This window comes from Thermobia domestica, chromosome 10 (assembly GCF_964235325.1).
Source record: "Thermobia domestica chromosome 10, izTheDome1.hap1.1, whole genome shotgun sequence".
In the NCBI taxonomy this organism is placed as follows: domain Eukaryota; kingdom Metazoa; phylum Arthropoda; class Insecta; order Zygentoma; family Lepismatidae; genus Thermobia; species Thermobia domestica.
Window position 1 is genome coordinate 209,604,460 of NC_137463.1, and position 72,089 is coordinate 209,676,548.

Genomic DNA, 72,089 nt, shown 5'->3' on the forward strand with positions numbered 1-72,089 from the left:
GGCACACTGTAGGTGGGAACGATCAATGAAAATCGAACTGTCAACGTCCTTGAATTACACTCCATTGCACATCTTGCATTGCACCACCATACAATCCTTACCGTGGAGTAATTTCACGTTAGACTATCCTGAATCGCCACTGCTGAGGAGATTAAATCGGAGTTAACAGACCAACATGTAGTGAAAGCAGCTCGCATGAAAAGTAAATCAGGTGAACTGCTTCCAACCCAGTCACTGATTGTTACTTTCAGTCTACCTACACTTCCGGAATCGGAAGCTTGGTTATTATAGACTCAAAGTTAGACTATACATAACCTAACCCACTTCATTCCTTTAAATGACATTTCGATGATGCTAGCACTTTCTGTTGTGCGACGACTCCTACTCATGTGAATATGGCTAGGGGCGTTATGGTGCAAAGCACTGTAAAGCGAGCAAGTTCTACTGTGCTAACTGTAAGGGTGGTCCAGGAACTGTCCAGTGTTTCAGAAGGAGAAACGTATAGAGTCATAATAGTGGAGAAGATTTCCGCTACCAATGCTAATCGTCGACGAAAAGAGAGCATTCCATCTCACTTCCTATTCCACTTGGCTCCGTTGCGGTTACTACTTCTCGGAAATATGTGTCAACCAAAACAGCGACGTTTCCACCAAAGCTCTCCGCGTCTGAGAACTCTGAAAAAGTCGTAGCTTTATCGAATGAATCACTGAAAATACGACCGGTTGTTTGTACTGGTGGTTTCGAGCAAACACTACCTCATTGTCACTCATCATATATTGCTAGCATTAAGTTAAGCAGCATATGTGTCATCGTCCTAACAACCCTATCTTCTCTCAGAAGAAATCATCAGTTCGGAAGCCACCTTCGATTTCACTGAAATCGGATATGGTGGTAGGCGAACTGATGGATGTTGAGTGAACGGTGATTGGTTAAGGAGGTAAAGTTCGCCTTAAACCTTGATTTCTACTATGGCGCTTTATAATGGAACTTTAATGGCTTCAGCAATTACCTTGTGGGACTGAAACAACTCAACACTCTCTAAGCACTCAACAACTATTATCTGTTTGCAGGAAACAAATATTCAACCCATGCAATTATTAGGTTGGCGCGAATAAAATGTATAACTCAGGAAAGTAAATGAAAACTTCAAGAACTGGTTAATCAAAATAGTCGCCTTCTGCAACCACACAGTAGCCAAGAACGATGCATTGGCAGGTGTTGTACAGAAACATTCTCTCCCGTGCTATGACCTTAGTACCTCTTTCCTCTAATGGACGCAATCTTACCGAGCAATAAGTTTCAAGCATCGTTCTGAACGCAGTTGGTTCTCCAATCACTAAGCAAAATTGACGCTTGAGTAACCAAGATTTTGTCTTAGCGCTAGCTTTAAACAAACAATAGGGTTGTCCATCGGCGTTGTGTGAAGTCAGTCTTTTTTTTTTTTACAAAAGTTCATTTATATGTAATTGTATGTCATACATATTTTTTATTTTCCCTTAGGCCTATACAAGTTAAGTTTTAAGTGTGAGTTACAAGAACAGTGTAATTTAGTGTATAAGCAAGTTCTTCAGAAACATTAAATGTAAGGAGCCTTACGTACGGTGTTGTAATTACTGTATGTACTGTATAACCACGGTATCGATAAAAGATCATACCGCACAGTACATTTAAGCCTAAATGACATTTTCTTGTTCTTTTTCGAAAATCCGAACTATCTGTGGTCCCAATTAGTTCGGATTTTCGACTTTCTACTGTATATATATATATATATACAGATGGTGATCAGAAAAATGGAAACACCTGTAGTTGGCAACACGTCAGATGTATGGGTTGGCAGTGGTGTCGTGGAGCCCGCAGCGCCGGACCGCTGCTGGTGGTGTGTTAGGTCGGTCTCCATACTACGTCAGGCGCAGTGGAACAGCAGTGTCCAGTGACTGCAGCAAACGGAGGCAGTGTAAAATGGGAGACCTCTCAGATTTTCAAAGAGGGCAAATTGTTGGTGCGCGGTTATGTGGAGTGAGTGTGACGGCAGTGGCTACTGTGTTAGGTATGTCGCGTGGGACAGTGTCGAAGGTGATGACGGCCTACAGAACACACGGGAAAACCACATCGGGGAAGCGGAACAGTGGGCGGAAGAAAATCATGAGTGGCAGGTCACGCCGGGTATTAAAGCGCATTGTCACGCAGAACCGTCGTGCCACTGCGGAGCAAGTGACGGAGGAACTCAATCAGCATCTCCCCCACCCTGTTTCGGCAATCACAGTCCGCCGCGAATTACATGACATGAACTTACGGGGTCGTGTTGCACGGGCAAAACCGCTCATCAGGGACCATAACGCTTACGCACGCCGCAAATGGTGCCGCGACTATGCAACTTAGACCGTTGAGGACTGGAAACGTGTGATATGGTCGGATAAGTCATCCTTCACCCTATTCCCAACCACGGGCCGTGTTTATGTGTGGAGAACGCCCAAAGAAGCTTATGATCTGCAGTGTCTCCGCCCAACTGTGAATCATGGCGGCGGCTCGGTGATGCTGTGGGCCGCCATATCATGGTTTTCATTGGGTCCTGAGGTCACAAAATTAGCGGACGAATCACTGCCAACGATTATGTCGCAATTTTAGGAGACCACTTGCATCCTATGGTCCGGATGTTGTTCCCGGACAATGACGCCATCTTTCAGGATGATAATGCACCCCTTCATACAGCTGGCGTTGTTGGAGCGTGGTTTGAGGAACATCGGGATGAAGTTCAACACCTCCCCTGGCCCGCCCAATCACCAGATCTCAACATAATTGAACATCTGTGGTCCGTCTTGGAAACACGATTCCGGCGACGATTTCCACCTCCATCCTCTCTCACAGAACTGGCCGATGCCCTGCACGAGGAATGGTATAAAATTCCACTTGCTCCCATTCACGACCTCTATGCCTCCATTCCACGTCGCATCAAGGCTGTTCTGAAGGCAAAAGGTGGCTCGACACCATATTAATCTGGTAAGTTGCAATTTCGTTCAGGTGTTTCCATTTTTCTGATCACCATCTCTCTCTCTCTCTCTCTCTCTCTCTCTCTCTCTCTATATATATATATATATATATATATATATATATATATATATATATATATATATATATATATATATATATATATATATATATATATATATATATATATATATATATATATATATATATATATATATATATATATATATATATATATAAGATCATATCAACATGAGTATACAAAATCAAATATGAATAGAATATATTATTTTTGAGGACATGCTTCGGTGCTACCAGTGGAGTGATTTAGAACTATTCTAAATGAAAATTAAGGGGTCATGGTAGAACGCCTACTTCTGAGGTTCCTGGTGTAATCCCCGGTTAAGTAAGTTTGTGGAGCACAACGTCGTATCCATGGGTTTTCTCGGGAACTCCCGTCTCTTCCCACATTCCCATTTCACCAATTCTTCCATCGTCATTCACTTGTTTTAATCATCCGCCTTTCTTAACCTAACGGACATAAACGTGGGACATGAAAGTAAAATATTTCATTTCGAAGATTTAAAAGAAGCTTAAGCTATCATAAACAGTTCAAAGCTACAGTCACTAACGAGATTGTATTGTTTTTTGTTGACTTCTTTTTATATACACAGAATGAAACTATTAATTTTCATTGCAATCTTGACTGTAATGTTGCACAATTAAGAATGATTTATACATTTGCAGCAGAATCATTTATCACTGAATGAGAATCATGAATTAAATTTGTTCTTACTATGTAGGCACTTCCTGAAACTTATCTCAGGAAGTAGATTTATCACAATGACTTTGTTGTTAGAAGGAATTTGTTTTCAAAACAGTTAATTCTACTTACTACTACTACTGGTATCACAACAACAACAACAACTACTACTAGTGTTACTCCTACTAGTACTACTATTACTACTACTACTACTACTATTACTACTTCTACTACTACTAATAATAAAGCACCAAAGAAGGGGCTATGACGTGGTTTTGCAGCCCAGATCTCCTGCAGAAGAGAAAATGTAATGGCGAATGGCCTATACTGTAAAGATTGCTCCTTAAGGATGATTTGTTTACGCGTCAATTACACTAGATTAAAACCCCATTCGTTGTTCGGAGCTTATGTTAACAGTAGGTCCCTCCAGTGGTGCTATGCTAATTTTTGAACAACCGGTTCTCTCTCTCTCTCTCTCTCTCTCTCTCTCTCTCTATATATATATATATATATATATATATATATATATATATATATATATATATATATATATAATCTAATGTAAATAAAATAGAGAGTTTGTTTGTGTCTCTGTGTGTATGTCTGTCTGTGTGCGGCCTGGGGACCAGACGACTGGACCTGGTCACGGGTATCTTGGTCCAGGCTCCAGACCAAGACCAAGCGTTTTTTTTTTTGTTTTTTTTTTTAAATTCGAACGAGGGGTCTCAGAAGGGTCGTTTGCCGGGACACGTAAAAGTAGTAAAAAAAAATGACCGATATTAGTGTCAAATTCAGTTTTTGCGGTCGCTGATATCAATGGTGAAACTCCAATTGTATTAACTTCCAAATTCATCCCATTCGGTTGCGGGCCTGGGGTTGCCGGGGGGGGGGGGGATACCGAGACATGTAAAAATAATCCAAAATGACCGATATTAGTGTCAAATCCATAGTTTTTGCGGTCGCTGAGATACTTCCACAGGCGTTGACTTCCGAACACAGCCCCTATGCGAAGAATGGGTATATAATAAAGAGAGAGAGAAAAATGGATAGATACAATTGTCTTAGAAAACAAACAAATAAACAAATAACCATACAAGGTGGACATAAAGCAATTTTTTTTAATGGTTACCACCCGTGACAAGTAGGGACCTTCACAGCATCCTAATACAAATCATGTGACGAAATTAGGTAGCACTGCAAAAATCTTGGAAACGAATTATCCAAAATAGATGGTTGTCAAAAAGTGTTGGAAAGACTTTAATCCAGCAATGGATCGACAATTGTTGATAATAGTATGTATGCATTTCACGTATAATTAACTCTCGCCACTACACTCATGTGATCCCAGTTCTCATTCTTGATGTTAAGAAATAAATGCTAACCCTGTAGCTGTAAGAATTTTTAAAACCAAAGACAGTTAATCTAAAATTTTCTGTTTCTGGATATAATTGAGTAATATTTACTGTTATGTAGGGAATAACAAACGATTCTGCAAACTCGAAATATTTTAACAACCGGTTCTAGCGAACCGGTGCGAACTGGCTGAATAGCACCACTGGATCCTTCACTCAAAATGTCGACGTCATAGTGCTTGCCATACGCTTATTGCCATAGTTTTAGTGCAGTGACGTCTCAATTAATAAATTATGTTATCGTTGCTGATTTTCCTAATTCTTTTCCCCAAACATTTAATTGGAGATTCCGTTTTGCTTAGGAAATATTTGAAACAGGTAAATCGTCAATATTAACCCTTAAGTACTACGCATGTTTTTCGCCACATTAGTACTACGCGGAGTCTGTCAGACTCCGAACAATAGATTGCGGACAAACTAAAAACACGATGTTAACTTTCGCACACACACTAAGTATAACCAAGAAATTAGAGGAAGCGACAATCGGGAGAGGCGGTAAAACGGGAAAATATAGCGGAAAGCGGAGTCTGACAGACTCCGCGTAGTACTTACGGGTTAAAGGAATCTTATGCATGTAAGACTTTAGAGTTCATTCAGCACCCCCATCTTCCCCCTGCCCTGCCTTGCACTGCTTGCGAAAAAAAAAAAAAAAAACTAATTACAATACTAGACAGATTAAAGTTGACAAATACATTTTTTTTTTATCATGCAGCTCTGAAAAGTAGTTTTTGGACTTTGGAAAGTAATAGCTTTCCCAATTTCTATCTTTCCATGAACCCGACCCATTAGGATAAACACGGAAATCACAATGTGAAGCTTAAGTTTGATCCATGATTAAAACAAGTAAATGAGGAAGTAATCTTACAAGAAGTTCCCGAAACACCGGATAAAGTGCTTTCTTCCTGATTGCATGGATTTGCCGCAATGACGTCTCGATTAACAAATTATTTTATATGTCACTTCTGGTTTTCCTCATTCGTTTTCCCAAACATTGGGAAATTACATGTTTCTTAGAAAATATTAAAAGCAGGTAAACAATCGATATTGGTGTGTGTAATGTCTTGGACATATAAAAAGCAAAATCATGCGACACGAGCTATTAGTTTGTTGTTTGTCAAAGAAAACACCACAAATTTTCTGAGAGATGCTGTTACTAACTTTGCTGGTGTTAGTTGTGAAAGCAATATTGTCTGTAGGATCTCCGGTACATGACACAAGGCTTTTTACTCCTGAACAACCTGTCACTTACGAAGGAGCCCAAGTACTGAAGGCATTTCTTACAACAGAAGACCAGAAGAGACTTATTATTGATTTAGAAGAAGATGGAGGCAAGTAGTAAAACTTTTTATTCTCCAATATATTTTTCTGGGCTAGGTCTTTACATTTTGTTTAATTTCGGGGGCCAAAATTAGGATAGAAGCAAAAACCTTTGCTTTTATATAACAGTGATATATCTCAAACATTTTCTTTAATTTTTCTGCGAATAGTTTGGGGTTATATGGAAAAGTAGGTTATAACGGCAACTAGTAGTTTGATTGGCTTATAAGGACGAAATTTGTACGCGTCACGCAATAGTATGATAACATTTTATTGGATTCCAACTTCACATTATTGATGAATATAGAAAGCATAAATCCGGTAATAATTGCATTCATAATAATAACGTTACTTAAAATTTTCTCCTCTTCTTTCTCTTCATCGTATTATTAGCCTACATGACGCGTACAAATTCTACAATTCTTAGCCAATCAAATTACTATCGTTATAGGGTGCATAGAAAACACTTACATAATGTGAAGCTTCACAATATACTCGCCTCACTGGATATTTGGTATACGATGCTTAAGACACGTGACGCATGTCGTTCGTACGGGAATTTCGAAGAGGGCGTAGAGTGTTATAGTTTTTTATTTTTTTGAATAAGAGACTTCTGGGTATAGGCATAGAGAAAGATGGAGAATATAATGTGAAATTACGGTATTTAATGCTGTTAAAATTAGAATAATGCATTATTCGAATGTTCGAATAATGGATTTTTCGGATATTCATTATTCGGATAAGAAATAACTATCCACAAAAATATATGAATAATTGTTCACATTATAAGTTAATAATCAAATTTTTGAATAACAGCAGAAACTTATTCGAATCATTAATACTTAAACGATTTATTCGGGTAGATATGCCAATCTCGACTGGATTGCTTTGATACAAAATAGGATCTTCTCCAGTTCTTTTGTTTCTGTGGCAATGAACATCTATCTTCCTGAAACCAAGTTAAATTATAAGTGGTTTTGTTCAACTAGAAGTAATTGAGGATGTTCAGGTATTCCTTATGAACACACTGAAGTATTCCCAGTTCTACAAAAAAAAAAAAAAAAAAAAAAAAAAGCAGATTCTACATTTTTTCTAAGTTTTCTGGGTTTTGCAGTAAATAGACAAGAAAAATTTCGGAACTGGACGACTCATATATATGCATTTTAAATAGGGAATTTTTGTTCCAAAATTGAATAAAATTTTGGAATTAATTGAAATGAAATTTCATTCATTCATTCACTTTTCAGTTATTGATTTATGGAAAATGCCCAACAGCAATACTACAACAGCTGACTTAATGGTTACGTCTGAAAATGTGAAAAAAGTGAAAGATTTGATGTCATACGAAAATATAACATACAGGACAATGATAGAAAATGTTCACGAAGCCATAGAAGAAAGTGCTCAACCGTCGAAAGGTAAGTCAAATTAATACATAAACTTGGTTAATAATATTGTTTAATCTCTATATAAAAGAAGTTCTGACCTACTGATCAACGCTCAGGCCAAACCTTTTAAAGCTAGAATCTTGAAATTTGGACAGGACATAAGTTTTATAACGTAAAATGCCACTACGAAAGCATTTTTTTTTTACATTTAAATTCGAGTGGACTAGGGGAAAATGAAGGTTGCAATCATAATATTAGATACAATGTCTATGTCTTAGAATTCCTTAAGGTCATAGACATGAGATTTTGATAGGCTATATGGTCTATTCAATTAAAATAGTCAAATAGGTGTTCGACAGTTTCTTGATACTTGACCTATGAAATCAAATCTGTCAGTTTAACGAACCACGATTATGCTAAGGGAGACGATGATTAAAGCAAGCGAATGATGATGGATGAATTGATGGAATGAGAAAGTGGGAGGAAAAAGAAGTGCCTCGGGAAAACCCACAGACACGATGTTGTCCACCACAAACTTACTTGGTCGGGGATCGAACTAGGAACCCCACGCGCTAGACGTAAGCGCTCTATCACTGAGCCACCGGGTCCCCCCAATACTTCATCGAAAAGGGAAGAAAAATGGATAGGAGTGGTACAGTAAGATACTCATACAGGGGCGTCATTTAGGGAGGGCAGGAGGGGGCAACTGCCCCCCAAGGGTTTGAAGAATACATATACTTTAATCGATGTCTAATTTCGATGGTGCTCTTGCCCCCCTCAAGCGAAGTCTGAAATGACGCCCCTGTGCTCATACGGTGTTAGAATTTCGTGCGAGATTTTGATTCAGACGAATTTTGTATGACGTTATAAATAAAGACTCTGTACGTGGGTTTTCTCGGGATTCTCCTGTTTCATCCTACTTTCTTCATCTCAGCATGTAATCTATCTCATCATTATTGTTTCCTTTAGGCTTGAGACATAACATAGGACGTTAAACTAAAAAACAAAGAGAAACCTTCACTTCCGGTCAAAAGTTTTGAACACTCCAGATTTTTGTGAGCATATACTATAAACCTGTTAATTTGTTATGAGAATATTGCTGCCTTGCGTCAGAGGAACTTCTGCTTGGAGCATAAGATTTGCTAATAGTTGAATCAACATTTGAGAGATACTAGAAGTTATGTGTATAATTACATTCGTTAAAATTAAAACCATAAAGGACAATTTGACTTGGCTATTACATAGTATTAATGAAAGTAAGGAAGTTAAGGTAACGTATTAGTTTTGTTTGAAAGTTGTAGAAGCAGGATGTCAATGCATTGTCAGAAATTCGAAAGAAAAACAAGTTTACATATTTTTGTAGTTATATACATAGGTGTCGACTTTTAGTTTTTTTCAATGCGTGCTAAGCTTCGGTACTTCTGGGATAAATTACATCTCGAATCTCATATTCCTTTTTTTAAAAACAGATCTTACATACCAGTGGTTTTCAAACTGGGGAGAGGGGAGGATGTCTGATAGGCAGTGGCGTATTTAGCGGGGTGGCTATCGGGCTCAAGCCCCCCGAAATAAATTTGTTATATGCACAACTTTATTAAAATTTGTCGGCAATCAAAAGGAAAAATATAAGTGCTTATTCACAGCCCCATCCGAAATAAGATTCTAAATACGCCACTGCTGATAGGCATGAAAAATTACCAAGGGAGTACAGACTTCTGTAATGAAATGAAAGGCGTATTAATTAATAAAATGAAAGGTGAATGTCATTAATTTCTAGTTTTACATATGGATCCTAATATTCCTTAAAATGTTTAGTTCTTGTGCTTTTTGTGAGCTACGTCTTGGTTGTATTCGTACTGAGAGTGCTTGCTTCATATAGTCTGGGTGCTGGAAAAGTACGTTAAGTTCGAATCAATCAATCAATCTTATATATGAGACCTAAATTAGTATGTATTCTATCACATTTTCTCTTGTTGTCTGTACTTAATAGCAGCTTGAGTTGTAAGCACGACTCCACGACTCAAGACGCGAGACAGAACTTCCGTGACGACATATGAGCAAGACAGAACTCTTCCTTTAGTAACAAACACACTTTTCAGGACGAGACAATACTTCCACGACATATTTTCAAAATAAGACTACTCAACTCCAGTGATGCCAACCAGAAATATTATAAAATCCCAAATAGTCCCATTTTGCCTCTGAATTTTCCACGTTATGCAAATTACAAATATAATGTAATATAAAAAATGCAATTTTTGTGTGTTATTCACTTTTTTAAAATGTCTGTATGGCTGAATGAAATTTCTAACTTCTAGTTTTGTAAAATAGCTTATGAATAAGTGTTTTTCTTGGTCAAAAATAAATATATTTTGTTATCAGAAATGCTGTGTCTATATCACAGCTTTATATCATCAGCTTCTGCTGAGTATAACGATAGTGAAAAGAACTTCTTCCTCCACATATTTTGTAAGGAATCTTTTTAAAGTTGATTCTTTTTCGATTAGTAGTTCATTTTTTCTTTTCACTCCTTTGTTCATTTATTTTTCACTTATTAATACTCGAGTGTAATTTGTGTTCTTTGGCGTTTGGTTTTGTTTTGCTTTCCATATGATTAATTCACTTCCAAGCCACTTTCGCACTAGCATGTATCCACTTTTTTTGACTGGAAAGGAAGAGTTGGAATCCTCCCGTGGAGAATGTCGTTAACATGGATTTTATATACGAGTAGGTGTGCATATTTGAAAAATCCCATATGTGTTGCCCCTATCCCTTTCCGAAAAATTGATGTCAAAACTTCTCACGAAATGGGATTTTTCCATGGATGTTATAAAATAGAGGATCTGGCAATACGTATCTTCATCCTATGAGCTCAATGAAGCCAAAAAACAACCGAGCATCATCTGAGTAGGCACTTCTGATTGGCTACTCTCGTTTCCGTCATGATTGTTGACTCGAAACATTGCGATCTTAGTGGCACGGAGCGGGCAGAGTGGGTGTAGCGAAACTGTGACGTATGGCTTCACGATTTTGTTGTATGGGCAGATCATCTATTTTATAACATCCTTGGATTTTTCCCGCGGGTTGGCATCAATGCTCAAATCTTGTCTTCGCTTCTTCCCACTTGTACGCTTCATTAACGCTCAAGATGGTACAGGTTCGTAATATTTGGGCTAAGAAGTGACTTTTTTTTTTTTAAATCGCTTTTACTCTTAGGTTCTACACACACCTCTAGTGATTGTAATCTCATCAATAATAATTAAAAAACAAGTAAATTATATTTTACCTATTTCTTATAAAAGATGCAATAAGAAATCATTATTTATAATTTACAAACGATATTACCCTAAAATTATGTTTCTTTCCTTTTTAGATAAAGACTTAATATGGAAGAGAGACGTGATTGGAGTTTCTGCTTCTCCCAAATCTAGTAAGTATTTTTTATAACAGTAACATTACAAATTATTTTAATTTTCTACAGAGTGTTTTTTAATGACTATGTTAGAAACATCAAATAGAATAATGAAGTCTTAATAAACAAATGTTTAGATATGTATCGTTTCTGAACTACAAACGGATTCCTTATGGCTAAGTGGCTAACACATGAGTTTTCTGTATATATTGTAAGTACTGGTTCGAATACTAATTTAAAACTGTAGGTTCCGCCTAATATATACTCGGTGCTGAAAACTATCGTAAAATTCAATTAAGCAATCAATGAACAACAATCTACGAAAATATTTGAAAAATAATTATTTAATTCTACAGTAGTCTTAACATTTAATGGGAAGAAATTATCCAAAGACAAGAACAATCAATATATTACATTGTGACGTGTATGAGTATAAATCTTCATATGTAGTTTTCAAGAAAATCTACCAAAATGAATGTTTGTGGCGGAAAGAAATGTGTCATTCGTGGACAATAAAAAGGAACACAAATGTATGCTACCTACATATGAAGAGTATAGTAAAAGATGAGAGTATAGTACAGACATGAAGAGTATTATAGTAAAACTTATACAGAGTGGTCCGGAAGTGGGCGTACCTTCCCTTAGTTTCAACAGTACAGTGTTAGTTATGGTAGAATGTCTGTACACAGTTACCTTGAAGCTTTAAGAGTCATAAACATCGGTATGATCACCATCTATGTCATAACACAGCTGAATTCTGCGACAAGTTCTTTTGCGACAGATGTTTTGCGGAGATACTCCGGATTCACGAAGGTAAAGGCGTGTTCCACAGCTGCTCGTAATTCCTGCGTTGTGTGATATCGAGTGTTTCTTACTTGTTGCTTTAAGAAACCCCAGAGAGCATGCCTGGTGTCATTAGATCAGGACTTCTTGGAGGCCAGGCAAAGGGAACTGGTGAAGATGCATAACCTCTTCCAATCCAGCGGCCAGGAAACTTCTCATTCAGGTAATTATGCACGTGAATCGCGAAGTGCGCTGGTGCTCCATCCTGCTGTATCACAACAGTGTCTTTGATACCATTTTCTTCCAGTTGAGGCACCAACCACTCATTAAGCATGTTTGTAATGTGGGTAAAACCTAAAACCATCAGAAAACACCAATTAGGGGTACGTCCACTTCGCAACCACCCTGTACTAAAATATAAGCCCGTTAAGCGTTTCATTATGACATTAGCAAAAGCACAGTACACGTTATGATTAATGAGAAACGCCCACGATTGTTCTGGGATCCTTTGCCAAAAGTCCAATAAGAAGGTCCATAAGGTCTACCAGCAGATTATGTGTGAGTCATGCATCTGTTGCGTACATTTGTGCTAAAGCTAGAAGTAGCAAGTACAACTTTATGGAATTGATCTCCAAGTAACAAAACACCGAACCTCACACTTTGATCACACAATCTCGTCTTCTTGAACTATGTAAGCCTACACGTGGTTGATCCAGAAAAAAAAAAAAGAAAAAGAAAACAGTGTAAACCATGAATAAAGTTATGAATAAGAATTATTTATTACTCGCACTAGTAACACTACTTTTTCACTAATCACTATTACTTACTTTTTTTATTGTTGAATAAATTCAAGCATTTATTGTGGTTGTTTTACCAATTGATATAATTTTCTTTGCTGAGTTGAGTTGATTTTGAATTTAATGTCCCGTTCAGCAGCGAGGCTATTTGAGACGTGGACCTACTGATTAACGTGGAATCCGAACCACGAGCTCCCGCCGGGGATCGAACCCGGGTCTCCCACGCCACAGGCGCGTACGCTAACCGCTTAGCCACGAAGGAGCCCCATAATTTTCTTTGTGTGTGTCGTTGTGTTTAGATACTAATAATGTATTTAACCAGTCACTGTCAGTTGTCTTTGATGCATCATCAGCAGGAGTGATTGCAAACCTTTCAATTTCTGTTCTCCGGAACAGTTTGTGTTATTAAACTGCTATAAACGGCACTTTAATCTTTTCGTTCATTGAGAACATCCACGTGATTTGGTGTGGTATTTAACTAAGGTTTATTTCCGAAAGAAAACCTTTTGAAAAAAGTGCAATTTTCTTTTCTTTTTAACTTTATTCCGAATACCTCATGATTATAGTATTCGACACCAAGGTACGGCGGACTTATATTACTTTTCCGTTTCACTTGCGTTATTACTGTTGTAGACACCTACAAAATTTAGATGCTTGTGACTAGTATCCTTTGCTACATTAAATTATAAATGTGATATTTTCTGTATTTTCGTTTTAATATATGGAATTAAAATTTGTAATGAAGTGGTATTTGAAAACAAATAGCAACAACTTTATATTGAATTGGAAACACTGCTAATCTCGTAGTATTGTAGGGTATATTAAATGTTTCTTTGCCAATATCTGCATGACACAAAATTTTAACATTTCTTTTATTAATTTTATGTAAAAGTAACATTGGGATTTCAAAATAAATAGCCACCCTGCATATATATAATTTATTTCTTCTTTGATGTACTTTACACCTTAACTTTCTTTACTTTCCAATCCATCCTCGTATCTTTAATAAGTTCTTTCTATCTTTTTTTTTTTTTTTTTAAAGAATCATGCATATTATCCATTGTATATTGCTCCGTTGCTCTTGCTTCTATTGATATTTTGTTATATATACACCTTATTTCCTCAATATAGGCATGAAGAGAACAATTTATAATATTTACATAGAATGAAATTAACATGTGTTAGTTCTAATCCGTAAGTAGAGTATGCATAAGATACCCTTAATTAATGACAGATAAAATTACTAAGCATTTCGTCATCTCTGTATCTTGAAACTAATTTAAGGATGTGTGAAAGCGTTAAAAGTATTAATACTTGCACATGTAGGCAAATCAATACGGTTTTCCATTATTTCTTGACTTTTGTCATACCATCTTTCTCAACAAGTCAGTTTAGCTACAAATAATGAATTAATAGAACTAAATACATGTATATAAGTATTAAAGACAGAAATAACTTGAACAGAAGTAACCTGAATAGAAGTTTGTTTATGATTTACATTTTCTTTTTATTTGCTTTGTTCTAGAACATCCTATGACGTGGGATTCATATCATAGGACACAAGATCATTTAGATTACATGGACTATCTCGCACGCTCCTATCCTCATCTGTGTGCTACAAAAATCATTGGTTATTCTGTCGAGGGCAGGCCACTCAAATTGCTGAAGATTTCAAATGGGAAAAAAGGAAATAAAGCCATCTGGATAAATGGAGGTAACATTGCTTATCACAATGCTACAGTATTATTCAGACATAGAATCTTCAAGGATGAAACATATCTAGGGTTGTCAGACGTCTCGGTTGTCCGGGACAGTCCCGGTTTTCAATGAAAGAATTAACTGTTCCGAAAAAGGCTTTCGGGACAAATGTTTGTCCCGGTTTTCGTTCTGCAGATTGAAAAAATCAACCCACAAGAACTAGTATGTCTCACGTAAAAACGGAAAGTAGTATTTCTGACACAAATGATGACGCAACAAAGAAAAAAATATCTCTTCAGTCATAAATGGAAGAGTGTGTCACATTCTTTATACATCCTTTGTAGGGCTTCATTTGTCTTAACTGTATATAGAATGAACTGGAAAATTGTGAGTACTAACCTGGGAAACACAGCTAATTAATTGATTCTGACCAAATAAGTAGGAACCGTGATCTTATACATAGCCTGACACTGGTGTCTCGGTTTTTCGCTTACAAAATTTGGCAACCCTAAACATACAGTGCGTCCAGTGCACAAGGGAATTTAGTTTACATTTGGTAACTTAGAACATTTTTCACCTTTAAGATCTCTGTCGGAAGTTCCGTTCAAAGTTTAAAACATTCATATTCATATATTGTAAATAGTGATTATAAGGTAAGAAAGAAGAAGAAGAAGTGTTTACTTCTCCATGTACTGGGTCATAATAAGTAGATTTTATGTCTATTTTTCTCACTCCTCACTCCTACCTACAAAGGAATCAAGCCACAGCTTGATTCCTTTGTGTTCTGACAGTGAGTGCCCCACATACTGATCGATAGATCTTATGGGTTAAAGAAAATGATAAAGATTATTGTGATCCTCATGCGTAGGTTTCGAGATAATTAATTTGTTTGTCGAACTAAAATTCATACGGTACGATAACTACATTATTTCTTAAGTCAAAACTGATAATGAAGTAAATCATAAAACAAACTTTTCATTTTGACAAAAATAAGACGACCTTATACAAAATTGTTAATATATATATTCGTACGCTCAAATTATTTTACCTCGAGAATGTTGACAAGAGTTACAGTATTGAGTTTAAGTCGTTCTAGGAGGAAAATTATAAGTGAATTTTCCTAAAAGATAAATATTTACGATTTTTTAAAAAAATGTTGGAATTGCTCATCACTAGGCAAATGCAAATGAGATACAAATTTATTTTAATATTGCAAAAATCAATCACTAGGCAAATAGTTGTAAATAACACTTTTAGTTTTACCTTCAAATTGAAACACAAGATAAGTTGTTAATGATGGGATAGCAGAAACAAATAATTTATCAAAAGAAGAACTATTAATAGTTAAAAACTACTGTATATAGTATGTGAGTACGACTAAAGGCAATGTAAATGTTTATGCCTAAATACATTCATGCCTCGAAGCGTTCAAGTATCTGTTTCGTGTGATATACTTAGAAACATTTCTTGTACAGGACCAATACTGAATTTCTTAACTTTATCGTTGTTTGTGACTTGCATAAAGTACATCTCAGTCTTCCTGCTTTTGTTTCAATCATATGTTCTCTTTTATCACATCGCACTTCAAAAAGCAATCTCTTCGATGTAAGAAATTTCACCCTTCGAATTTTAGATTTTTTGTTCAATATTCTTGCAACAAAGAAAAAAAATCACTTATTCCAAATTCTAGGAAATCTGTTGTTCGTAGTTCTCCTGCGTTGTACGATAGAGGAAAAGCATTTTGAATACCAACATCAACATTCCACGAAAATAAAGGATTTTACCACTTTTTACTTCTTATATTTGTTCTTAACGTCTGGTAGCTGGTCTGCATCAACTTCTTTCAACATGGAATGGAGTTTCTGCCTCTGTGAACATACAATGAAATTTCCTAACCTTTTTAAGAAAATAATATACATTTGCTATCTCTAAATAGCTACCGCATAAGTAAAAAGAGTTAAGTGAAACATTACAGACGTTTAGCGTGGATTTTATTGAATGAGTGATACAAATTAAAGTTTAAATAACTGAGAATATTGTGTTAATGTGAAACTCATTTTGATAACTGACTAATAGCGCAATCATATAAGCTTGATGTTGCGTACACCCATTATATAAAGTAAGTATAGACCAAAATGTAAAATATTGAAAACGTACCTTCATTTACACCCTTGGAGTTTATCAAGTTTTTTTTTTTTTTTAATTGTACGCGTATTAATGCTTCCAAGCGAGCAATAAAATTCTTAGGTAATTTACTTGCTTTTACGTCTATCATTTTTTTCCAAGTTCACCAATTATCTATAAACATTTTTCGCATGATAAGGTTATATATTGTTAGGATTACTGATTTCTAGTGTTATATTAATACCAGCCACGAATAGAAGTGAACATGTTATACTTATGGAGTAAAATTATATTATATATATTTTTTTAATTTTAAAAAAAGTATCTCGATTCATCACATAACACAAACTATTCTATTCAATAATGTCGATATGGTCATAGGTTTCGATATGATCATCGAGATGGCACACATGGTATAGCGTTTTAGACGATAGCATGAGGTGTTTCACCAAGTCTCGCCAATCAGAGAACAACTCTCGGAAAGAAAAGAAAGAAAAAATCTAGGGTGCAATCTAAAAAAATCTCGATTTATGTCTATCAGCTACTGCTACTCTGGTCACTAGAGAGCTGAATAACTCTTAGTCTCAAGCGACTTATGGCTTATCCTGTGTTTAGATTATACATGTTGTATAATTAAGATTTTAAGGTAAAATAAATATTAAGTATTTTTTCACTGTACATTACGCATTAAAGAATGAATTGTGAAACAAATGTTCTTTATTCGCAGGCATCCACGCTCGTGAGTGGATTTCTCCAGCTGTTGTTTCGTATATTTTGAGAGAATTCGTTGAAAACTCAAAGAAACACAAATCAGTTCTTACTGGTATCGACTGGTACATTCTTCCTATCCTAAACCCTGATGGCTACGAGTATTCTCATGATGTAGATCGTTTGTGGAGGAAAAACCGAGCAGTTATAAAGGGCAGCAATTGCGCTGGCGTGGACTTGAATCGGAACTTCGGGTACTATTGGGGAGAATCTGGCGCCAGCGATTATCCATGTAGCGAAGTTTATAAAGGAAGCACGGCCTTCTCAGAACCTGAAACTCAAGCAGTACGAGATTTCATCGCAAGTTTTAATAAAAATATAAAGGTAAATTTTTTACATATTTCAAATATTCGTTGTAAAATTTCATTTTGTGCATCTTTCTTTCCGAAAAAAGAGACGTTTCATACACAATTTCTTAAAAAAAAAAAAAAAGAAGAAGTGTATTCATATTCATGTTTTAAAAAGGAACAATTGCATTATTTTACTTTTTCTTTCTTAAAAGAATAGTAAAAGAGAAATTTGTTTACATTTCTGTTCATTTGGTTTTCTTTTTAGAAAAGAAGTTGTTGTCAACTATATCTTTAAAAATGCACTCAATTTTCTTTTAAGGATTTAACCCCTCTCCAAAGGCTAATGGCTAATATGCATATGCCAATTTATACTCTATATTTAAGGGAACACAGTGACTCGGTGGCAGAGCGGTCATATCTAATCGGCGGGTTCCTGATTCGATCGAGCTCTATATGAATTTGTGATTGACAATATCATGTTCACAAGTTTTCTCAAGGTTCACTCCTTTCCTTCATCATTTTCATCCCACCTATTCATCTTATAAAGGTAACCAAGAAAGTTCTATCGCTTTTTGTGGAAGTCTGTGTTCAATTGGCCTTCACACTGTGAGTTGAACGCGAATGGATATAAGGCGAAAATCAGTTGTTGATGTAGATATATCCAACATACTACCTGGTTCTGGCAGTTCAGTTACACCGTGAACTGGCGTAAGGACAGATTGAAAATGGAACCTCTACAGAGCGTCATAAGAAATGAAAATGAAATGAAATCTGTGAGTTTTACGTCCCACGGTTATGCCGGTTAGGCTAAAGGAGACGGTGATTATGAGAAATGAATGAAATGGTGGAATGAAGAAAGTGGGAGGAAACGGGAGAACCCCGAGAAAACCCACGAGCACGGTGTTTGTCCACCACAAAGTCCACACGGCGCGAGCTGGGATCGAACCAGGGACCCCAAGCACCGGAGGTGAACGCTCTACCACTGAGCCACCGCGCCCCCCAGAGCGTCATAAGAGCATGCATGCTGTACGAGTTCAAAATGGGGTCAAATGCCGCTGTAGCTGAGAGAAACATATAGAAGGCCTTTGGTGAGGGTGTCATGACTAGGCGGACACGTAGTGGTGATTTAACAAGTTTAAGGACGGTGACGAAACATTCAGAAGGCGCACCACGTGCGGGAAAACCAACACATGTTCAAAATGATATTCAGGCAAAATTGAGGCGAACAGTGGCCAGACATGTGAGGAACTAGGACTACTACAATTCAGTGTGAGTGGAGAAACCATTCGGCAGCACCTCCATCAACTTGGGAAGCACTAAGGTGGGTCGATGGGTCCTACGTGTTTTGACTCCGGGTCAGAAGGCAACGCGAGCAGATACCTGTGTTTCTTTGTTGTCTCGTCTGAGGAAGGAGCCATTTCTTGACAGAATGTTGACATGTGATGAGATGTGGGTCCTGTACGAAGCTCCACGGAGCCATCGTCATTGGTTAGCATCCAATAAATCAGTTCAAAAACATCCGAAGCCAGCACTACACCAGAAAATGGTACTGCTGTGTGTTTGGTGGACTGCTTGCGGCATCGTGCATTGTGAACTACTACCAGCTGGTCAGAGCATTAATGCAACTGTGTGCTGTCAGCTGTTGAGTCGAGTTCAAGAAAAACTGAAAACTCTGGATGCAGCACTTCTGAATCGCAAAGTAGTCCTCTTGTTATAGGATAACTCTAAGCCTACGTGGTTAGGATGACCCAGAACACCATTCTACGCTTTGGATGATGGGAAACACTATTGCATCCGCCATACTCCCCGGACATTGCACCGTCCGAGTATCACCAGTTATTATCCGAACATTGCACCGTCCGATTATTATGAGTTCAACTTCCTATTAGGGGTCCAAAACGCGAGACTCTTATCGTGGCAACACTTGAAAACGTACATTTCCTTTAAATACGCTTCGTTTTCGCTCGGTTTATTAGTTTAAATTTTCCTATTACTACTGCTTGGTTTTGTTGATTGTAGTGTATTCAGTGCCGACGCTATTATAAACAGGGACCTATTGTCTTAAAGCGGGTTCAGGGTGAAAACCACTAGTCAGGGTTGAATTGTGTCTTACCAGGAATATAACCGGGAACTAAGCGCAAAGCAGAAGAACATGCGATAGTTCTTATTAATGAAAGAACACTACTACTACTACTACTACTACTAACAATAATAATAATAATAATAATAATAATAATAATAATAATAATAATAATAATGATAAAGTAACTACAAAACGCCATTCACTATTTGTTCTGTTTTCTTTGCAGGCTTCCATTTCGTTTCACAGTTTTAGTCAGTTAATCATGTACCCATGGAGCTATAAAATGGAGCTAACCCCCGACCACAAGGAACTTCAGAGTATTGGGGAGAAGATGGCAAAATCGATAAGAAATGTTGGTGGTTCGGAGTTCAAAGTCGGTACTCCACCATCCCTTATTTATAGTGCTTCAGGTAAAGTTTTATTTCCTTTCTTTTATTAATTTACTACGATTGGTAGTGTTTATTAGGCGTGGCTTTTGTCAAGTTTAATTATTAAAATTTTATATTGAATTCTATGCCCACGTAATATTCTGAAAACATTCACAAGTGGCACAGACAATCAAGATGCACAAACAAATGTTCAGGCTCCAAGTGTTTCATAGGTCATGTTACCTGTATGGCAACTCTACTAAATATTTGAAGTCTAAAAATACATTGTTCATCTGAGTTGTTCGTGCAAATAGTCAATTTATGCTCAGTGATATTTAAAACAGAATTGCAGGTATTCTCTTCTTTTTACTGTAATTGTGATGTTGCATCCTGAGAAGCAGAGGATTCTCTGAACGTTTTTGCTGCCAATTCTGATTTGCCTCTGAGTGGGGAAAATTGACAGCTTAACTCGGCATAAACGCGCTCCTCTATGGAGGAGGATGTTTCGAGACGTGGAAAATTAAAATGGCAGGGATGAAATAGAAAAATTTCGATATAACCGTACCCTTACACATGTTGACAGATTGACGTCTCATTCGGAATAGACAAGGGCGAGCGATTTCAAACTTTATGCAGATGGAGAGGAGGAATCTGGTTTAACATAACACTGACCAATTAACTCCAACTGAGTCCATTCATGAAATATAAAATCATTTTTTTTTCTGTGCTAAGTTAAATTTCTGCTTACAAAACTTGTAGTTGAAACGGAGATAGTAAAGTTTATTTTCGAAAGGTAAAAGTGTTTCATACGATCTTTACGGAAGAAGAAGTATTCTCCCATTAAAAAAAAGAATACGTACCCGGACAGTTGAAATCACGTACTACAAGTTAAAGTTTAGTAATTGCACTATTGCACTTTATCTTTAAAGAAAAATGCAGAAAAAAAGAAGATAGAGGAGGTAAAGGGGAGACAAGCAAAGAAAGAAAATGAACTTGCGTGCGGACAAGTACATATTCAAAAGAGGGAAAAACGAAGGCAGATCAAAGAAAACACGAAAGGATCTCCGAATGGCATATCAAAGAAAAGCAACGATACTTTTACATATATTGATTGATTAACTGGTGTCTGTATCTTTTGTCAGCAGCAAGTATAAAGATAGAACGTTACAGAAAGTTTAAAATGAAATCAAAACCACTGTAGTACATTAGATGCTTCCCACAGGGAATTGAATCCGAGAGCTCACGAACCAAAAGTGCAAACAGTAGCCACTTCCATGTTTTAAATTTGCCCCAACCGGGACATTTGTCTTTATGGTCTACTTAATACACTTAATCAAATTCAACAGGGATACGAGCACAGTAACTTCGAGGACAGTTTTAAAAATATGCTGTGCTCTTTAGAAAGGCTACCCCCAATGAGTGTCGTCGCACGGTCGTCACCTAACACCTCAGCGTTTTTTTCTATCGCTGAGGAAAGCATGATCTTTTATTTAAAACATCCTCTATGTGTCATTTCTATTTTGAACCACTAAAGCGAAATTAACAAAGTTACATTTCTACGCATACTATGCTAACTAACTAACTAACTAACTATATGGCCTATGGAACCCGGAGGTTCAATGCCACGATCACGAAAGTTCTCCATTGACTTCTATTCTTAGCCAACTGGATCCAGTTTCTACTTTGGATTCCTATTTCTGCGAGATAAATCTTAATATTTTCCTCCTATTTGCGCCTAGGTCTTCCTAATAGTCGTTTTCTGACGGACTTCCAGTTAAAACTTTGAAAGCGTTCCTACTTTCTTCCATCTGACTTCTGATCTTCCCACCTGAGCCTCCTAGACTTGATGAGCCTAACAATGTTTGGTAAATGGTATATATATTATGCAGTTCCTCAATATAAAGTTTCCGCCATTCAGTATTCCCGTTCCTCTTGAGTCCGAATATTCGTCCTAGATCTGGTTCTCAAATATTTTCATTTAACATTCTTCCATCAGAATAAGCGACCATATTTCGTCACCATACAGAACAACAGGCATCACAGTCGTTTTAGAATGATTGAGAGGATTTTATACAATGTTGACAGAAGAGAAATGCCTCGATAACTATTACAATGTTTTGTTGCCTTTCTTCTGAATTGGAACAATGATTGATGCTTTCCACCTTTGTGGTAATTCCTCCTTGTTCCAGATAAGGAGAATGAGTTTTGAATCTTGCTCCACCATTTCCCCCTCCAGCAAAAATTAACTCAGCTGAAATTTCGTCTACACCTAGAGATTCGTTTTTCTTTATTTTCTTTATAGTAATTTCTACTTCTATTCTGTCAGGCTGTGGAATATACGATTCTGCTATGTGCAGTTTCCTTTTTTCACGAACATTAGTTTTTGGCTGCGTGTTAAGCAAATCGTTAAAGGAATCTTTCCTTCTATTTAAGATGCTATCTGTATTAGTTAGAACTGTTCCGTCGCCTTTCTTAAATAAATAAGCGCGAAGTTGATAGCATTTCTTAAATTTGTTGCTCTTATACATGTCCCGAATGTTTTTTTGTTTTACTATTATCTTCAAGTTCATTAATTTTAGTTTTCAAAAAATCGCCTTTCTACGTTCTAAAACTTTTGGAAGTTTCCTGCCTGATATCAAAGAAATTTTGTGTAGTTCTGTCGTTCGGAATTTGTAGCCTTCGGAGTTTTTGCCTGTTTTCTCCTCTCTGCTAGTTGGTGCACTCCTGGTCGAACCATGATTTGTTCCTACGTATCTCCACCTGTCCCAATTTTTCTTTTCCTGAAATTGTAATGCTATCTCTAACTTCAACCCAAGTATCCTCAACACTAATGCACTATGAGCCTTCTAAAACCAAGAATCTATTCGAATTTTCAATCTCGTATTCCTTTCTCACCTGGCTCTCCTCTATTTTTAAAAATTAATTCTATCCTTTTTCAGACCTTGAAGGTTTCCTTTATTCAACGATAGTCTCTCTCTTATTATCGCTGCTACCACATAGTGATCAGTGTCACAGTCAGCTTCTCTAAACGATCGAACATCAATTATGCTAGACTGCCTTCTTCCATCTACTAAAACGTGATCAATTTGATTATGGTTTTTTCCGTCCTGTGAGATCCAAGTATATGTATGAACGTCGCGATATGGAATCTTTGTGCTCTTCACGATAAGGTTTTTGGATGTTGTAAAGTTCACGAGTCTTAACATCATTGTCATTACTTTCCTTATGATGACTTTCATTCTCTATGATCGGTTTGAAAGTACCCTCTCGTTCTATCTTCGCATTGAAATCCCCTAGCAGAATTTTCAAATGGTATTGCAGAATTTGGTCAAATATCCGTTCTATTTCTTCGTAATAACTATTTTTGATATGGTCAACCCTATCTTCTGTTGGGGCATGATTAATAAAAGAGAGTCTAACATTAACAAATTCAACTCAGTTAATTGCTGATATTATTCGTTTGAGAAAGAGAAACTCTGTTTCTAATTAGTGATTTTTATTTCCTTTCCCGTACAATTTCCAGAATTCACAGTCCATTTCCTTCCCACCTGACTTCCTGAACTCCTACTAGGTCCATCCTGTATTTCTCAAACTCACTCGTTACGGATTTTAACGTGCCTGCGCTATTAAGATTTCTAATATTCCATGCTCAAATTTCTCATGTTCATTTTATTTTGCTGAGGTCGTGCCAAGTTATCAATCCTGGTCCGAGGCTTCTGTGAATGTTTCTGAACAAGTGCCTTCTTTACAGGAAGATGTTATAAGCCTCACACCATACCCCCAAACTAGAGGACCACCCCTTGTCGTCTGTCCGAGAGTGCTTATTGAGTATATTCGCAGCTAACCTTTGTATCTAAAGGCACCATGCCATGTCATGGTGACAGGAACCCACGTTACACGGCGCATACTTTGCTACATATTAGTTTTACCTAGGGATAAAAATATTATGTCTTTGCATCTATGTCACATTCTAACAATCATAACGTTAATTCTATTGTTTCAATAACACCTGGAGAAAGTTAGCAAACATTTTAGATTCTTTCCTGTGGTATTGTCCGTTTACTGTAGCTTGGCGCTGTGTTTTGACACAAAACCTGGCTAGCGAATCTTAGCAGTCTTTCCCCTTCTTTCCCCTTATAGCAGTGGTAACAGTGGCACTAACTCATCAACTTTAGCACTAGTAGGGTTTGGTATTTGCAAGTTGCGTAAATTTTCGAAACAGTTTACTTCTTCTCTAATCAGGGCCCGTAACTTGTGTGGGGCAGGGGAGTGGCAACTGCCCCCCAGGGAGGTTCCCCGCCGCTCGAAGGGGCCCATTTTGAGGAAAAATTTTCTTAATCCATATACGATACGAACATGAAATTAAGAATGAAACATCAAACAGTTTCACTACATTACATAAAGCAGCGCACAAAAGGTAAATAAAACAAAAGTGAGTCGTGGGTCACTTCAGTAAAAAACGTCTACTATTAGGGGCCCTAGAAATAACATTTATTCGTATGGTTTTGAGATTTGTCAATATTGTCCCTTGAATTAATTTGTCATGTATGGAAGGGGCCCAGGGGCGTAAGTAACGGCCCCGCAGACCTTGCCTTGAGGGAGGGCCACAGGCTCCGAGGGGACAAATAGTAAGAGAAAGATAGAAAGAGGAGAGCCCTAGAATGAGAAAAAACTTTTTCTAGGATTCCCAAATACACGTATTAATGCTTGCCCCCCAGAAAAAATCTAAGATACGGCGCTGTCTCTGATGTGAATTTATTGGTACAGTTCTGCTAATAGTTAACTATATCAGGTTGGTCTCTTTAAACCTTGGGTCGTGGAGAGAAACAATCTTACAGGAGGATAGTATTCAGATTTTAAGAAGGTGGGGAAAAGAGAGCGAGGATGAGAAAGATGAGAAGAAAGAAAGAAAGAGAATGAAAGAAACGCTTTTACATTTACTTCATAATGAATTCAAACACATATAAACGAAAAAGGGATATCGGAACCCACCACCATAATATTTGTGGAAGTGTTGTCAACATTCTGGCGTAATATATTTCCCGGCAATTCTGGGGCCTCAGTGTTTGGCCCAATTCTTACAGCAGTGGCGGATCCAGGGACGATCGGGGCACCCGGAGAAGATACTTTCTTATTTTATATAATATTTGGTCTAGGAATTAATTCGTGCGGTTGGTATGCACACATTGAAGCTGTAGTACAAACACAAAATACATAAATACCTTCAGAAAAATATTGTCCATCGCTAGCCACCACTTTCGCCCATCTGTCAGGCAATGTACGGATTCCGTGGCGAAAGAAGTCCTCATCCTTGGAAGCGATCCAGTCAGAGACCCATGTTTCGATATCTTCTGAAGAAGTAAACCGCTGTCCAATCAAATCGTTGTTCATGCAATCGAACAAGTAGTAGTCCGAAGGAGCAACGTCTGGTGAATACGGCGGGTGGGGTAAAACTTCCCATCCGACATTTTCTAAATAGGTTTTGACCGGTTTTGCGACATGTGGGCGAGCGTTATCATGTTGAACAATAAGTTTATCATGTCTGTTCTCCCATTCTGGTCGTGTTCTGGCCAGAGCTTGCTTCAAACGCATTAATTGTCGTCGATAACGTTCTCCATTCATAGTTTCACCCGGTTGCAGCAGCTCATAGTACACCACACCTTTCATATCCCACCATATGCACAGCATAACCTTTGCACAGTGAATATCTCGTTTTGGTTGTGATGGATCTGGTTCACCTGGTTTCACCCAGGCCTTTTTTCGTTTAGGGTTCTCGTAATGGATCCACTTCTCATCGCCCGTAATAATTCGATGCAGAAACCCCTTTCTGCTCTGTCGTTGAAGCAGCAATTCGCAAATGGTTTTTCGTCTTTCAACGTCTCTGTCTTTCAATTCATGTGGAACCCAATGTGACATCTTTTGAATCATTCCCATGGCTTTCAAGCGTTTGGAGACTGTTGTTTGATCAACGCCTAATGCTGCTGCAAGTTGTTCCTGCGTTTGACACGAATCCTGCTCGAGCAATGCTGTCAATTCTTCGTCTTGAAATTTTTTGGCTGTCCAGCTCGCTCGTGGTCTGCCAAGCCGAAATCACCACCTCTAAACCGTGCAAACCACTTCTGACACGTTCGCTCAGCTAGAGCATGGTCACCATACACTTCCACCAAAATACGATGACTTTCAGTCGCACTTTTCTGCATGTTAAAGTAATGCAGCAGGACACCCCGCAAAAACACTTTATCAGGCACAAATTGCGCCATGTTCACTTAACTACAAACTGGTGTTGTTGACGCTTTAATCCACTGCCCTATACTACGAACGATACGCGATGACAGGGGTTTGCAACACATGTGTGGATACACGGAACTGTGGGACGCTCCGTTCCTTGCGTCATCTCTTGTCCACCCGCACGAATTAATTCCTAGACCAAATATATTTAAATAAAACCCATTCCAGAGTTTGGAGCTCTTAAAAGTAGCTCTAAGTAGCAGTACTAAAACCCACCGCCTCCCCCAGAAGTCCGTCCTGAATCCGCCCCTGCCTTAGAGAAGCTATCGTCTAGGCAATCACCTCGTGGGACTGAGGAAAACATTAATAAGGAATACCAGCCAGAACTGGGTTCATGCCCACGCTCGATCTACCTATTTTAATGCCTTTTTTGTGTTGGACAGTGTCTGGTAAGGGCACCCAAACAGGGTAAATGCGTACTGCTTTAAAATATTTACATGTTAAAATTCGCTTTATACTGTACTTTGAACACGTAATTCAATGTGTATTATACTCTTCTTACAGCAGCATGCTTTATTTCCTAATACTTTAAGTCTATGGTTGTTAGTATTTATAATTATTGCATCATACTAATCCTTCTCAAAGCTCGTTCAATTAGTATGAAATTCTAGATTGGCAGTTTGCAACATTGCAAACCTTCACAAACAGGCAATAATGTGGAGAGAATATTTCCACCTATACTCGCATCGAAATTTCCAGCCTCTGTTTACAATCAGTACAAGATGTTTCCGTCGCCTGGCAACCATAAATTAACCATGTAGGGGTGAGAAGCAAGGTGTTGACGCTCGCACTACAATTGTTGTTTGTAAACAATTTTCCATCCTGGAGTGAACGGACAATAACTTGTCTTTCATATTGATCTCCCAAAATCCATGTAAATCGTGTAGAACGTTCTAGAGTTTTCAATATACTATAGAGTATTTGCTACTAGTTACTGTACACTGTTGTTTTTACGTTTAGGATAATATTTATAAATGGAGTTCAGGCAAAGCATCAATTGTTGTTGTTCGACATATTAAGGCCACCATTGCTACAAGGTTTATCTAAAATCCTTTTATTGTATAATATCCAAAATATTACGTATCATGTTATCAACCTTATCGTAATCAGTGTCAATAACGTAGTCTAAATTTGTTATCTTATGTGATCTCCTTTAATTAATTAATCTTTCTTTATCTATAATTATACTATTAAACTATAGTTTCATTTAGAACTCTGACAATTGTAAATCTTCTGATTTTTGGTTCTTCACATCGAAAGAGAGTTAAGATATTAACTCTCTTCTTATGGTTATTTGTAACAACATAACTATACAATTCCACTTTCTTTTAATTGTTCAAAAACACGAATTATTCTTTAACTGAAAATTGTCACATTAATCTAATTAAATGCCAATGATTACAAAATGCTCCACCATCGTTTGCATGAAAATGCTATATCATGAAGTCTTGAAAATAAAAGTTATAGGTTGTTCCTTGGCAATTGGCACGAACATAATATCGAATTGCCCTGTAATTAAGCTGAAATGTCATTAACAATAAATAATTATATTAAATTGAAAAGTATTTAATTATACTTTTTACGTAAGTCGATTGTCATTTGTTTGTATTTATAGTTGTAATTAACTTCTTCCACTGTTTAAATTGTAATAATTGTTCCACCATATTTATTTTTGTTTTATAATGTGAATTGACCAAAGACAAGACTGAAGATGGACAAAATTCTTGTAAATGAATCAAAACCAAACTTCACAACACAAGTTTAACATACGCCATCTTTTGACACTTTACCCTAAATTCTATACCAAGATGTTATAAATGGAGGATCTGCCCATATGTATCTTCATCCTATTAAATCGATGAAGCCAAAAAACAACCGAGCATCGGCACGTCTGATTGGCTACTCTCGTTTCTGCCATTGTCTGATTGGATACTTTCGTTTCCGCCGTGATTGTTGGCTCAAAACTTTGCGATCCTATTGGGCGGAGTGGAGTGAGTAGGGGTGGCGAAACTGTGACGTATGGCTTCAAGATTTTGTTGTATGGACAGATCCTCTATTTTATAACATCCTTGTTCTATACAATATTTGTTTATCTTGAGTCCCACTATCTCTTATCAGTCATTCCTGAATCAGTATGTGCACAATTCGATAACACCTCCAACCTAACAGAGTCTTTCATAATCTACAAAAGCACGTAAGAATGTGTATGTCATCGCTGTGTCAGGAATAACCACTATATGCGAAATTGTCAACTTTTCAGGAGAAGCATACATGTTTTCTCATTATTTACGTTATTAGCAAGTATTATATTTGTTCCCTTATTACGAGACAACTTAAGAATTCACATTTAGTAATACAAGGGAAGACACAATATGATTTTCTGCTCATATTTCATGTATATAATATTTTTTGGAAGATATTATATAAAATATCGGATAGCGGTTTTTCGAGTCGCAGCTACGATATGTTTACTTGTCCATAACAAACTTGTCTTGCATTATCATAGCTCCCGAAATATTATATTTGTGTTTCCTTTGCAGGGGACTTGATTGACTGGGCCAGAGGTATAGCAAACATTACGTACCCTTACACAATAGAACTCCAAGACAGAGGTCATTACGGATTCCTTCTACCTCCATCCTACATCATTCCAAGTGGGAAAGAAGCAGTTGCTGCTGTAGAAACACTTGCTGAAGTCATCAAATCAAGGAAATCATGAATATTGCAGATAAATTATTTATATATTTTTTATGTCTACAGGATGAGGATATTACAGTGTAAAACACAACGAAGCAGTTTGAGAAACGAAGTACTAGATAAGGAAGCATTGGATGTTTTGTAAGGATATTTTAAGGAAGTGGTAGAGTTTAGTAGTTGCACAAAATAGCTTTTTAGTAGAGATGCAAACTGCAATCCCGTATGAGAGCATCTGACAAACTTTCAGATTCGTTACTGTTTATTTTGAGCCCTTCCCCCCTCTCATTTTCACAAGTACATGTGAATGAAACTCAATCATATTCTTCCATAACGTTGGATTCCCTGTGCTACAGATGACGACAAGCCCATCCTGTTCGTTGGACCATACGTTTTCTTCTTTATACCTCAATTATCTTCGTGTTCCTATAACGTGCACTGCATGCCATGATTTGAGCATGTATCGTCAAATATGGCAGGAGTTGGATTAACGGCTAGATATGTTCTAGATGACAAAGGGCATACGGATTAAAGAATTGTGGTAGAATTGACTAATTGTTCTTCTTGATGGTGTGCAAAGTGACATAAGCGCTGCCTTTATGATATGTCACTATACTTTTAGGAATACCTTGAATCAGTAGCATACGCAGGAGTTCGTCATGACGGGAACCAAACTTTCAAGTTCATATAATTTCAGCTGTTTATGTATGGTAAGTGTTTATGCCTTGGATATCATCTTGCTCAAGCAGGATTAAAATTTAGAACCTCTTTGCGTACGCCACTGACTTGATTTACTTTATTACGTATCTATTACGTAACCACATGTAATCTATTGGGTAAGTGTTTATTACCGAGCAAGTACAAGAAAATGGTAAGCGGTGGCACTTCTTGATCAGGAAGTTCTTGGTTGGAATCTCGAGGATGACCATCCTACCTTACGTGTTCAAAGATTTTCCTTAGTGCTACAAGGCAAAAGCTGTGGCTGACTTCTGTTAAAATTTTTCTTTTCTTGTTAATGTTTCTGTGTAAAATGGACTGTATGACATATCTGAAACTTTGTTAATAAATAATTAAACATTTTTAAAAGTGTTTGTTTCCATTAAGGCAAAGAAAAACCAAACAAAGTAAGAAAGCAGAGTTATGAATGCATTCGATAAAAAAGAAAAGAGAAACAATGCTTAAGCTATCAGTGACATGATGGGAGTAATTTGTTCTGGAGTAGTAGTGGAGAGACAAATCTCAAGGGACTGTTGGCAAAATATCTGAGTGCTTCTGGCTGGAATTAAACGCAACCTGCCATAATACGTAAAGTAAAAATTGAACTTTCTTGCATTATCCTCCAAGAACTAAAACCAAGTACTGGCAAAGTTTATAATGGGCAGGAATTAAACTGCTACTAATGTGAGAATGATTTTGAAGCTTAATGCAACACTGTCACATTGGCTGCTCACGGAAATTAAGGTTCTTTTAACCGATTACTTTGGAACGTAATTTAAAGTTTGATGAAATATAATCACTTACAAAAAATAATCAAGAAAGAAGAAAGTACACTTTCTTTTTGCATTGAATTGATTCCGTTCTGGATCGTTAATACATTTTTCTCAGGTCCTCCTGCTATATCTTGTTCTATCACTTCCGTGTGTTGTAAGAACCAATGGTAATTCCTTCGTGGAACAGATGGAATAGCATGTTCCCTCCCTGTTTTCTCCCTTTTGTATCAATAAGTAAGATTTTTTTAAATTTTAAATTCCTTTTTAAAATATATTTAGGAAAACATTTTCTAGGAGTTCAGAAGTCCATTCACTGGCTTGCTGGAAGCAAGTTCCGTGACATATTCACTTTTATCATTTGCACTTCAATCCCAAGTGAGTGAGATGTTTTCTTCCGAATAAAACCGAATTCACAAATGAAGCAAGGAAGTAGTGGAATTTGTGTCGTTGAGTGCTAACCTTTAGCGTATTAAATATAATAGAAATCTACTGTTTTGTCCAGAAGTGAAAATTAAATAAAATCTTTAAGATTTACGGTTATGCCGGCTAGGCTAAAGGAGACGGTGATGATGAGAAATGAATAAAATGGTGGAGTGAATAAAGTGGGAGGAAACGGGAGAACCACGAGAAAACCCATGCACAACAAAGCTCACTGGGATTGATTGTTTTGTCCAGTTCGATTCTTTTATGCAGTTTTATTTTGCTAAGTAATAAAGGAATTTTCTTATCCTTTGTTATAATATTTGTATGATATTGTATAACTTTTTGAAAAAAAAACGAAAAGTTTTTCTTTTCCATGCCTATAGTTAAATCTGTAGAAATTAGACGACAAAGAAACGGTGGGCTATGGATGCTTTAAGTTACGGACACGGAAACTTTGTCTTGCATACAATCGCGGACCATGATAGAATTCAACCAGTCAATATGAAATTGAGAAATGAAATTGTGCAGTTTTGGTTCACTGAATTTTAACCAGCAAAGTTATTATAATTGACAAGCGCATTTAAAACTTCACGTTACGCAATTAAACCAAAATAAAATTTTGTACTGAACATTTCCAAAATAGTAATTAAAATTCTTCTAAACGGCTAACCAGATGCTTATTTACTAATAAATTGTTATACCGGTATTTGTAATGATTGTTTTGTTACAGAGAAGTGAGTTTGCAATTTCTCAGAAGCCAATGATAAAAAATGTACGGTAATTTTCATTAGATAGTGGGCCAGATGAATAGTCTCACAAACATATCTATTTAATTAATGTATTAAAAACATTCAATTGCGTAAGGATAGCTATCAAAGTGGATGAGCAACATACATAATGAAAATGTAAAGAAAAAAAAGAAATAAAGAAAAAAGTCAAATATTAGGACATCTTATTAGTGTCACTGATTTCTTTCTCTATCAAAGCAGGAAATGGCATTCAGAAGATATGAAGAAGGTGGAGAGTCAGTGAACGAAAGTAACTACATTGAACTGCTGAATTTGGTAGTGCAATATGATTTGTAATTATCTAACCATTTGTGAAACGCCAGGACTTTTCCTGGAACATCTAATACAATTCAAAATGACCTAAGCAGTTCTACAGCAAAGGCAAAAGGTTAGGGCGTAAAATTTACAGATCTTCCTTTCTTACAATATTACTTGACAAACTAACAGATATAGAAAGTAAGTCGTAACTTTGAATACGTTTACACATAAGGAGTATTAAACGAGTTAAGATATCATGAAATGAAGCTATTGGACATAGTAAAGTAAACTGACGAAGAACCTAAAAAACTCCTAGAAAATCTTTATAAAAATGACTTACTAAGTGACAGAGTTTTCTAGAAATTAAGAACTGCCATTACATAGGTTGCATAAAAAGGGACACAAATTGTACCTACAAAATTATAGATCTATATATTTTCTTCCTGACATTTACAAGGTTTTTTTCTTTGAAAGTTTTTAACATTCCTATTAGATAAATTATCTGATCTTACTCTACCAAGAAACGTGCATTAGAAATGTTAAAACAAGTATATAATATTCAAATGATGACGAAACTGATAGAATGGTCAAACATGTATGAATTATCCTTATGAAATTATGATCGGTGAAGAAAAGCAGTTGAGTGGAGAACTGGACACCAAGGAAGAAATAAAAAACAAGGAAAGATCTTTGTATAAGGTGGTGTGACGAAATCAATAAACACTGCAACATAATGTGGAAAAGAATTACCCGAAAAAGATGATTGTGAAAAAAATTATTGGAAGATTTTCATCTAGCAGTGGTTTGACAATGATTGTATATTAATATGGAGATTATACATACCAACTTTCCCGTGATACGAACGCATCCTCCGTCTAGAATTTAATCAAAATGTTCGAACAAAAAATTCAAACTTTTAGGCACAATAATTTCATAGCTCTGATGAAAACTGAAAATTAATTTTTAAGGTATCATAGAGTTCATATTTCTTAAAACTCCATTTTATTATGTTCAGCCTAGAATCCAACAGCATTTAAATACAAAATTTCAAGTGCAAAGAAATAATTTAATGAATCATTTAAGCGACTTCTCCCTTCCCCCTCCTTTAGGGATCCCATTTCGTAAAACACAATAATAATATTTAAACCAAATTTTAAGTTTTTTCCCCCCTGAAAGCTTCAGATATTTAGTGAAAAAGATTTTATCTTTTAAAAGTTGCATTTTATGAAAAAAAACTTGTTATTCTCAGAATAGGATTAAGGGAAAACATTGACATAAAATTTCAAGTATCTGCGGGCAACAGTTTTGGAGATTTGATAAACAGAAGAAAAAATCAAGTCCCTTCTTTAACTCTAGGGTTAGTCTTGTCCTCTGTCTACGGTTTAGGAAGAATATTCATATAAAATTTCAAATTTCTTTACTTAAGTGTTTCGAAGATATTCCTTTCCCCTTGTGTAGTGGCTAGCATTCGTAATTTGGTACATGGGTTTCGGGTTGGATTTCCGGTGGGAAATCATTATATTTCAAGGCATTACAGTGCGGGTTCCACCTTAAACTATAGATCTACGTCTTATATAGCCTCGACATTGAAAAGGGACGCTTAATTTCAACCAATCAATTAACCAAGTTTCAGAAAGATAGGTGAACTTCCACTCCTTTTAAACTCCTTTTTCCACATCTAGAATTCACATTTTGTAAGCCCCACATTATTATCCGTCTAGAGGTCAAGAAGAAGAAATACACAACATTTCATGTTTCTACCTTGAAAAAATATTAATTCCCCCGTTCTCCTTTGGATTTGCATTTGGCAAATCCTTGTCTTATCCAAGAAGAACGTTTATGCGTAATTTCAAGTTATTAGGCACCACGGTCTAGTAGTATTGGTGAATAATTTATCATTGAGACAGTGGATTTACTCTTTTATATGCGTACGGAAATGAAATGAGAATTGGAATGAGAATTTTTTTAGTTTTACATCCCATTGTTATGCTCTAAAGGCTAAAGGCGATAAGCCATTAATGGAAGTAAATTATGAAATTATTATGAACGAGAGTGTGGCAGGATATAGCAGAATCTCAAGAAAACTCAGAAATCACAATGTTGTATTCTACAAACTTGCGTGGCCTGGAATCGAACCAGAGACTTTCACACCACAGGTGAGTACTGTACAGTCCGCGGCTTAGAAATTCTTACAAAAATTCTAAGTCCAAATTAATAACAAACTCTTGCCCCGTTTTCTTATGCAATCCAGAAATACATGTCTCGATCGACTAGTTATTTCTTGTCTTCAATCCAGCTCCCTCCCTCCTCCACCTCTCCTTGTCTAAAGCAGTATCTGTGACGTAGTACACTCTTTCCATTCAGAAAAAAAACAGGAATCAAGTTTATAATGCTATAGCTCTAAAATAGCCTCTTTCATTCGTTTGTTCTGAAATATCTTTAAAGAGCCTATTTTTTTTTTTTTTTTAAAAAGTCATACAATCTTCCCATAGCTTCATTAATACCTTTAGTTTCATTATTTCCCTTCTTTAAAGACTGCAAGGTAGTAAGATGCTCCCTAAGAAATCTATGGAAATTGCCAATAACTGCAGTAAGTTTTGTACTTCCTAAAGTCTGTAATGCACGCACAGAGCTCGAGAATATCTTCTGACAGAAATGAGTGTTATTCAATGATCAATTTAATTTCTTTTCAGTAATTGCAAGCAAATGTTCCAAGAGCGTCATTTGGGCAGGACAGGAGGGTGTATTTTCCCTCCCTTGAGCTACATAAATACATATTGTTTGAGCAAATGTATAGTAATACACTAATAAAAAGTGAAAATTTTTGTCGGCGGAGACTCTCCCCCCCCCCGAATAAAATCTAAAATGACACTGCTTTTAGCAACAAACCTATAGAGTTACAATAGCACATTGGTAGAGAGCTTACATTTTGTTTCAAGAGTCGAAGTTTGATCTCAAGCCATATGAGTTCCTGGGCGACATTGAGAGAGACAGACAGAGAGAGAGATTGAAATATGGAGACAGAGAGGAATGATTTATTTATACAGATTTAGAACTGGGGAAAACAATCGGACAGCATTCGTATTATGACGAAAATTGTGATTTTGTGAAACAGAAGAAGGGAAGGTTTTGAACTGCGAGGATCACATTAGGCAGTTGTCGAATTAAGGTGGAGAACACTTTTGAGAGCATAAGATGATTACGAATGGAGAGAAAGATCTTGAGAACTGAGGAATTAAGAATTTAAAAAATCTGAACCGCGAACCTTGTAGTTGTCGAACCATGACTTTATCCACTCTGCTACGGAGAACTCTGTACTCATGCACATACGTTTCCTTTAGCTACGTTGAAAGCTAACTTAATGGAATATTCCAAAAGTTGACTTGGTGGATGCGTCGTTCTGATAGGATATAAACCTCTTGTAACTTAGTTACAATGTGCATAATGAACTTCTCCTTGTTCAGAACACTTTTTAGGGCAGTAAAATTTGTTACTATTGTGTTAATTAGGTTACGTTTGATAGAACCATCCGATAAAGTAGTCCAAACCCATTACGTCATCGTCTGTTAGGTGAATGGTTAATGTAAGTTAGTCCTACGTGTATGGTCCGAGCTTCGAATCAAGACCATTCTTATTGATTATTTTCTTTGAGCTACGCTCATACTGTGCATTACACACGTTCAATTTTGAAGTAATGTAGTCACAGCTAGTTTAATTCGAAATTATTTTCAAATATAATATTTGTTATTACATGCGTTTCTTTAACTTGCGATGTTTCAAACTTGATATTAAATCTTTCATTAAGAATTTCATGTCACTCCTTTCCCCCCGTTACGAAATCCTAGCTAAACGAACCAATATATTGAAACATTACCAATCTTCGGATAGGAGAAAGGGTAATGTTGTCCTTATTTAGCTGAATTTCTTATGATAGACAGACTCTAATCTTAAGTTGAAATACTTATAAATTACCATTTTCTTCATAACTCTGAGATGTAGCTTGAATTTACTAATTCTAGAAATAAAATGCAATTTGGATTGGTTTTAGATAATTGGCACGGCAAACGTTAAGGAAAAGGTTAAGACAAGATTTGACTTTAACAAACTTCGAGAGAGTTTTGGTGTGTTCGTTCCTGATTGTTTCTGCGGTGATTTACCTTTATAGTTTGATGTAGTTCCATCGTAGCAAAGATCCTTCAGCGTGCGATCTCACCTTCATGCACTAATCGTCAAAAGACCCCGATCGTTCCTCATCCTCCTGATTTTGTTCATCATTCGTTTCCGGGGTTTGGTTCAAACTCCGCCTCTCTCCTCCTCCTAATCCGAACATGGGACGATGGTGTCCAAACTGGCACCTCCCACATACGTCATGAAGCCCAACGTCAGCTTGATCTTTTGCAAAACATGTCCGGGGATTGACCATACGAGCGGGCACCAAACCCGGTAGAAATTCTGACGTGTAAGCAAGCAAAACCTAAATGCAGCAACAAATCATAAATACGGAAGATACGTAGCTCAGCAAGTTATGACTTCCTTGTAGACAACCAAACAGGAACATTAGATCAATACTTCAGCATTCTTTAAGAATGCAGACCTATAGGGAAGTTAGGACAGACAGGAAGAGAATAAAGGAATCCAGAAGTGAAATATTAACTAGCTTTGCGGAAGCTTGGGTAGGAAAGGACATTTGCCTTGTGCCATCATTTATTATTAACAGAAAGAAAAAAAAAAGAGAAATTACAGCGTGCTCTTCGAGCCTTGAGACTACAACAATAATTGTAAGGAAAAAAAATAAATAAATAAAATCTTCCTTGTGTACATCGTCGGGAATCGAATCCGGAACCTCTGGGATGGGTTACGGAACAATATGTACCAGTAACATAGTTTAGAGTGATCGAGCCCCTTTTGTGATGCCCACAGTATTTCATGTGACGGACCCCCCCTTTACGATATCCTGGCTACGTGCCTGCAACACTGTCAGTAGCTACGTCCTCGACTAATATACATTTACAAGTACAGCTTTATTTTAGTATTTCTTCAACAGTTAACCAATTTTAAACCGTATTATAATTCATAGTACTTATCATATTTCTATCGTAAACAAGAATATGTAGTCAAATTGTTAAACACTTCGCTCCGCAGGAACCCGTTCAGCGCGTGCAACAAGCAAAAACAACAGGTTTGGCCTCCCACAAATGACAAAGGAGAAAAAAGAAAAACAAAAGCAGCACAGCAGTGCCTTATCGCAGTCAGAGCTGACAACATAGTTTCGGTCGTCACTTACGCCAATAGACCTACAAGCGGTGTACAAGAATTATACAGTTACAATATAGGTTGTGCCACAGTAGCGCTACAGGCGGAATGTGCACGAACTACAAATGAATGTTTCTTACAAGTATCAGCCACTGTTGCACCCTCTTTACATTCTACACATCCTTTTTTCTCCCACTTTTTGACCTTGACAAGCAGAAATACCAGGCTTTCCGAGTTCACAACCATAAACTGTTTGTGTATAGAGTACGTTTTCAATTCTTCGAATGACTGTGCGCGCGAAAAATAAGGGTGATGATCGGACAACCGTATACGGCAGAAGAAACACACGGTTGCAATTTTAAATGTAAAATGCAAATATAGAGCCTTGACAATGCCGTGAGAGTATATATATATATATATATATATATATATATATATATATATATATATATATATATATATATATATATATATATATATATATATATTTATATATATGCAAATCTATGTGATTTCTAATTTGTATTTGATCCCTGATTATTACTACTGTGATGACTATTAAATGGCATATATATGTACACGCACGATTAAAATATATATATTTCAATTCACTAATAATCGTACTGTATTTCATAATAATGTACTGTATATAATGTACTGTATTTCATAATATTGATACTATTCATGAGCCACAAAATAATAATAATAATATTCGATTCAAGCATCCACATGCACATTTAGATAACTAGACTTTAAGTACATCTACACACATTAACAATACAAGAAATAATCTTTAAATCATATTGCTAAATAACATCATAAAAGTAAATTTCATTCAAGACAAAAAGGGCCATGAAATACTGTTTGAACTATAGGCATACTTATTTTGTTTCAAATATTATAAAGCCATCATGAACATATAATTGAGAATTGTTTGGGGAATATAGTTGAGTAGAAAGAACTGTAAAGGTCGAAACAAACGAGAGCCGCCTTGTAAGTAGATATCTGATTTCGGGACTTCTCTTGTAAAAGTGAGTTAAAGCCTGCTGGAGGCTCGTGTCCTAACATGTTGGGTAGGTTTCTCTTCGGTGACCTGACATAGAAGGTCATAATGCTTTGTAAACGTTTTCTAATTTTATTATTTAACTAAGGTGAATAATATCACCTTAGAGAGCGACCATGGTCCTTGAGTATTGCCCCTGTGCTTAAGGTGTACGCTCCAATAGTCCCCAGAGCTACCGCTTCTGTGACAAGCAGATTTGGTCCCCACTCTTATTTTTAAATATCTTGGTTGGTAATTAACATTGTCCTTGTGTTTATGACCCCGATAACATATGATATACCGTGTGGTCACTACACTTATAACACTTTTCCTTAAATCATTTCGACCCTAAGAGGTAAATGATAGTTCTCTGTTTCCCGTAAGAAGTCTATGATAGCCTTTAGGATTCCAGTTCCCCAGCATCGTTCCTAGGGCCTACACCACTACCGCCCACAACTTGTATAGGGTAAGGAAGACCTTGTTTTATCTTTATTATTAAACGCGAACACTTTATTTAAATTCAGTTAGTCACATAAAAAATCTCGCCACGTTTCGTCTCGCCTGAGAATTTTTAAATTATTACGGACGTATATCTCACTGAAAATTATTAAAATAAAAACTTTGACGAGCTCCCAACACGTAAGATAATACTTTTAAACACCGCCTACCACAGTGTGAAGGAAGAAAATGTACAAAAGGAGGTATAACACTATTGAATTATATACTCACAGGAAAATTGGAACAGCAGTTGTTCTTTCTATGCAGCATACTTGTGAACTGAACTTTTTTTCAGACACCTGAGGCTAATTTATTATAGAATTGTTCATTATGTTTGCCAAATTGTCTTCGGCTTTTTGATGTATTCATTTTTTCAATTATTTTTGTAACGAAATGTAATGGCATAGTAATATATTGAACTATACTCTCAGTTTTGTTTTGAACTTAGGAGAGTATTTTATTTCTAAAGAAAAAAATTATTTTAGTTATGTTTGATTCTAGAAATAGAAATGATGGAAGCCAATGTATTACAACAAACAAAATAACTGAAACCCACCTCGTTCACCATAGTTGTTTATGGACTATAAATGAAGAGAACTTAATTTTGTTTGCGGTTGTATACTATTCACAGTTTTTATTAATAGAAAAATCTAGAACGATCTTTATATTTATAAAGTTCTACTTCTTCCTGTTTAATAGTCAAATAAACTACAGAATGTTGAATTACACCTACATTTTATTCATATTTTTCTTCTGCTGTTCACTTACTTGATCAATAAAAAACAAGAGCAAAGTGCAACGAAGGTTCGAACATCGAACATGTGGGTGCGAGATTTGTAGGGATCTAGTGAGCCATGGAACAACGTGTACCTACACTCATGTACTCCGTAAATATGTGGCGAATAACCGTAAGTTATAAAGTGTGAAAGAATGTAGGTTTATCTTCTTCCTTTTACTAAGTTTTGATATTTCTACAGAATCTTGTGTGAACTGTGAGGACAAAGATCGACTTTGTCGACATTTATCGACTTTGTTAGGAACTGGGCCTTTAAAACATTTAATTAAATCGCGAGGTGGTGGAAAGGTACGCATACCAATTTCATCTCATAATGAGAAAGAGATACTATTTTCTGATATAGTGAAGAGATAAAAACATACATTTTCTTTTGTGACAGATAATATAGAGGTATGTATGCACTCGTGTGTATTCTATTAATGTTTATGTCGATTTGCTATTAGACGTCCACTATATTATTCTTCGCAGGATAAACGTTTTCTTAGTTGAGTGTTTAAAAGAACTAGGAAAGCTTTGCTACCCATTTCTCCCAGTGTATATATGATTGTATTGAATCGTATCTAGAAACAAAAAATAAAAATAAAAAAATCTGGTATAGTTTGAGAAGGATTTGAACCTTTGACGCTTGATTTCATAGCTTTCAATAACACCACGTCTTACTTTTTAAAATATTTTGTTCTTAGTTTAGATAAAATTCTATGTTGTAGAGACTGTTTTTCTAAATCTTCACTTCATTGCGGAAAAAGAAAAGTGTTGGGGCGGCAGCGTCAATGATTGACACAGCACCCATCCTTATATTGCCACCATTGTTTGTAGTACATCTGTACTACTTATCCAAACCGCCCCGATTTCTTACCGTATTATATTGTTCAATATATAGTTTGTTTGTTGTTGGTACATCATATAGCTTTTAATTGTTATAACATCATGTATTATAACATCATGTATTGTAACATCAATTTACAGGATAGATATGTAAAATTATTGCACTGTGCAATGCAATGCAATATGTGCATATCTTACCAGACAGGAACCAGTACGTAGTTATTGAAAAATAAAGAAATGGAATGGTAGGCATTAATTACAGAATCTTATAAAACCGTTAGGCTATACACTATAAAATAGATCCTAGAAAAAAAAAAACTCTTACGATTAATCCTAAAGTCAAAATCTCAACGTATATAGCATCTGATCCCATGTTATTTTGTATGTTCTGAACGATCCTCTGAAATAAAATTTGTAATATATATTCGTCCCTGGACAATAGTTTACCTTTGACCTTATAATTATATATTTAAATTGTAATTTATATGAATGTAAACTCAGTGTAATTATGTCATTTCGGTTTTGTTTAATAATTCATTGTTATAATTGTGTATGGAATTTGACAATATAGTATATTTTGTGGATTCTATGTACAAATCTTTAAATTTCAACATTAACAATGTTTTGTATATTATATAGTGAATTACATTTAATAAATTTGTAAGATTTTGATTTAAGCGACATCAGGTGAAAGAAAGTGAAAACCAATTTGCTTTCTCCCCGCCAATAGTATGTGGGTGAAAGAGCAAAAATATTCGACAAATGAAGGGTGGTGCAAGGACTGATGGGGTATGTTTTGCTAATTTATCTTTTGGTCTTTATGCTTTTTTTTTTTTTTTTTTTTTTTTTTTTAGAGATATGCAATTTAACAATATAACGCCTGGTATTAATATCAGTAGGATGTGCAGTGTAGTTACGTGTATGGCACAAAAGGGTAAAATTTCCTACGAGATATGTCATAACATTTTTTAAAATAAATCCTCAGGATTTCCTAGGACTTATCTCACAATGTATAGCAGGCCTGATGCACGATACACAAAACTGAAGGCAGTTTACTAACTCATAATGCGTAACTATAGAAGCAAGACGTTAAATGCCTTATAGACTGTATTGTGCAGTCTAGGGTTCCTCAACCTATTTCATATCAGGGCCTCTTTTTATCACATCCCCGTGCCAGCGACATCCAACAGTAATTTCATGTTTGTAATAACCTTTTTATTTTTGACGCTTATTGTTTAGTTCTTGTATATGTATATAGCAAGGGGTCACGGTGGCTCAGTGATATAGTACTTACGTCTATTCCATGGCGTCCCTGGTTCGATACCCCACAATGGAGAAGATTGTGTCCGTGGGTTTTCTCAGGGTTCTCCCACTTTCATCATTTCATTCATTCTCATCATTACAGTCTCTCTTAGAAAACAGAACAGAACCATGAGACGTAAAACTGTAAGATTTAACTTCTTTAATGTAAGTTTCGTTACGCCACGCTATTTGGAAATACCTGAAGTTAAAGCAAAAGCCTAGTGAAACGAGTATGTATAGATGAGAAACAAATTCATTTAGCTTGCGATTAGGTTTTTTTTTTTTTTTTTTTTAAAAATGTTGTTAATTTAATAGCGTTGAGTTTACTTTGATAAAATGAATAATAGGACAGACCAGGCATATTGTCATTGAATTAAATAATATTAGGAATTTAAATATCTGCATTTACTAAAAGATCAAAATGCCACTTAATTACATTGAATAAAAATATATTTAGAACAACAATTGACTTGTAATTTGATTGATTGCTTCTAGGTGGAGACACTATAGTTATAATGAATTAAATTAGCATATATGCATATTAGTGTGGTTCAAAAACTAGCGATTTCTTTTCGAATTTCACTTGCGGCACCCGTAATACTTATTACGCAACTGAAAATAGGTACACTGGCAAAATTTTTAATTTTTACAACAATTTTTAATGGTTCTGCAAATCGATTGAAATTTTGAATGCTGTTGGTTTGTACACATTGTTATATATAAATATATATTGTCATACATTTTGTTATACACAGTGTTATATACATATTACACAATTACACTCAAAAGGACATTATTTCTGATTATATTTGCATTATTAAAACTTTGTAAAATTCATTTGCTTACTTACACTTCACTTTTACATATTGAGTTTACTAAGATAAAGTATTCTTTCAAAGCTTTGGATATTGTTTCCTGTGTTTCGCAACAACTTGAAGTAGTACTGTTGCTGTTCCTTGTCCTTTGTGACAATACCGTTATACTATTTTATAAGGGCAACTCTGTGTTCTGCATGGTCATTACATGCTTACTACTTCATAACTAGCTAAGTAGTCAGTGTTGTATTTCCATGTCTCCGGATTTTGTGCAAAAAAATGTTCGAACGCTCAGACGTTCAAAAAACTGCGTCGTGCTCCTAATCATGAAATTCTCGATCTTGACATCCTGTAGTGAAACAAGAATATCTCGAAGTGTTTACAGGCGTTTTGGATCCTTATCATTGCTGGTATCTCTGTTCAACTTTTTCATCATTTCTTACTTTGTTTCTGCGACAGTTCATCGTCGAACTATGCCAAACTAATGAGTTATTATTTCTTATGAGTATTTTATTTCTAGAGAAAAATGGTTTTAGTTATGTTTAGTTCTAGAAATAAAAATGATGGAAGCCAATGCGCTTACTACACAAAATGAACAAATTACCACCTCGTTGACCATAGTAGTTTACGAACTATAATTGAAGAGAACTAGATTTAGTTTTCGGTTGTAAATTATTCATAGCTTTTATTAATATAAAAATCTAGAATGGTCTTTATATTTGTAAAATCCTACTTCTTCCTCTTCACTAGTGAAAACAGTATTACAGAAGTCGAATAAATCCTAAGTTTTTAATCATATTTTCCTTTTGCTGTTCCCTTATTTGATCAATAAAAGCTAGAGAAAAGTGCAACAAAGATTCAAACACCGAACATGTAGGTGCGAGTCTTGTAGGGATCAAATGAGTCACGGAACAGCGTGTATCTAGACTCATATACTCCGTAAATATGAGACAATAACCGTAAGTTATATAATGTGAAAGAATATAGTTTTATTTTCTTCTTTATATTAAGTTTTATTATATTTCTGTAGCATCCTGTGTGAACTGTAAAGAGAAAGATCACGTATTTATTCATTTTGTTAGGAATTGAGCCTTTAAAACATTTAATTAAATCGCGAGGTGATTAAAAGATACGCATACAAATTTCATTCTTATAATAAACGGAAAGAGATACTATCTCGCAAAAAACATAAATTTTCGTTTGTGACAGATAATACACATGTGTATAAACTCATGTGTTTCCTTAATGCTTATGTCCATTTGCTATTAGACATCCACTATATTGTTCTCCGCAGAATAAAAGTTTTCTTACTTGTTTGTGTCAAAGAAGTAAGGAAAGTTTTGCTAGTCGTTTCTCCTAGTGTATAAATGATTGTATTGAATCTTATCTAGAAAACCAAACATTAAAAAAAATCTCGTATAACTTGACAAGGATTTGAACCTATGACGCTTGATTTTAAATCTTTCAGTAGCACTACGCTCTAATATTTTTAGAAGTAATTTTTCTTAGTTAAGATAAAATTCTATGTTGAAGAGACTGTTTTTCTAAAGATTCATTTCATTGCGGAATGAAAAAGTGTTGGGGCGGCAGTGTCAATGACTGACACAGCACCCATCCTCATATTGCCTCCATATGTTTGTAGTACATCTGTACTACCTATCCAAGCCGCCCCAATTTTTAAATGTATTATGTTGTTTAATATATAGTTGCTTTGTTGTTGTTACCTCGCATAGCTTTTAATTGTTATGATATCATGTAATATATTAAATACATAAGATTAGTTATGTAACCGGTTGACTTGTAGTAAGAAATTTGTATGTTTTGGCCCTTTCTCTATTTCGTTACTTGTAGTGAACACCATATAATTTACTACGAATCAAACAGTGATAAATTTTGGTATCGATATAAAATAGGGGACTATAAACTTCTAAAATTTACAGGTGAGATATAAAATATTAATTATGTAGAGCACTGTGCAATACAATGCAATATGTGGAGATCTTATACCTGACAGGTACTATCTGTCAAACAATCATATGCATGTTTTCCGCGGGATTATTGCTCGGGATCAATATCGTCTGCTCCTTGTTGCTATCGATGGTATGAAAATAAAATACTACATATTACCCCATATCATTTCGCCACTAGATTCCTATCTTCTCATCAGTTAAAATAGTATTCTTGGACAACGTAGCGTAAAATGTATTTGTTGTTTCATGCATTGTACGAAAAACACAAAGTGAATTCACAAAAAACAAAACAAGAAAAAAGATTTGATGTAAAGTACTTTCAGTCTCTCCACAAAGAACTCACTCTATCGTTTCTGTTTTAAACAACGTTTCTGTGGTGTAATAGGTAAAAAAGTGAACTTTAAATTTGAGGTTAAAGAGATCGATTCCCGCTCAGGTCACTTGTTTTGTTTTGTTTACCACAATAGATTCTTTTTAAATTATGAAGACATACTAAAAAGCAAATTGTGTAAAAACACATTTTACTTTGGCAGGAATATATATTCATATCTTGCAGTCCAAACTGTGGATAATGAAGTAGTGAATAGCGTTTATCTTTATATTTATAAAACTCTACTTTTTCCTTTTATTAGTAAACAATTAACAGAACGTCGAATCACACCTAAATACAACATTTTTCTTTTTGCTGTTCTCTTATCTGATTAATAAAAAATAAGAGCAAAGATCAAAGAAGATTCAAACACCGATCTTTGGTGATCAGGTGCGAGTCTTTAGTGATCCAATGAGCCACGGAACAACGTGTGCCTTGACTCATGTACTCCGTAAATATGTCGCGAATAACCATAAGTTATAAGGTGTGAGAAAATGCAGTTTCATTTTCTTTTTGTATTAAGTTTTATGATATTTCTATAGTATCTTGTGTGAACTGCAAAGAGAAAGATCATGCATTTATTAATTTTGTTAGGAATTGAGCCTTTAAAACACTATGCTAGAAGGGTATGTATACCAATTTCATTCTTATAATAAGGGGAAAGGGAACGAGTGTGAACTTAGCAGGACCACTTTTGAAAATTATAAATGTTTGCACACCATACGTTTGTACTGCGTTTGTACCGGTTTGTACCGTAAAAATTTTCGTTTGTACCGGTCTCAAATTCGAAAAAATCGAAAAATAAAGTGGTCCTGCTAAGTTCACGTGAACTTAGCAGGACCACTGATAAATTTCTACTACAAATTTGATGATTTTTCTGTACGATTCGTTTGTACTGCGTTTGTACCGGATTGTACCGTAAAAATTTTCGTTTGTACCGGTCCCAAATTCGAAAAAATCGAAAAATAAAGTGGTCCTGCTAAGTTCACGTGAACTTAGCAGAACCACTGATAAATTTCTACAAATTTGATGATTTTTCTGTACGATTCGTTTGTACTGCGTTTGTACCGGATTGTACCGTAAAAATTTTCGTTTGTACCGGTCGCAAATTCGAAAAAATTGAAAAATAAGGTGGTCCTGCTAAGTTCACGTGAACATAGCAGGACCAGAATACAAATTTCTGCAATTCTTAAGATTTCTCTGTTTGAATCGTTTTTCTACGTTTGTACCCGATTGTACCGTAAAAATTTTCGTTTGTAGCGGTCCGAAATTCGAAAAAATCGAAAAATAAAGTGGTCCTGCTAAGTTCACGTGAACTTAGCAGAACCACTGATAAATTTCTACAAATTTGATGATTTTTCTGTACGATTCGTTTGTACTGCGTTTGTACCGGATTGTACCGTAAAAATTTTCGTTTGTACCGGTCCCAAATTCGAAAAAATTGAAAAATAAGGTGGTCCTGCTAAGTTCACGTGAACATAGCAGGACCAGAATACAAATTTCTGCAATTCTTAAGATTTCTCTGTTTGAATCGTTTTTCTACGTTTGTACCCGATTGTACCGTAAAAATTTTCGTTTGTACCGGTCCGAAATTCGAAAAAATCGAAAAATAAAGTGGTCCTGCTAAGTTCACGTGAACTTAGCAGAACCACTGATAAATTTCTACAAATTTGATGATTTTTCTGTGCGATTCGTTTGTACTGCGTTTGTACCGGATTGTACCGTAAAAATTTTCGTTTGTACCGGTCGCAAATTCGAAAAAATTGAAAAATAAGGTGGTCCTGCTAAGTTCATGTGAACATAGCAGGACCAGAATACAAATTTCTGCAATTCTTAAGATTTCTCTGTTTGAATCGTTTGTTCTATGTTTGTACCGGATTGTACTGTAAAAATTTTCGTTTGTACCGGTCCGAAATTCGAAAAAATCGAAAAATAAAGTGGTCCTGCTAAGTTCCCGTGAACTTAGCAGAACCACTGATAAATTTCTACAAATTTGATGATTTTTCTGTGCGATTCGTTTGTACTGCGTTTGTACCGGATTGTACCGGAAAAATTTTCGTTTGTACCGGTCGCAAATTCGAAAAAATTGAAAAATAAGGTGGTCCTGCTAAGTTCACGTGAACATAGCAGGACCAGAATACAAATTTCTGCAATTCTTAAGATTTCTCTGTTTGAATCGTTTGTTCTATGTTTGTACCGGATTGTACGGTAAAAATTTTCGTTTGTACCGGTCCCAAATTCGAAAAAATCGAAAAATAAAGTGGTCCTGCTAAGTTCACGTGAACTTAGCAGGACCACTGATAAATTTCTACAAATTTGATGATTTTTCTGTACGATTCGTTTGTACTGCGTTTGTACCGGATTGTACTGTAAAAATTTTCGTTTGCACCGGTCTCAAATTCGAAAAAATCAAAAAATAAAGTGGTGAACTTAGTAGGACCACTGATAAATTTCTACAAATTTGATGATTTTTCTATACGATTCGTTTGTACTGCGTTTGTACCGGATTGTACCGTAAAAATTTTCGTTTGTACCGGTCTCAAATTCGAAGAAATCGAAAAATAAAGTGATCCTGCTAAGTTCACGTGAAGTTGGGGATTAGGTTGAGCATTAACTGAGACAGAAACACGGTCAGTGATACTTCTACAGCCCAAAGTCAACAAAACACTGGTCTTGTAAGATCTTGAGGTTAAAATCTACTAAAACAAGAATTGAGCTAGTATCAAACATTTTTGTTTCAGTAAAACTATTGTTCATTGTGAATAGGATACTAAACAAACAAAATTTTTATTGTATAATATAAATTTGTGATTACAAATATAAAAATAAGAAAGTAGAGTATTTTTTTGAGTTAAACTGGCAGATAATTGCAAGTAGCCGAGAACGTAATGGGTCGCCCAATTTGAAATTTTGGTAGGAACTTTTGGATCAAAAATTGCCCAATCTGCTTTTTGTAGCCCAATCTGCCTACATTGCTGAGAAGGCGCACGAATCATTGAAACCACCTTTCCAAAAAAAGCAACTGATTGGACCACGAAGATCGAGAAGCAAGAGGCGATTCGCGAATTAGCAACATTCAGTTAGAAAAATTTAAGGTATAGGTTGGAGGGACCAGTATAAAGAAAAAAAGCTCCAATCTATACTTAATATTGTTACTGACTGTACAAGATTTATATGCTACAAATATTGTCAATCCCAAACTACCGTGTATTCCTCAAAACCCGTACTCCTAAAGAAACCTAACTGCCAAAGGCCATAACCCTAGAAGAACCACGTCTCCTTAGAAACTACGACTCCTGAAAATACACGAATCACGAAGAAACACGACTCATAAAGTATAGTCGATCATTCCTAGTCAGAGACGACAAACTCACTCATCCAAAAAAGTAGTCAAAAGATTCGGCTCAATCGCAAGCGACACATTATTAATTAATCTTTAAAATCGTACCATAGTTTGACACCTAGCGTTTTAGCAACAGATAATGCAATAGAATATAATGAAAATTGTTTCAAAAACTATTACACGAATGTCTCATTTTGTCTTAGCAGAACACTTTTCTTTCCGAGTTTTTGAATTTCACGCCGATACAAACGAAACTTTTTACGGTACAATTCGGTACAAACGCACTACAAACGATTTGTGAAGAAAAAATCCTCAGATTTCTAGAAATTTGTATTCTTGTCCTGATACGTTTACGTGAACGTAGCAGGACCACATTGTTTTCCGATTTTTCGAATTTCAGACCGGAACAAATGAAAATTTTTAAGGTACAATCCGGTACAAACTCAGTACCAACGATTTGTTAAGGAAAATCTTCAAATTCGTAGAAATTTATCAGTGTTCACGTGAATTTAGAAGAATCATCAATTTTTCGATTTTTTCGAATTTGGGACCGGTACAAACGAAAATTTTTACGGTACAATCCGGTACAAAAGCAGTACAAACGAATCGTACAGAAAAATCATCTAATTTGTAGAAATTTATCAGTGGTCCTGCTAAGTTCACGTGAACTTAGCAAGACCACATTATTTTTCGATTTTTTCGAATTTGGGACCGGTACAAACGAAAATTTTTAGGGTACAATCCGGTACAAACGCAGTACAAACGAATCGTACAGAAAAATCATCAAATTTGTAGAAATTTATCAGTGGTCTTGCGTGAACTTAGCAAGACCACTTTATTTTTCGATTTTTTCGAATTTGGGACCGGTACAAACGAAACTTTTTACGGTAAAATCCGGTACAAACCTAGAACAAACGATTCAAACAGAGAATCTTAAGATTTACAGAAGTTTGTATTCTGGTCCTGCTATGTTCACGTGAACTTAGCAGGACCACTTTGTTTTTCGATTTTTTCGAATTTGGGACCGGTACAAACGAAAATTTTTACGGTACAATCCGGTACAAACGTAGAACAAACGATTCAATCAGAGAACTCTTAAGAATTGCAGAAATTTGTATTCTGGTCCTGCTATGTTCACGTGAACCTAGCAGGACCACTTTGTTTTTCGATTTTTTCGAATTTGAGACCGGAAAAAACGAAAATTTTTACGGTACAATCCGGTACAAACGCAGTACAAACGAATCGTACAGAAAAATCATCAAATTTGTAGAAATTTATCAGTGGTCCTGCTAAGTTCACGTGAACTTAGCAAGACCACATTATTTTTCGATTTTTTCGAATTTGGGACCGGTACAAACGAAAATTTTTACGATACAATACGGTACAAACGCAGTACAAACGAATCGTACAGAAAAATCATCAAATTTGTAGAAATTTATCAGTGGTCCTGCTAAGTTCACGTGAACTTAGCAAGACCACTTTATTTTTCGATTTTTTCGAATTTGGGACCGGTACAAACGAAACTTTTTACGGTAAAATCCGGTACAAACCTAGAACAAACGATTCAAACAGAGAATCTTAAGATTTACAGAAGTTTGTATTCTGGTCCTGCTATGTTCACGTGAACTTAGCAGGACCACTTTGTTTTTCAATTTTTTCGAATTTGAGACCGGTACAAACGAAAATTTTTACGGTACAATTCGGTACAAACCCAGTACAAACGAATCGCACAGAAAAATCATCAAATTTGTAGAAATTTATCAGTGGTCCTGCTAAGTTCACGTGAACTTTGCAAGACCACTTTATTTTTCGATTTTTCGAATTTGGGACTGGTACAAACAAAAATTTGTACGGTACAATCCGGTACAAACGCAGTACAAACGAATCGTACAGAAAAATCATCAAATTTGTAGAAATTTATCAGTGGTCCTGCTAAGTTCACGTGAACTTAGCAGGACCACTTTATTTTTCGATTTTTTTGAATTTCGGACCGGTACAAACGAAAATTTTTACGGTACAATCCGGTACAATCGTAGAACAAACGATTCAAACAGAGAAATCTTAAGAATTGCAGAAATTTGTATTCTGGTCCTGCTATGTTCACGTGAACTTAGCAGGACCACTTTATTTTTCGATTTTTTCGAATTTGAGACCGGTACAAACGAAAATTTTTACAGTACAATCCGGTACAAACGCAGTACAAACGAATCGTACAGAAAAATCATCAAATTTGTAGAAATCTATCAGTGGTCCTGCTAAGTTCACGTGAACTTAGCAGGACCACTTTATTTTTCGATTTTTTTGAATTTGGGACCGGTACAAACGAAAATTTTTACGGTACAATCCGGTACAAACGTAGAACAAACGATTCAAACAGAGAAATCTTAAGATTTGCAGAAATTTGTATTCTGGTCCTGCTAAGTTCACGTGAACTTAGCAGGACCACTTTATTTTTCGATTTTTTCGAATTTGAGGCCGGTACAAACGAAAATTTTTACGGTACAATCCGGTACAAACGCAGTACAAACGAATCGTAGAGAAAAATCATCAAATTTGTAGAAATTTATCAGTGGTCCTGCTAAGTTCACGTGAACTTAGCAGGACCATTTTATTTTTCGATTTTTTCGAATTTGAGACCAGTACAAACGAAAATTTTTACGGTACAAACCGGTACAAACGCAGTACAAACGTATGGTGTGCAAACATTTATAATTTTCAAAAGTGGTCCTGCTAAGTTCACACTCGTGGAAAGGGATACTCTATCGCGAAAAACATACGTTTTCCTTTGTGAGAGATAATACAGAAGTATGTATATACTCGTTTGTTTCCTATTAATGTTTACGTTCATTTGCTATTAGGTGTCCACTATATTATTCGACGCAGGATAAACGTTTTTTAGTTGTACGTTTCAAAGAAGTACGGGAAACTTTGCTAGCTATTTCTCCTAGTGTATAAATGATTGTTTTAAATCGTATCTAGAAAACCAAAAATTAAAAAAAGAAATCTGTTATAAGTTTTGAAGGATTTGAGCCTATGACACTTGATTTCATAGCTTCCAGTAGCACTACATTTTAATATTTTTAGAAGTATTTGTTCTTATTTGAGATAAAATTCTATGTTGTAAAGATCCAGCTTTTTCTAAAGATCCAGGTCATTGCGGGAGAAAAGTGTTCGGGTGGCAGTGTCAATGACCGACACAACACCTATCCTCACATTGCACCCATATGTTTGTAGTACATCTGTACTACATATCCCCCCAATTCCTTGACGTATTACTTTGTTCAATATATACTTGCTTGGTTGTTGATACCTCGCATAGCTTTTAATTGTTATAATTTCATGTAATATACTAAATACCTAAAAGATTAGTTACGTAATAAAAAAAAATGACGTCTAAGAGAACGTTGTATGTTCAGTAACTTTCTCTATTTCCTTATTTACAGTGAACGTTATGAAACTGATTACGAATCAAACAGTAACGACTTCTCGGTATTAATATACAATAGTGAATCTTATAGAGGGTTGGCCATAAGTCCCTTACCACCCCTTGTAAAATCCGTGTTCACATCAAGATTTTTAAACGGAAACATGGTCATGCGGAACATCATTTTAGGTTAGAATTTAAAGACAAACTCAATGGTGATATCGGTTTCTTGATATTCTAATGTGTTCAAAAGTTAGAGGCATTTCAAATTGCAAATTTTACCGTACTGTTTCTGTTGTTGCAGTTGTATAATTATGCCGCTAACGACAGCAGAGAGGAAGGAGTTGATCAGGGCATGGGGAGGAAGGAGTGCAAGGGCTGTAGCAGCTGAATTCAATGCCAGGCACCCAGATCGACATCCTGTGTCCCATGTTATTGTAGCCCAACTCTTCCAGAAGTTAATGAATAGTGGTTCCACAGCAGATAAATCCAGGTGTGGAAGACTCACGACCGAAACAGATGAAGCCACATCAGTAGCAGTGCTGGCATCATTTGCTACATCACCACACCGCAGTACCCGTCGTCTGTCCATGGAATGTGGTGTCAGCCGTACATCCATCAGACGTATCTTACAAAAAAGCAAGTGGCATCCGTAAAAAAATTGCAACTTCAACATCATCTATCTGAAGATGACCCTGATCGTCGTGTGGAATTTTGCGACTGGGCCCTTGCACAGTTGCAAACGGATCCCACATTCCACATAAATTTTATTTTCCGATGAGGCCAATTTTTATGTCACTGGGGAAGTGAATAAGCAAAATTGTCGCTATTGGTCCAAGACAAATCCTCAGTGGGTTGATCCTTGCAAAATGGTAGGTACAGGCAAATTAATGGTGTGGTGTGGTCTATGGGGCATAAAATTAATTGGTCCATTCATCAATCCTGGTACTCTCACTGCTGAACGGTATTTGGATATGTTGCGGGATCTCATCCTCCCTTCCATATTGTCCGAAAACAGCACATTTCCACCCTTTTTCCAGCAGCATGGTGCCCCTCCGCATTACGGATCACCGATCGTACCTATCTGGATTTATAATTTCCTGGACATTGGATTAGGTGACGTGGTTTCATTGAATGGCCAGCACGATCACCAGATCCGACGCCCTTGGATTTTTATCTGTGGAATCATCTGAAGGCAAAGGTATACGCCGAAAAGATCCGGAATCTTGAACATCTGGAAGAACGTATATTTGCAACCTGTGCCGATATTTACCAGAAACTCTTTTGAGGGTCATGGACAATTGGGTTAAACGACTTAACTTGCGAATAACTCGGGATGGGGGCCACGTAGAGCACGTGCTCCGCCATGCGTGACAGGTAAAATTAGCAACTTGAAATGCCTCTAACTTTTGAACAAATAAAGATATCAACAAACCGATTTCACCATTGTGTTTGTCTTTCAATTCTAGCCTAAAATGAGTGCCACATGACTATATTCCCATTTAAAAATCTTGAAATGAATTCAAGATGGGGGCCTTCAAGATGGCCGCCATCTAGGTCACCATCACAATCTGACTTCCCCCTCGGCCTGTTATGTTATTATATGGTTGTTGTTCACTATTTAATATGATCACGGATTTTACAGGGGATGGTAAGGGACTTATGGCCCACCTTGTGCTTATGAAATTTACAGAAGATATATATATATATATATATATATATATATATATATGGTATATATATATGGTCTCGTAAATCCGTTTACAGTTTACATAGGTCATCTCGGTAACTATTGAAGATATGGAAAATGATAGGGGAGCAATGTTATTGGAAAGTATGTGTTTTCAATCCAAAATGCTGAAATTTTCGGAATTGGACCAGCGTTTGGGCGCTACACTGGTATACCACCCAATGGTAAAGAAGAAATACAAAGTTGATACGTCATTGTTGGACAACAATGAAGGAAAGAGTGTGAAGTTTGAAGTATCCTGGACCAAGGAGAATACAAGGGATGGCCACAATGAAGGATATGAAGAAGGATCACACGCGACGTCAATCCAGGCAGTGGCGTCACCATAAGAAGGGGACAGATACGAAAAAAAAAGAAAGATTGAATTTGTTAACGGTAAACTGGTATTAATGGCTAAGTGATGTAAACGAGACGAAACAAGAGAACAATTGAATAAAATTAGAAAGAGCCTAAATACCAAAACTAAAAAATCAGAAAAATCGATAGGCATGAGTTAAAAACTAGTTAAATGGATATTGCGACCATGTGAATGCTTTAAAACAGATGCAACAATTTTTAAGCTATAAGCACTTTATAAATATATTCTGCTTTGTACTAAATGTTTTTAAACAATACAACTCAATTGTACGTATTGCAGCACTTAGATCCTTTCTCATTGTTCAATTGTTTATCGTCTAGAAACAGAAATGCTTGTATCGTCACGTTTCTAGGCGGGTTGAAACGAGACAGATTAATATTATCTCGTACCCAGCCGGTGATGTAGGGGTAGCGTGCCTGCCTGGCACACGGCATTTGAGTGTCAAACTTGGGCACAAACCCTGCTCCGAGGGCCATCCTGACTAAGAATTTTCTTGTTTTTTGTCAGTCCCCCCGGGTGCATACAGTGATGGTCCCTTCTCAGGGCAGGGCCTGTTCCTTCACCAGTAATAAATCCTCTAAACCCTGCAATACTATTGTGACGCATTTATGTAACACCCTGTATATGAATTATCGGAAGTTTTAGTAGTTACTACTTTCGGTATGAGAAGAGAAATAAGAACTGAGATCGAATCTGTACTTGAAATTCGGAATATACGTTAGAAACCGTTTTTCACATCCTATTGCCTTTTTTGGTCAATGGCAATCAATATTAGAACCGGAAATGGTACTATGTTTCTTCCACTTCCGGTTGTAGTACAAAATAAAGTCGAAGATGGAATCTATTCTTGAGATCTGAAATCCATATTAAAGGACTGATTTTCACTATCTTATTACAGTTTATTTTACTATGACAATGAGTATTTAAACCGCCAGCACTTCTAGTTTGTATGAAGTGATAAAGGTTGAGATAAAAGTAGGATGACCATAAAGTCCCGTTACCCCTCAAAATAAGTAATGTACACCACTAAACGTACGTAAATTACTACACGGAAAGAACTGAATGACATGAACAACAATACTTCCGAGAAATTTTATTGAGATAGGAAACATTAAGTGTCCAAAGGATCAATTTCGCAACCGTCATTCTCATGACAAAGGATACTACGCATCCAGGTTCTGTCCGACATTTTGCGTAGTATTGCAGGTGTAACTTGAGTGAAAGCTTGTTTCGCAGCTTCTGTCAGTTCAGCAGTAGTATCGTAACGGTTTTGTGCAACGATGCCCTTTATGAATCTCCATAGCGAATTATCACAGGTTATGAGGTCTGTGCTTTGTGGTGGCCAGGCAAGTGATGCGGGCAGATCTTCAGTTCTTCAATACTGTTACTGGAAGTATCAACCATCGTTCACTGGAAGGCAGTTTTTGGAATATTGAGCTACCGTGCCATCGTATTCCGCATGATGTCTTCTCCTGACTCAAATCGGGTCCCTTTTAGTGGCATTTTCAGCTTGGTAAATAACCAAAAGTCACATGGAACCATACCGGATGAGTAGGGTGCTTAACGAAACACAGGAATGTTGTGTTTGTTGATGAAAGCCCGAATCATATACGCAGAATGGACTCGCGAAACAACAGCATAATGGTGTTTTCTTTACGCACAACTTCTAATATACATTCCACTAGCTCAATGTTATCAATTTGATTTCAGTTTCACAACAGAAACATAGAACTCGAGACGGAAAATTCCAGCAAATATAGTTTCATTTTTTGCCACTATGGCGTTTCAGTCAGACTATTTCCCTGACATCTGCACATTTCTATCTCTTACTTTTTCTTATTTACAAACTATTACAATACTGATATAGAATTTCTGTGAAAAAGCAAATCAAACATCATCTAAATTATTATGTTAATTTACAAAGTGCTAGTTTAATCTCTTTCAAATAAGTGTAATTACAAATTCAAATATCTGAATTTATTAAAACCAAAACTCACTTAATTACATTGACATAAAGAAACAACAATTGACCTAAATTTACGATTTATTCGTAATTTGATTCGTTGCTCCTAGATGGAGGCACAGTAGGATGGTAAATTATAGTTAGCAATTCTATTCAGCATATAGATTAATGTTTCCATATTTATCATATATATAATGGCATGCCATATGTATATAGTTTAATCAGAAACATTAAGTTTCAATGTATGGATATCTCTAAGAAAGTTTGGTTTTAGAGACAAATTGTAATGTTAGTGTGCTGCACTTAAAAACTAGTTTGGTATTAACTTGTCTCGAGTAGCCCCAAGACAGAAGATAACTACATTCATTCTGCTAACCAGCTCTCTCATGTTGTGGTGTGTTTGCACTTCACTTCATCCCTCACTCTCATTCTATTTTCTATCTTCAACGTATATACATTTATATCATTTATATTAACAACGTTATATATACCGGTATATATATATATATATATATATATATATATATATATACACTGTTCCATAATTCGTGTTATTTTCTACAGCGCTCGGAGAAGATGAAGTTTATACGCTATTAATGTAAAATTTGGCACTGTTATTGAGAAATATCTGAATTTTTGGAATTTCTAAAGAGAATAAGAGAAAATTGCTGTTTAGCCCCTCTTTTAGGGGTGGAAACACGAAAGTTCATTTTCCTTATGGGAGATTCAATGTTAAATTTTAGAAGCAGTTTTCTCCAATAATTATTCGTGAAGATTTTGGAGCAAATGAGTTGTATTTGTTACAAAATGCAAAAATACACATTCACAAAGCTAGTAAAGCCGTCTCAAACATTATTTTGCGAAGGTCCCCCTTTTGGGGGGCAAGGGGCGTAAAAAGGTGTTGGGTGATATGTTACAAAAATCTCAAAATTTATTTTCGGAATGCCAGTAAGCGTGAGATTAATCACAAATGTCACAGAATTGATGCTCCAATGTCCTTACATGTAAGAGTGACTGATAATGGGTCTCCAGCCCCCTTCAAAAATAAAAAAAAAATCAAAATAAATATTCTTAGTAGGGACATACGAGAAGAAGGTATTTTTGTTAATTTATGTGAAATTTGGCGTCATTGTATCAAATGAGTATGCGTTTTTCAAATCTGGAATGTTATTTTGATAACGTACCGCCTTAGGGGGGCACAGGGAGCGAAGCACTCAATGATGGATCTTTATAAAAATTCAAAATTTTGTTCCGGAAATAACAGTGAGCGTCAGATTTTTCCCCACTGTCACAGAAATAATATTCTAATGCTCCTTGCATGTGCCAGTGACTTATATGGGGCTACAGCCCCCTTTCAAAAATAAAAAAAATCACCATAAATATCCTTAGTAGAGACATACGAGAAGAAGGTATTTTTTTAATTAATATAAAATTAGGCGTCATTGTGTCAAAAGAGTATGCGTTTTTCAAATCTGAAATGTTATTTTGATAACGCACCGCCTTAGGGGGGCACAGGGTGCGAAACATAAAATGATGTATGTTTATAAAAATTCCAAATTTTATTCTGGAAGTGTGAATGAGTATTAGATTAATCACAAATGACACAGAATTAAGATTCCGATGCTCCTTGCATGTACCAGTGATTGATATGGTGCTATAGCCACCTTCCACAAATCACCAAAAATCACGATAAATATCCTTAACAGGGACATACCAGAAGAAGCTCTTTTTCTATTGGTCGATTAATGTGAAATTTGGCGTTATTGTAATAAAAAGTTATGTATTTTCCAAATCTGAAATGTTATTTTGGTAACAGGGGTCAAAGGGCGCGGTTGGTAATTTTTGGCTTTGGAGGGTGCAGGGGCCGAAGTATAAAAATTCCAAATTTTATTTTGGTAGTGCCAATGAGCATGAAATTAATTGCAAGGCGCACAGAATTAATGCTCCTATGCTATTTCCATGTACTGTACCAGTGACTGATATTAGGCTACAATCCCCTTTCATAAAACAATAGAAATTCAGGATGAATGTCCTTATACGCAAGGACCTACTGGCAGAAGGTAAATATTTTTCATTATTAAATTGAAATTTGTCATTATTGTCGAAAAATGTTTGTTTAGAAAAAGAGCTAAAACAACAATATGAAAATGGTCATCTGTTGATCTCTTTTAGTGGCGTCAACTCAAAATTTGATTGGCCTCAGGATCAGCGTGCTAATGTAATTGAATGGTACATTTGATCAGAAAAATCTGCAAGAGCAACAAGATCCCGTATAGTTAAAGAACTCGGATTAAAAGTACACGATATGCAAATTCACCGTTTGTACAAACAGTTCCGCAGCAATTGTTTTCACACTGCCCATCTTGCATCTAGAAAAAGTGCAGGAAGATCTCCAAGTGTATCTACAGAAGAAACAAAAAAGACAGTGTTGTTATCTGTTACTAGTTCACCGCGGAAATCCTTTGCTCGTCGAAGCTTAGGCTTAAATATTAAGAAAACTACGCTACAAAGAATTTTAAGAAACTTGAAGGTAAAACCATATAAGGTCCGAATGGTTTCTGAATTGTGTGCAAGTGATAATGGTGATCGTGTTTATTTCCGTAACTGGTTTATCGAGAAGTTAAATGAAAACCCTATGTTCTTATTTCAAGTGATGTTTTCCGATGAATCAAAATTCTTCTTAAATGGTTCTGTGTTCTCATCACATGCAAGATATTGGTCATCGATACAGCCGAACGTGAGATCAGAAGTGTCAATGGACAAACGAGGAATAATGGTTTGGTGTAGTATAACTGCGACTGAGGTGATAGGACCTTTCTTTTTTGATGAAAATGTAACAACGTCATCATACCAAAAGCTACTAAGAGAAAAAGTATTTGCTGAACTTGATCGTTTAAATTTAGGTCAAAGTGATGAATTATGGTTTATGCAAGATGGAGCGCCAGCGCATCGCTCAAATACGACTATAAATCTTTTGAGAGAGAAATTTAAGGAACGGATTATTTCTATGGGGTCAAGTGTCGAATGACCACCAAGAAGTCCGGATCTTACACCATGCAATTTTTTCTTGTGGGGATTCCTAAAACAAATTGTCTACCAAAAATCATGTAACAGTGTAGAGGACTTGAAACAGAGGATTGTCCACAGTATAGAGATGATCACTCCAGATATGCTGGAGAAGGTGTTCACAGTTTCTTTAGTAAATCGCATTAATTTATGTCTTGCTCGTTCAGGAGGGCATGCCGAATAAAAGTTGATTTTATGGGTTTTACACTTAGGTTAATGGTCTTTTTAGACAATTAGTGATAGTAGAGCCAAAAAGAGTTGTTTTCAACAAAGAATAATTTCCAGCAACTGATTCTTATTTCTCGGGAAACATTTGTTTCTATTACAACCGTGTGTCCGTGTGTATTACGTCTGCAGTACATACGAGTAAGTTGTTATATGGAAAGTTGGATAATACGGTTATTGTGTAAGAAGTAATGAAAATACATGCTTTTTTTTTAAGGGTAGAATAAAGCAAAACATATTGAGACTTAAAGCCCACTTTTATTTTTTAAGATCTTACTTTTCATTAAGATTTTTTTTTGTTCCTGCTACGTTTTCCATTGTCATTTTGTGTTCTATTTCGAGATGGTTCTGCTTAAGTGTGTAAAAAAGTACGTATGTGATTTGTGTGAGATTTTCTGCTATAAAAAGAGCCCTAATTGAGTTTTAAAAATATAAAATTCTTTGATTATATTCCAGTGACACCATAACAACAAAGCCATATGCATAATCAGTTACACTGACAGAAGTTATTCATTTACAGTAATTTCCAGGTTTATTGTATATTTTTTTGTTTTGTAATAATGACAACTTACATATTAATTATGACATATTTATTGTGATTTTCGGAAGGGGGCTGTAGCCCATATAAGTCACTGGGACATGCAAAGAGCATCGGAATATTAATTCTGTGACATTTGTGACTAATCTCACGCTCATTAGCATTTTCAAAATAAAATTTGGAATTTTAATAAAGATCCACAATCTTATGCTTCGCCCCCTTTGCCGCTAAAGGTGGTGCGTTATCAAAATTATATCGAATTAAAAAAAACGCCAGCGCCAAATTTCACATTACTTGATTTTAAAAAATAGCTTCTTCCGGTGTGTCCCTGTTAAGGATATTTATCGTGATTTGTGGAAGGGGCTGTAGCCCCACATCAATCACTGGCACATGCAAGGAGCATCGGAACCTTAATTCTGTGTCATTTGTGATTAATCTGATACTCATTCACACTTCCAGAATAAAATTTGGATTTTTTTTATAAAGATTCAAATGCTTATGCTGCGCGCCCTGTGCCCTTCTAATTCGGTGTCACCAAAATAACATTCTATATTTCAAAAACGCGTACCTTTTTACTAAGATAACAAATTATTTTACATTAATTTGACAAGAAATAATGGTTTCTCGGATGTTCCTGCTAAAATATTTATATCTAATTTTTATGTGATTTTTTGGAAGGGGGCTGTAGCCCCATATCAATCACTGGCACATGCAAAAAAAAACATCGGATTATTAATTCTGCGAAATTTATGATTAATCTGATGCTCACTAGCATTTCCAGAATAATATTTGGAATTTTTATAAACATCCATCATTTTGTTTCGCCCCCTGTGCCCCCTAAGGCGGTGCGATACCAAAGTAACATACCATATTAAAAGACACATACCTTTTTAGCACAATCACACCAAATTTAACTTAATTGATTTTTTTTAAAAAAATAGTTTCTTCCGGTATGTTCCTGCTAAGGATATTTATGGTGAATTTTGGAATTTAATATGATTTTTGGAAGGAAGGCTGTAGCTCCATATCAGTCACTGACACATGCAAGGATCATCGGAATATTAATTCAGTGACATTTGTGATTAATCTGACCCTCACTGGCATCTCCGGAACAAAATTTGGATTTTTTATAAACATCCATCATTTTAGGTTTCGCACCCTGTGCCCCCTAAGGCGATGCGTTATCAAAATAACATTTCAGATTTGAAAAACGCATACTCTCTTGATACGATGACGCCTAATTTTACATTAATTAAAAAAATACCTTCTTCTCGTATGTCTCTACTAAGGATATTTATGGTGATTTTTTTATTTTTGAAAGGGGGCTGTAGCCCCATATAAGTCACTCTTACATGTAAGGACATTGGAGTATTAATTCTGTGACATTTGTGATTAGTCTCACGCTTACTGGCATTCCGAAAATAAATTTTGAGATTTTTGTAACATATCACCCAACACCTTTTTACGCCCCTTGCACCCAAGAGGGGGACCTTCGCAAAATAATGTTTGAGATGGCTTTACTAGCTTTGTGAATGTGTATTTTTGCATTTCGTAACAAATACAACTCATTTGCTCCAAAATCTTCACGAATAATTAATGGAGAAAACTGCTTCTAAAATTTAACATTGAATCTCCCATAAGGAAAATGAACTTTCGTGTTTCCACCCCTAAAAGGGGGGCTAAACAGCAATTTTCTCTTATTCTCTTTAGAAATTCGAAAAATTCAGATATTTCTCAATAACAGTGCCAAATTTTACATTAATAGCGTATAAACTTCATCTTCTCCGAGCGTTGTAGAAAATAACCGAATCAAAATATCCGGACACCCACAAAAACAAACGTTTTTCATATTAGGTGCATTATGCTGCCACCTAACTGCCAGGTACTCATTATCAGCGACCTCAGTAGTCATTAGACATCGTAAAAAAGCAGAATTGGGCGCTCCGCGGAACTCACGGACTTCGAACGTAGTCAGTAATTGGGTGTCACTTGTGTGAGAAGTCTGTACGTGAGATTTCCACACTCCAAAATATCCCAAGGTCCACTGTGTTTGATTTGATAGTGAAGTGGAAACGTGAAGGGACACGTACAGCACAAAAGCGTACAGACCGACTTCGTCCGTTGACTGACAGAGACCGCCGACAGTTGAAGAGGGTCATAAAGTGTAATAGGCAGACATCTATCCAGACCATCACACAGGAATTCCAAACTGCATCAGGATCCACTCCAAGTTCTATGACAGTTAGGCGTGAGGTAAGAATACTTGGATTTCATGGTCGAGCGGCTGCTCATAAGCCACACATCACGGAGGTAAATGCCAAACGACGCCTCGCTTGGTGTAATGAGCGTAAACATTGGACGATTGAACAGTGGAAAAACGTTGTGTGGAGTGACGAATCACTGTATACAGTATGGCGATCGGATGGAAGGGTGTGGGTATGGCGAATGCCCGGTGAACGTCATCTGTCAGCGTGTATAGTGTAAACAGTAAAATTCGGAGATGTTGGTGTTATGGTGTGGTCATGTTTTTCTTGGAGGGGGATTGCATCTCTAGTTGTTTTGAGTGGCACTCTCACAGCGCAGGTCTCCATTGATGTTTTAAGCACCTTCTTGCTTCCCACTGTTGAAGAGCAATTTGGGGATGGCGATTGCATCTTTCAACACGATCGAGCAACTTTTCATACTTGCACGGCCTGTGGCGGAGTGGTTACACGACCAAAACATCATGTAATGGACTGGCCTGCACAGAGTCCTGACTTAATCCTATAGAACACCTTTATGGTGTTTTGGAGCGCCGAATTCGGGTGTTTTGGAGCGCAGGCCTCACCGACCTACATCGATACCTCTCTTCAGTTCAGCACGACGTGAAGAATGGGCTGCCATTCCCCAAGAAACGTTCCAGCACCTGATTGAAACTATGCCTGCGAGAGTGGAAGCTGTCATCAAAACTAAGGGTGGGCCAACACCATACTGAATTCCAGCAGTACCGATTGAGGGCGCCATGAACTTTACAGCCAGGTGTCCGGATACTTTTGGTCACATAGTGTATACATATTTTTGATATTGCACTTATTTTACTATTTACTAATTCTTTACGTGTTCTTAATATCACTATTATTTGTTTCACTATTTGTTAGATTTACCCATATATCTGTTCTTCTTTTGTTTATCAACCACACCTTAATTATGATTATGATCGCAAAGATCATAATATCCCAAAACTTGTATTATTGATGAAATTAAATTATAAAGTAATCTACCTTACCTCATCCCCTATGACTTACATCCTACTTAACCATTCATGTCCGTCCTTGAAAGAGGGTGTAGCCCTCTAAAAGGTAGCTAACCTCTGGCTAGCTTTTTTTAAAAAAATGATTTGTCTGGTAATTAATCGTAACTCCTATGGGAGGATGGCTAACCCTAGGGGAGAGGACAAAGACCCCCGGAAGGTAAGTGTGGAAGAGACACTAATTAAAGATGTTTTACCGAAGAAAAGGTAAAACCCTTTAAACGGGAAAGATAAGATACGTTTAGGGTACGTGCCTTTCGTATGGGAGACCCGGGTTCAATTCCTTGCCGGAGCTCATGTGCTTCGGATTCCACGTTAATCAATAGGTTACGTCTCATATAGCCTCGCTGCTAAAAGGCTTTAAATTCAAAATCAATTCAAGATACAGTTCCTACATCATTGAGAAGAAAATATTACTATTTCAGATAATTAATTTCTCCCTTCTAAACCTCAGCACGTCCTGATTCAATCGTAAACAAATCGATGAAGATTAATCCATGCAGTGTTTGAAACCGAGTGGACTGATGCGCAGACTATAGGCAACCTGCAGAACTCATGGTTGTCGTGCTCAATGTGAACGTCCACACACACACAAAGACAAATACACAGATTAACACTGGCCTTCAAAACAGTTCACGCATTATTTTCTCTTTTGACCTGTCTTGTCTCGGGTTTTTGCGTTTTGGAGATGATGGCGATTTCCAGATGGCTGCTAGTCTCGCTAGTCGTAGATCGTAGAATAGACATCATGCCTCATGTCCTGTTATTATCTGGTTCAGGAACGTTCGACACACCAGAACTTAGCGGCAGCACTTCTGATGGTTGATTTTGTGTCAGAATGCGTGGGACATGGTGCTGTGTGACACGCGAAATGTTCAAGTCATCCGTCAGAATGTTGTGACGCGTACTATGGCTGATCCGTACTGCTGTTGCGATGTAATATACTGACTGGGAACACTTACAACCATTGCAACCTCTTCGATTTTGCATTCTGTTCGAACTGTTGTTGGTCGAGCTACTGGTTCATAATGATCTAAACTCTTTCTCTCCTCCGTAGACCGTTGGTGCCACTTAAACACTGCACTTATACATGCATATCTATTTTTTACTAATTTGTATTTGATCCCTGATTATTCCTACTGTGGTGACTATTAAATGGCATATCTATGTACACGCACGATTGAAAGATATATATTTGAATTCACTAATAATCGTACATATACTGTATTTCATAATTTTGATACTATTCATGAGCCACATATTCGATTCAAGCATCCACGTGCACATTTAGAAAACTAGACTCTAAGTACATCTACACACATTACAAATACAAGAAATAATATTTAAATCATATTGCTAAATAACATCATAAAAGTAAATTTCATTCAAGCCAAAAAGAGCCACGAAAATACTCTTTGAACTGAATGCATACTTATTTTGTTTCAAATATTATAAAGCCATCATCCACATATAATTGAGAATTGTTATTCACATATAGTTGAGTAGAGAGGACTGTAAAGGTCGAAACAAAGAAGAGCCGTCTTGTAAGTAGATACTGATTTCGGGACTTCTCTCGTAAAAGTAAGTTGAAGCCTTCTGGGCTCGTGTCCTCACATGTTGGGTAGATTTCTCTTTGGTGACCTAACATAGCAGATCATAATCCTTTGTAGACGTTTTCTAATTTTATTATTTAACTAAGATGAATAACATCACCTTAGAGAACGACAATGGTCCCTGAGTATTGCCGCTGTGCTTAAGGTGTGCGGCTCCCTTGGTTCCCAGAGCCCCCGCTTCTGTGACAAGCAGATTTATTTCTCTCTCTTATTTTTAAATTTTTTGGTTGGTAATTAACATTCCCCTTGTGTTTATGACCCCGATAACATATTATATACCATGTGGTCACTACACTCATAATTCTTTCCCTTAAATCATTTAAACCCTAAGAATTAAATGATAGTTCTCTGTTTCCCGTAAGAAGTCTATGATAGCCTTTAGGATTCCAGTTCCCCAGCATCGTTCCTAGGGCCTACACCACTACCACCTACAAGTTGTATAGGGTAAGGAAGACCTTGTTCTATCTTTATTATTAAACGCGAACACTTTATTTAAATTCAATTAGTCACATATGAATTATCGCCTCGTTTCGTTAAGCCTGAGAATTTTTAAATTATTACGGACGAATATCTCATTGAAGACTATTAAAATATTGAATTTTATACTCACAGGAATACTGGAACAGGAGTTGTTCTTTTTATGCTGCATACTCGTCAACTGAACTTGATTTCAGATTCTAACACCTGAGGCCAAATTATTATAGAATTGTTCAAGTCTTCGGTTTTTTCAAGTATTCATTTTTTCATTTATTTTTGTAACGAAATGTAATGGCATAGTCATATTTTGAATTATACTCTCAGTTTTATTTAGAACTTAGGAGAGTATTATATTACTAAAGAAAAAATTATTTTAGTTATGTTTGATTCCAGAAATAGAAATGATGGAAGCCAATGTATTACAACAAACAAAATAACTCAAACCCACCTCGTTCACCATAGTTGTTTATGGACTTTAAATGAAGAGAACTTAATTTTGTTTTCGGTTGTATACTATTCACAGTTTTTATTAATAGAAAAACCTAGAACGATCTTTATATTTATAAAGTCCTACTTCTTCCTGTTTAATAGTCAAATAAACTACAGAATATTGAATTACACCTAAATTTTATTCACATTTTCCTTTGCTGTTCCCTTACCTGATCAATAAAAAATAAGAGCAAAGCGCAACGAAGATTCGAACACCGAACATGTGGGAGCTAGTCTTGTAGGGATCGAGTAAGCCATGGACCAACGTGTACCTACTCTCATGTACTCCGTAAATATGTGGCGAATGACCGTAAGTTATAAAGTGTGAAAGAATGTATGTTTATTTGCTTCTTTTTACTAAGTTTTCATATTTCTACAGAATCTTGTGTGAACTGTAAGGAGAAAGATCAACTTTGTCGACATTTATCGACTTTGTTAGAAACTGGGCCTTTAAAACATTTAATTAAATCGCGAGGTGGTAGAAAGATACGCATACCAATTTCATCTCACAATGAGAAAGATATACTATTTTCTGATATAGTAAAGAGATAAGAACAACATTTTCTTTTGTGACAAATAATATAAAGGTATGTATACACACGTGTGTATTCTATTATTGTTTATGCCGATTTGTTATTAGACGTCAACTGTATTATTCTCCGCAGGATAAACGTTTTCTTAGTTCTGTGTTTAAAAGAAATAGGGAAAATTTTGCTACCCATTTCTTCCAGTGCATATATGATTGTATTGAATAGTATCTAGAAACAAAAAAAAAAAAATAAAAAAAAAATAAAAAAATCTGGTATAGCTTGACAAGGATTTGAACCTATGATGCTTGATTTCATAGCTTTCACTAGCATTTCGTTTTAATATCTTTAAGGTATTTTTTCTTAGTTGAGATAAAATTCTGTGTTGTAGAGAGTGTTTTTCTAAATCTTCACTTCATTGCGGAAAAAGAAAAGTTTTGGGGCGGCAGTGTCAATCATTGACACAGCACCAATCCTCGTATTGCCTCCAATGTTTGTAGTACATCTGTACTACTTATCCAAACCGCCCCGATTTCTTACCGTATTATATTGTTCAATATATAGTTTGTTTGTTGTTGGTACATCATATAGCTTTTATTTGTTATAACATCATGTATTATATTAAATACCTATAATTCGTTATGTAACCGATAGGCTTGTAGTAAAAAAATTTGACGTCTAAGAGAACGTTCTATGTTCTATCCCTTTCACTATTTCGTGACTTGTAGTGATCACCATGACTAGGAATTGAACAGTGATAAATTTTCATATCGATATACAATTGAGGCCATATACTTTTAAAATTTACAGGATAGATATGTAAAATTATTGCACTGTGCACAGACCCGTGCTGACCCACCGGGACATGTCCTGGTGCGCCCTCCGAAACATCACAGTATAAATAAAGGTACAAGATTTTAGTAATAAATTCTTACAGTTTTGTTGGTAAAGAACCCGTGAAAGGTGCAGTGCGCCCTTTACATTAGGCGCCCTTGCAAGTCAACATCAAAGATGAACGATTTTATTTACTCTTCTTTATACCACAGTTCCGTACAATAAATACATACAGTTACTATAGGTAAAGAACCAGTGAAAGGTACAGTGCGCCTTTTACATATGGCGCCCTACGAAACATTACATTAATGATAAGTGGTTTTAGTTATCTTGTGTACCAGCTTGATATAATAAATTCAAATAATGATTGTTAATAAAGAAGCTGTGAAGAATACAAGGCACCATTTACATGAGATGCCCTGCGAAATATCACATTTTTTTAAAAAATTCATTTTTCTGTATTTCAGTTTTGTATTATAAATTCATACAGTTGCTATTGGCAGAGAACAGGTAAAGAGTACAAAAATACTTGTATTAGAAAGTTATGTACCTATAAAACGAAACAACGCGATACATCAAGGATAGTTCGGATCAAACGTACGTTGCATTCATGAAATACTACACTGACACTAGTATCTAATTTACGATTTTTACGGCATCGAAGGTTTCACAGTCTTAATATGTATCCATATAACCAAGCATATTGATTGTTTCTGTGTGTTTTAAATCAGTGTCCTATTGTAATTCTGAATTCTCAGCTACTTATAAACTAATTCCCGTAAAATGTGGTCTTCCTTTCACCACGGCACGGAGCGTCCTCAAGGTATGGATAGAGGAGAAGGCCTCTGGGATATAGAGATTAGCTGAGAATATACTGAATAAGCAGTCGCGGACAGACAAGGGGTGATCCTCCAGCTTGGGGATTTGATGTGGGGCTAACAACTCATCCTGTAAAAAAAGAAGATTGTTCAGACATACTCGCAGAATCCTCGGATCAGAACTGATAATTTAGCACGAACTCAGCAAAGTAAAATCGAGATGGGAATTGGAACATGGAAGATAAGAAGTCTCTATAGGGCAGGCGCGTTAAAATGTGTAACGAATGAGTTAGAAATAGAAGATGGACCTAGTGGGATATCAGGAAGTTAGATGAGAAGCAAATGGAGGAGTCAAGTCGGGAAATTTTACGTTCTTTTACGGGGAACGAATTAAAAATTACCAACTAAGATCAGGGCTTTTAGTTCACAAACGAATACGTAAAATCAGCAATTACATGGGTTGAATTTATTAATGATGAATTTTCTTTTACTTCTTTTAAAGGTCGGTGGTGTAATATTATTGTTTTAAATGTACCGTACATACCCAACATAAAATAAGGATTACAATAAAAAAAAGTTTTTACGAAAGAATAGAATTGGTATTTGATCATCTCCTGCAATACTATATGAAAATTCTGTTAGGCGGTTTCAATGTGAAGGTAGAACGAGAGAGTATTTTCAAACCGATTATAGGGAATAAATGTCTGCATAAGGAAGGTCGTGACAACGGCGTTAACTCGTGAACTTTGCAACATCCAGAAACTTTATCGTGATGATTACAAAATTCCCACATCGCGACGTTCATAAATATACTTGGACCTCACCAGACGAAAAACACATAATCAAATCAATCACGTTTTAGTAGATATAAGAAACCAGTCTAGCACAACTGATGTTCGGTCGTTCAGAAGAGTTATGATAATGAGAGAGAGACTATCGTTGAATAAAGGAAATTTTCATTATCTCACAATGGAGTGGTTTAATTTAAAGAAATTAGAGGAGAGTCAGGTGAGAGGGGAGCCAGATTGAAGTGTCGAATAGATTCTCGGTTTTAGAAGGTTCGGAGTTCACTAGTGTTCAGGATACTTGGTTGAAATTAGAGAAAACATTAAGATTTCAGCAAAAGAAATATTGGGACACGCAGAAATACGTAGGAACAAAGCATAGTTCAACCAGGAATGCACTAAAGTAGCAAAGAAGAGAAAACATAGAAACAGCGTTGGCTAGAAAATCCGAATGAAATAAATACATAAAATTTCACTGTCATCTGGTGGAAAACTTCCAAAACTTTTAGGAAAAACGCGATTTTTGAAAGCTAAAATTAATTTACTTGAAAATAATAGTAAAAAATAAAAACATTCCGGGCATGTCCGGACATCAACGGACTTAAGAAAGGCTATCAATTTCTTGCTTATATATTAAAGAAAGCTAAAGGAACAGTTCTCAGTGATCAGAATAGCATCTTAAATAGATAGAAAGATTTTTTGACGATTTGCTTAGCACATAGCCAAGTATTAATGTGCGTGGAGAAAGTGAAATGCATACAGCATAACCGTATATTCCAGAACCTAACCAGACATAAATAGAAATTGCTATTAAAAAAATAAAGAAATACACATCTCCGGGTGTAGACGATTTTAGCTGGGGGGAGGGAGAATTGTAGAGCAAGATACACAAACTCATTCTCCTTATCTGGAACAAGGAGGAATTACCACAAGAGTGAAAAGAATCAATCATTGTTCCAGTTCAGAAGAAAAGCAACATTACTGATTTAATAATTATTGAGGCATTTCTCTTCTGTCATCATCCAATAAATTTTATACACATTATATTAGCAAGATTGACTCCATACACATATGAAATTATTGGAGATTATCAGAGAGGATGTAGGTAAAATCGATCAACTATCTACCAGATATTTAGTATTCAACTAATACTTGAAGAGAAATGGGAATACAATATTCTGGCACATCAATTATTGACTTTAGACTAGGGTAGGAGGGAAACATTGTACAACATGCTTACAGAATTTGTAATACCGAAAAAGGTAGATTAATTAAGATATGTTTAAATAAATCCCAAAGTAAGGTTCGAGTAGCGAAATTCTTGTTCACGAGCTTTCGCGTTGAAAATGGCCTGAAAGAAAGAGATGCATTGTCGCCATTATTATTTAACTTTGTTCTGGAGAACAATATAAAGAAAGTCAGACAGGAATCAGCTCCTAGAGCTGATTTGTATTACCAGGTTATGGCGTATGCTTATGATGTAAATTTAATAGCGTATGATAGAACAATATAAAGGAATGCAGAAATCTTACTTAACGCTTGCAGAGATATGAGCTTAAAAGTAAATGCAGAGAAAACTAAATAAATGGAAGTTTGTCGGGATCGTAACACTGCATTTTGTGGGTGCGTTAAAATACCAAATAATATTTTCTTTCGACAAAATGGATACTTTCAAATATCAAGAATCGTTATTAACAGACCAAAACCATAATCACAAAAAAAAATTGATGGCAACTGAAAGCAGGGATTTCGTGTTATTATTCAGTTAAAAATCTTTCGTTGTCGCGAATTCTGTTGAAGAATTTTCAGCTACAATAATCATGCCTGTTGTGCTGTATGGTTGCGAAACATTGTCACTGACTCTGAGGGAAAATAGCAGACTGATATTATTTGAAAAAAGTTTCTTAAACCAATATTCGATCTCCAAGAAGAACGGTTATGGGAAATGGCAGAAACTCCATAATGATGAACTGCTTAATTTTATACCGTTTACAAAAACATTGTTAGGGTCATCAATTCTAGGAGGCACAAATTAGCTATTTACGTTAATACTAAAACAAATTTGGTGATGATTTTAATATAGAAAGGCATCCATACTTTTTTTCCCGATACATATATATATATTCCGTTTCCCACCGCGGCCCCAGGCCAGAAATAGAGTCGTGGCCAGGAGATTTCAATTGTTTCGCAGCATTTACAGCACTCTTTACTTAATCTTTTGTAAATGGAGCACATAAAATTTGATTGTCTTCGACATTCATCACCTAAGGCACACTGACAAATAATTTATTGTCGCAGCAGATAGCGGAATCTATCCCAAATAATTGGAAGTAATAATCATACAGGGTGTTGCGAATATTGTCCTGAGTAGTTTGCAAAGAACCTTGAGCATCTGTTACAGAAATGATTAGTTTCCTCCTTCCACGTTTGGGTTCTTTTAACATATGTGTAAGAGAGCATTGTTCTTCTTCTGGAAACCCTGGAACTTTACTACATATCTTAATCCCTTCAATTTTCTGTTTGTGGAATTGTAATAATTTTGCTTTGTATTAGGTACAAGGGTAAGGGCGGGACGATTTGTCATAGCCTCAGTCTGTGCCTCTAAGAGAGATCTGTAATATAAATTATAAAGTTTCCGCTTAAGAGAATAAGCGTCAGAGGAATACCACCTACAAATCTTCGGATTTTATTCTCACAGTATTGATTCCACCACTGAAAATATAATTGAAACCACTCCTTTTGTTTAAGCCAATAAACCCACTTTCTAGAAAAGAGGTGACTAAATGTCTTATCGTTAAGCAAACGTTCATTCATGTGATAATACCCGTATCCTCGAACAAGCATCGTGTCAGTAATTTTAATTTCCATTATTAAACAGAGATGACCGGTGAAACACATGGGATATCTATATATCCTACAGAAACAACTTGTGGTTTTGAGGTATCATCGACATACAGTTTGTCGATGCCGGATCTTGAATTTGGTGTAATAAATGTGTCTCCCTGTAAATCTGAGTGTTCAAAGTCCCACACATCTACAAGGGACAAATTCTTTACTAATTCATTCTATGTAGAACAATAATTGTAAGTCGGTTCCGCTTTGTGAGCTATGATTGAATTATGATCACCTCGAAATATAACATTATTTGTGCTACTAAAATACGATGCTACTTTCATTGGCATAAAAAGGTATTTCTTTCTTTTCTATTATTAGTTCCACTGGACGCATAAGTATTGATAAATGTGGTATCATAAATCTGACCTTTTATAATTCGACCATTAGGATGCAATTCTACATTTGAAAGAGGAATGCCTTCTTTAACTAAAACTGCAGTACCAAGACTATTATATGTACAATTACTATATACAATATAAGATGGATGTACGTTCACAATTTTAGGACCAACTTCTTGTAGAAAAACCACATCTATTTCAGATTTAAGTAGAGTCATTGAGAGCTTCGATTTTTACTGGCGATCGGATCCGTTAATATTTACAGTTGCTAGTTTTAAAATAGTATACATAAGTATAGTGGTAAAATGTGTCGAATATTAGCAATGTACTTCATAATAAAGCACCACTGTTTGCAAG

At 36.0% G+C, this 72,089-nt stretch overlaps 1 protein-coding gene across 1 annotated transcript; it reads left to right on the forward strand.

Annotated features, from left to right (window-relative positions):
• Positions 1-6,278: 6,278 nt before the first annotated feature.
• LOC145662161 (carboxypeptidase B-like) lies at positions 6,279-30,155 on the forward strand. Its single transcript, XM_081727496.1, has 7 exons — positions 6,279-6,488; positions 7,725-7,895; positions 11,239-11,295; positions 14,383-14,571; positions 17,407-17,771; positions 20,047-20,230; positions 29,017-30,155. The coding sequence occupies exons 1-7, from the start codon at positions 6,305-6,307 to the stop codon at positions 29,193-29,195; spliced, it is 1,329 nt and encodes a 442-aa protein (XP_081583622.1). The 5' UTR covers positions 6,279-6,304; the 3' UTR covers positions 29,196-30,155.
• Positions 30,156-72,089: the final 41,934 nt, after the last annotated feature.

Bases quoted from the DNA above. Each gene is read 5' to 3' on its own strand.
- LOC145662161 (XM_081727496.1), top strand. From the start codon at position 6,305: ATGCTGTTACTAACTTTGCTGGTGTTAGTTGTGAAAGCAATATTGTCT. The intron at 7,896-11,238 runs GTAAGTCAAATT...TTTCCTTTTTAG, and splicing joins AAGTGCTCAACCGTCGAAAG to ATAAAGACTTAATATGGAAG. The intron at 17,772-20,046 runs GTAAATTTTTTA...TTTTCTTTGCAG, and splicing joins GTTTTAATAAAAATATAAAG to GCTTCCATTTCGTTTCACAG.